This window comes from Periophthalmus magnuspinnatus, chromosome 5 (genome assembly GCF_009829125.3).
Source record: "Periophthalmus magnuspinnatus isolate fPerMag1 chromosome 5, fPerMag1.2.pri, whole genome shotgun sequence".
In the NCBI taxonomy this organism is placed as follows: Eukaryota; Metazoa; Chordata; class Actinopteri; order Gobiiformes; family Gobiidae; genus Periophthalmus; species Periophthalmus magnuspinnatus.
Window position 1 is genome coordinate 21,025,939 of NC_047130.1, and position 72,089 is coordinate 21,098,027.

At 38.3% G+C, this 72,089-nt stretch overlaps 4 protein-coding genes across 4 annotated transcripts; 1 reads left to right on the forward strand and 3 right to left on the reverse strand.

Annotated features, from left to right (window-relative positions):
* Nucleotides 1–719: 719 nt before the first annotated feature.
* uroc1 (urocanate hydratase 1) lies at nt 720–13,878 on the reverse strand. Its single transcript, XM_033967251.2, has 19 exons — nt 13,693–13,878; nt 12,046–12,176; nt 10,993–11,086; nt 10,859–10,918; nt 9,105–9,233; nt 8,828–8,889; nt 7,931–7,997; nt 7,709–7,852; nt 6,309–6,397; nt 5,877–5,939; nt 5,610–5,789; nt 4,419–4,516; nt 3,445–3,517; nt 3,108–3,297; nt 2,749–2,847; nt 2,153–2,252; nt 1,713–1,794; nt 1,401–1,500; nt 720–954 (listed from the first exon to the last, which is right to left on the reverse strand). Exons 1-19 carry the CDS (start codon nt 13,816–13,818, stop codon nt 802–804), a joined length of 2,040 nt encoding a protein of 679 aa, XP_033823142.1. The 5' UTR covers nt 13,819–13,878; the 3' UTR covers nt 720–801.
* Nucleotides 13,879–14,503: 625 nt separating this feature from the next.
* On the reverse strand, nt 14,504–17,269 carry chchd4b (coiled-coil-helix-coiled-coil-helix domain containing 4b). The gene is made up of 3 exons (XM_033965937.2): nt 17,061–17,269; nt 16,568–16,666; nt 14,504–16,031 (listed from the first exon to the last, which is right to left on the reverse strand). The coding sequence occupies exons 1-3, from the start codon at nt 17,080–17,082 to the stop codon at nt 15,718–15,720; spliced, it is 435 nt and encodes a 144-aa protein (XP_033821828.1). The 5' UTR covers nt 17,083–17,269; the 3' UTR covers nt 14,504–15,717.
* A 584-nt stretch (nt 17,270–17,853) lies between these two features.
* sec61a1 (SEC61 translocon subunit alpha 1) lies at nt 17,854–26,799 on the forward strand. Its single transcript, XM_033965936.2, has 12 exons — nt 17,854–18,001; nt 18,572–18,639; nt 18,731–18,796; nt 18,897–18,975; nt 19,071–19,202; nt 20,159–20,268; nt 20,853–21,006; nt 22,112–22,272; nt 24,154–24,351; nt 24,553–24,744; nt 24,833–24,909; nt 25,545–26,799. The coding sequence occupies exons 1-12, from the start codon at nt 17,995–17,997 to the stop codon at nt 25,729–25,731; spliced, it is 1,431 nt and encodes a 476-aa protein (XP_033821827.1). The 5' UTR covers nt 17,854–17,994; the 3' UTR covers nt 25,732–26,799.
* Nucleotides 26,800–47,484: 20,685 nt separating this feature from the next.
* Nucleotides 47,485–55,137, reverse strand: ip6k2b (inositol hexakisphosphate kinase 2b). The gene is made up of 5 exons (XM_033966003.2): nt 54,558–55,137; nt 49,828–50,059; nt 49,439–49,602; nt 48,989–49,164; nt 47,485–48,912 (listed from the first exon to the last, which is right to left on the reverse strand). The coding sequence occupies exons 1-5, from the start codon at nt 54,766–54,768 to the stop codon at nt 48,352–48,354; spliced, it is 1,344 nt and encodes a 447-aa protein (XP_033821894.1). The 5' UTR covers nt 54,769–55,137; the 3' UTR covers nt 47,485–48,351.
* Nucleotides 55,138–72,089: the final 16,952 nt, after the last annotated feature.

Sequence of the window (72,089 nt, forward strand, 5' to 3'; positions counted from 1 at the left end):
TGAGCCATGACGAACTGGACAATAACAAAAATAGATTTCTGCACTGCAATGTCCCAGTGTCTCCTTCACTTAAACTACTGAGTGATAGTATGCTAGAATTCCTGGATGCATGTCTCTAAATGGGTGAGGATGCTGTTTCAAAATGTTCTTTTATCAAGATTAGAAATTGAACAGATAATTATGGACACTTGAAGACACATCATGGGGGGGGGGGAGTGGTTCATTGATCTAAGGTGCTTTGAGTGCCTTGAGTAGCATTTCCATTTTAGTTGTATACACCAGGTTTTCAGACTAGAACAATACCAACAAATGACTTATTATTGAATGAACTATTCCTTTTGTTTGGAGAAGAGCTGTATCTTGATGTCCCTGTGAGCAATATTCACCTGATGCAGGAAGGTGATGGCTAAATGGAATAATAATAATAATAATAATAATAATAATAATAATAATAATAATAATAATAATAATAATAATAATAATAATAATAATAATAATAATAATAATAATAATAACTTGACAGGAATCCCTTAACAATATGAAAAAGAAGTAAAAAAAAAAAAAAAAAGTTTGTATGAATAAGATCATTTTATTTCCAACAGACAACAATTCACTTTTCATTTCCTTTTTTCCTGTCCTATGGCAACCAACCACAAGTGATTATTCCATTAGAGATTCTTTCAAAATGATAACAAGCAATAACATAAAAATCATTAACAGGGAAGAGTAACATTTGAACAGGGTGGCAATGTATGTGTCAGACTAAAATAATAATTATGTTCCTCCATTTTAAAAAGTCTGTTAAAATGAGTGTGGTCTCTTTAGGGCTTTGTCCAGCACTTCCTCATTGTTTACAGAGTGAGGTAGAGTGACCTGGAGCAGACTGTTCTCCTTCATGGTGCGTTCAATGGTCTCGTAAGCATTGGAGTTTCCAGACCAACAACGACGCGCCACCTTGCAAAAAGTGTCATGAAATATATTGTTATCCCAGGTAATGTTTAAAAGTTTTGAGACAAGACTTTAAATGTTGTTCTTTTCACTATATGGCAAGGAAGCGCTTGTTTTAAAATGTGCTTAAATTTTCTAAAGATGGAAATTCAAGATTAAGATTGTCTAGACATGTTCAGAGAAGGGATAGTGTGTATATAAAGGTAGAAGAATGCTGATGGTAAAGCTGCCAAGAAAGAGGAAGCCTACAGGAAGTAACTGTTCATAAAATCACTAGAATCCATCTTGAGATACTCCCGCTATAAGGTTCAAATGCACTTGAGCATTGAGATTTGTGCAGAAGTGCCCAACACAACCTAAACAAACATGGAGATGCAGGCAGACGTACTTCAGCCTGCTTTAGCAAAAATATGGAGCAGAGCATGCAGTAGAGGATAGCATTATAATCGTACCCCATTTGACACGTCCCAGCCGAGCATCATCCTGGCTCTCTGTGCTGCCTCCTCCGAACCGTCCAGCAACAAACCAAAACCCCCGTTCATGACTTCACCCCTGAAAGTAAGACAGATGTTTTCATGTTTGACTATGTTCCTCCATTAGACCAGGAGAGGAGTCAGGATCAGTTTTGACATTTACATGAGGTATAAACAAAATGAGAATCCACCACCAATGCTAAACCATCATTTTTAGTTTGTATTATGTTGCAATCATTATCCTCATCATCTAACCACAGTAAACAATCTAGTATTTAAAACAAGCCTTACCAGCCGACCCCACCCCCGTTGTGAAGTGCTACCCATGTTGCTCCCCTGAATGCATCACCAACAAAGTTTTGGACAGCCATGTCTGTAAAAAACAATTGTGCATTTGTATCCAGAAGTCACACATAACTAATCAGCCCTGAGCTTTCTAACTTTTAATATACATTTTTTTTGTCTATAGGAACTATTGGGCTCCATAGACCCAAATAAGCAAACAAGCACCTTTAGTATATAACAGGATGTAAGGTCCAAACATTTGTGAATCTCAATAAAGAAAATATATCATATCATTCTTGTCACATCCTAAATGCAATCTGTGAACTGAATCTTGATTTATAAACACAAATAGAAAATGAAATGGTAACTTCACGACTCAGATAATCAGATATTTTCCAAAGATCTTTCAGCCATGCAACTTAAAATAAATAAAAATATATACTAACCTGCACAGAAGGCAGACCCGTCGTACACATTTGAAGTCTCTCTGAAAGGACTATCTGTACCACTCACATCATGATGGTCTCGACTGAGGACCACAGGAGCCTAAACGGGGAAATGAATAGAAAATACATATATTTCCATTCACAGATGAAGAAAAGAACAACAAAATAAGTTTACAAATATGTTTCTACAATATTTAGTCACAGACTGAAGATGTATAATAGATGTATGTCACATCAGTGACATACTATAGCACTACTTTTTACTCTTTCACAAAATTCTATCTAAGACTTAATCCAAAAGGGGTTTTTGGGGGTCCAGGGACCAAACGGGGCCAAAGTTGAAACAAAAGATCCTGAACCTGTAATGGAGTGAGGTGTACACTAATGAGAAATACTAGTAAGAAAAAGGTAGCAAAATAATCGTGGTGGAGGGGGTCTGGCTCCTGGACTATTAATAATGGACAGGGTTAACTGTGTTGCATAGAGGTACAGTATAAAACATCACTTTGTTAAACAACCTCGCTTGATGTAAATAAATATTGAAAAAAAGAGGTCCTAGAACTGATTCTTGTGGGACCCCATATCTGTTGTATTACCGTTACTCTTCCATCAGCAATAGCCCGGTTGATCGCCAAAGCAATCTGGATCCTTCCCTTCTGGTCTGAGTACAAGATTCTGGCTTGGGAACCCACAACCTCCACAGAAAAAAAAGGAAAAATATCCATGGTGAAGTTATCAGTATTGTCAGAGGAATGCTGAGGGTTTTGGCATCATGAACAAAAATGTATATATGCATATAAAAAACTTATTTCAACCTTCTCAAACATCCAACTGCTTTAAAGACAATGTTACTTTTAGATGTCCTATATATTGTGTGATTATAATGCCTTGTATAGTCGCGATTAGCTGTATATATACATGTTTGTATATAAAGAGAATGGAAATAGTCCCTCACCATCTTGTGTTTCCCGGCCTCTCGGATCCAGCGGATGTTGTCATTGTACTGTTGTCTGATGCGATCATTCACGTTGGCTCCGATTTCCTCCAGAACAGAAGCAGCGATGTTGTCTGTCACAGCCAGGTCCTGAGGGTCTCCAGAGGTGCAGACCCACCGGAATGGGCCAAAACCTAAAGAAAAAATGTCCCTAAAACAAAAGAAGTGCTCTATCAGTAAATAACCAAAAAAAAAAGAAAAAAATGACTCGGAACAGTAAATAATGTTATAGAAACACCATATGCAGTTTAATGCATAGTTTAGTTCCTCTTTAAGTGTTTTAGGGGCTTTTACTCACCCCATAATGTGCTGGACGTAAGACGGGTAGCGAAATTCTGTTGCTCCTCCTCCGGTCTTCTCAACATCAGCTCCTGCAAAGTAAAACTAACATTATTTGTGTACAATTATGTTTTATATGTTGCTCTAAATGCCAAAGCTTATTACAGTATATTTAATTATAACAGCTTGTATTCATGTAGTGCCCTTCAAGATACTAAATGTATGGAAACCCAGGTAATCTAATGTAACTCAACAGCCTCTAACGAATTTACAGGTATATTCTGCAAATGTACAAGGCCCCACCAGCCACTAGGGGGCACCCAAATGTTGAATAATGTTCAATGTCTATTTTGAGTAACATTAGTGCAGTGGTGGATGAAGTACTCAATTTTGTGACTTAAGTAAAACTGTAGATAAGTACAGATACCTAAAAAATATACTTAAATTCAGTACTTTACTACTTGCACTTTCAGACACATTCCTTCCTGATTTGAATGATTGGATGATTTGGGTTGTCATGGAAACGGTCCTCTGTTGTTATAGCAATAATGCAATCCATATCAAAATATTATATCTTTTTAATGGGGAAAAGTCCTCACTCGAAACTTCTTTAAATCAGAAAGGAATCATTTGCCTGAAAACATGAACATTATTTACCACAGAATTAGGACAAATTACCAGTGTGTGTCATGAGTGTGCTTAGATGTTTGGACACAAATAAATTAAAACAATAAATAAAATGATGCAAATGTGACCTATATTTTAATGTTGCTGTTTGTCCAGGAAAATATAACAAAAATAAACATGAGCCATATCACCAGTAGAGTGAAAAAAGTCCAAACAATGGCCTGCCAATAATACATGTAGTACGGGTCATCTCATGTGTTTACTTTGGCTTTATTACTATTTGTATGGATGATCAAAGCGTTAAAACATCTTACAGTTAATTTTCCCAAACTCACTCACTCATTGCGGTGCTAACCGGTCACTCACCTGCTCTTTGTGCCTCGAGGAGAAAAGCGTTGCCATAGTCCCAGAAGAACATCCCTGCGTCAGACAAACTGTTTATGGCCTTGATCTGTCTGCACAGACTGTGAGGAAGAAACACGAATAACACTTATGTTTGATTACAACTATTTAACAATATAAAAACTATTATATACTGGCCAAAAATTGTACTCAAGTAAGAGTAACGTTACTTCAAAATCATATTACTCAAGTAGTAGTACAAAGTAGAGGTCCAAGAGATTATTCAAGTAAAAAAGGATTTAAAGTTCTACTGAAGTAAAGAGTAACTTAATGAGTCACTGTTCAGATGTAACATCTAATTTAAAGTGGTGGAATGTAACAAAAATAAAAGTAGTAAAGTATTGTATTTAAGTATACATTTTATGTATCTGTACTTTACTTAAGTAGATTTTAAAGTGGATAATTTTTACTTTTAGTTCTCTTCATTTGAGAGCAGTATCTGTACTTTATACTCCACTACATTTTTTATTTTGTATTATAGTTTGAGACCTGCTGGAAAGGGTTTATTTTTATTTTTTTATGTTCAGAATTTGAACAGACACAAATATACAAATGAAAACAGCCAGGAAAAAAATCTATAAGTTAAATTCAACACAAATTTTCATCAAAATCACTACATTTAAAGGTTTATAAGACTTATAAAAATATATATTTTTTTAAATTCATTAAGTAAAGTTTTAAATGGATACTTTAAAACTTTTACTTAGTATATTTTTTATGTGATACTTTTACTTATAGTATTATACAGTATTATATAGTATTTTTTTTTGCTCCAGTATCTGTACTTTTACTTAAGTAACAGGATTGAGTACTTCTTCTACCGCTGCTTATGTATAATTGCATTTGGAAAGACAAATATTAAATAATACAAAAAAAAAAATCTGGTGTTTTCAAAGTACAGAAAAAAATGAGCCAAACTAAATCATATCAGAAGAAGCTGCAAGAAACACAAATATTCAAATCATTTCATAATGTCAACATAAAAAGCTTTTGTCACTATAGGCTTACTTACAATGGGAAACTTAACAAAAACATGTACATTTTACTCCAGTAAGTGTAGTGTTACTTGAATAAAAATATCATTCAAGTAGGAGTAAAAGTATGCCGATAGAAAAGTCCTTTAAAAACACACTTTCTGATTATATTAAAGCGTACCTCTCCTGTACCAGAGCCTTGAACCTGCCCGGGTCTGTGGACATGAGCTGGTTGGCCTGTTTAAAGCCCAGCTGAACCGGGTAGTAGCCTCCATTAAAGGGGTTGTGCAGTGAAGTCTGGTCTGAACCCAGGTCCACTAACAGTTGACCCGTTCTCTCATATTCCAGCAGGAGGCGCTCCCTGACACACAGATAAAGAGCATACATTTGAACAAACTGCTTATTCACTTATGGGTTAATAAAGTGTAAGTTTGGCCCATTGGCTTACCATAGGTCTACGATATTGCCGTGGTAACCCAAACTGAGAGGAGATTTTGACTTCTTGCAGTCTCTATTAAAACAGAAAAGATTATTAGCTGCATTTTAGGGAGAGATTCAAGATTCAAGTAACAACAAGATTATAGAGTGTCAGTGTATATCGAGCAGGTATTAGTCATTTTGCCTCTGCTCACGGACAAAAAAAAATAAAAAAATAATCTGGTCTCTGGTCTGTGCAAAACATTTATTGTGCAAAGTCACTGTCAAACAAATAAACGAACAAACAAATAAAATCTCATCCACACGTTAAAATCAACATGCAGTACAAATATTTATTAGGGACTTCATATCTTCATACAGCTCCAAAGCACTTCTACAACCAGCCTACCTTATGTTCTATGATCTATCACTTAAAATGATTCTCCATACAGTCTAGACTTACTTGATGCGTTGAATACAATGCTCTAAGCTGCTGGTGACCTCCATCAGCCACCCCTGCTCATGGCGCTTCCTCAGAGGAGCCTCATCCACCTACACACAGAAAAGTATTTAAATATATTACAACATTTATAACTCAGTATAAATATATTGTTTAATGGGGGCAAGCTAACTATCTATTGTTAGTGTGTCTGGATATGATACTGAACTTCCAATGGACTTTGAATATTGTCAGTGATTTGTAGACTGTTGTTTTCAGATTTTTGAAGCAGCCTATATAAGTCTAAGTCTAAGTCTATTTTTCTTTGATTTTCTGCATGACATTTTTTCCATCCATCCATTTTCTTCCACTTATCCAGGGCCGGGTCATAGGGGCAGCAGTCTAAGCAGGGATTCCCAGATTTCCCTCACCCCAGACACTTCCTCCAGCCCCTCTGGTGGGACCCTAAGGCGTTCCCAGACCAGCCAAGAGACATAGTCCCTCCAGCGTCTCCTGACTCCTTCCCAGGGCATTTATTTTTATCATAGTTTATATTTTACTGGTATGATTCACTGATTTAGAATGCAACATTTGGTCCAAGCAAATTGTTTGTGAATTTTGTTCAAAGACAGTGGCAGTTAAACTTTCCCATTCTGATTCCAACGGGGTAATTTTATGAGAAATATTGATATGAAAATCTACAAAAATTAAACCTGATCATTAGTGCCAATATTCATTATCCCATTATATTTATCCAACCGCGGCTGAAAACTGGCAAATTAATAATTTTGTCTAATTTAGTCTAACAACGAGTCTATCTCAACTAAACCCTGTGGGACGACTATGGGGCATGGATTTGAGGAAAAATTAGGACCATTGCCATTAACCATAATTTAAAAAAAGTAATATTATATCTTTTGAATGAGAAAACGTCCTTAAAAAAACTATAGATTTTACTGGTTATTCATGTGCTTCATCTTCCTGTCATATGCAACATTTTGAAGACTTTATCTCATTCAAAAGAAGTATATTTTGATCAGAATATTTTTTTATTTTCATTTTAAACTCGGGGTCGACACAAATAATAAGTAGTAAAATTTTAACATGGCGCTTTTCCACCTTCAAAGAGCTTTACATCAAGGAACCACTCACCATTCACACACACACATTCATACACCAGTGTACACAGACACCGACAGGGCAAAGTGGGTTAAGTGTCTTGCCCAAGGACACAACAACAGCATTCTTCTGTGGGAGCTGGAATCACACCGCCAACGTGTGGATCAGTGGATTTGACCGTTCAACCAATGATGTTTACACCGAGAGCTTTCACATTGTTAATCACAATTTTTTATCATTCTGACACCCATGGATAGGATGTTGTGATGTATTGTGAACCCCATAGAGTTAGTTAATGTCCTGACCTCTGCGATGACCCCCACACAGCCTGCGATCACAGCAGCTTTGGCCTGAGCTCCACTCATCCCCCCCAGGCCTGAGGTGACAAACACACGCCCCTGAAGGTCATCACTGCCCAGGTACCGCCGCCCCGCGTTCAAAACTGTCAACTGCATAAACACATAAGACCAGTGTGGTTTATGTCTGTAGTTAGTTGCTAAATATTTTGTGGTGGTAACAGAACGTACCATAGTGCCATGAACGATCCCCTGAGGTCCAATGTAACAATAACTTCCTGCTGTCATCTGACCATACCTGCAAAACAATGTGTACTTCATAAACAAAAAACAAATACTGTAATCTGTAATAAGTGACACGTTTTTAGACTGAAAACACATTTAATACTGTGTTTGGAGTTAAGACTGGACATGTTCTGAGCGAGTTCTCAGGAGTAACAGATTTGGAATAATGATAAATTTTATTGCAACACCAAAATGAGGATAGAACAAGACAATAACCTGACCAACAAAATGTAATACTGTATATGTTATGGGAAATTAATATAAACCAAATATCGCGCAGGTAAATGGGAGTCCAATCCAACACAAGGAGGAACACAGTCAAACGTAAGTCTTAGTTCAATAGAAAGTGTCCTTCAACAAGTAATGCTTAATATGACAAATTAGGCTGATAAAGATTTGTTTATTATATCTAAAATACCTCAAACAGAGAAAATCTATAATAGAAAACAGGCATAAAGACAGAAACGGGCCCGACAAGAAAGCCTCTGAATGAGCAGAGGGAGTATATATAGACTACCCTAGGATGCAGGGGCGTCGACCTGGGGGGGTAAAGTCTGTAATGGGCTTTTTTCATGAGACAACATGTAGTGTGCGCCCACCAATGTAATTTGTACCCAGGGCCCAGAATTTGGTTTTACACCCCTGCTGGAACGATTAGGGAATGAGTGGCAGGTGCAGGAAAAACTGGGAGGAAGCAAAAGATGGACCGGAAAAGGCTGGGAAATGGAGCTGGACTGGGGATATGAAAACAACAGGCAGTCTCCCTCAAAGACATATTCTGCCATATGCTATCCTAGTGCAGAATCAGCTTGGCAATACAGCTTTAAAATATTCCAAACCTACATTGATACACCGAGAGCAAACATCTTCTCATACTGGTCTCTGGAGGAGTAGTTTGGTATGACCTGAAAGAACAGACAAACTAGTCAATCAATATCACATTATTTGTCCTTGAGGGGCAATTTAAGCACATTGAGCAGTAGAATGCAGATCAGATTCCAATGTGAATAAAAACTGCCTCTGCTCAGTGTGCCAGCCCGTCAGCCACTAGAACAGCCAACCATGACCACGGCATCCATGGAATTAGTTTATGATAAATAGTAATGTTAGTGAACCATACCATTCCATTGGTGATGATGGCACGCGGGGACGAGGGCAGGCTGGGGAATAGGCCCATGGGGTGTCCACTGTACATGACCAGAGTCTGCTCCTCCGTCATCTCACTCAGATAATGCATCACCAAACGAAACTACACAGAAAAAAAGGAAATACATGTTATGCGTGTAAACCCTCCTTCATCCAGGTCTGATCCATAGCAAAAGAGAAATAAAATCTGTCAGATAGATAAAAAGATTACTGGTGGGCACTGCCTTATATCTGTCTGAAGGGATGAGCTAGCGTGTGCACTGTGACTGCATAGTCATTCAAGTCCCTAATGAGTGGTTTCACACCTATTAGCATCCTGCCTTGCTCTATTTTTTTCTTTCTTCTCTTTGTTTTGCTTTGGGTCTGAGGATGGAGTTATAGATAGGTGTTTTGTCCAGTTGACAGATTTTATTTCTCTTTTGCTATAAATACATGTTAGTATAATGCACTAGTCACTTTTACAGATATTCTCAAGTCATTTTACAATATCATGCATTTTTTGGTCACATCCATCCTCACTGAGCCTACCACGGGCTTTAACACTTGGTAAATGGTAAATGGTCACATTTTTATTTAGCGCTTTTCCACCTTTAAGTGTTTTACATCAAGGAACCTCACTCATTCACTCACACATTTATACACCAGTGTACACAGGGGGTGGGGGGTTAAGTGTCTTGCTCAAGGACACAACGACAACATTCTTCTGTGGGAGCTTGAATCACAACGCCAACCTGTGGGTCAGTGGTCAAACACTCTACCAACTGAGCTTCTGTTGCCATAGAAATATGATGGGGGTGAGCAGCAGATGTCCTGCTTAATTACATGGCATTAACTGAAGAAATATCTATCAATGCTGAATCATTTCTATTAGTGATTAGACCCTTGAAGTTGCTGTGGTGCAAACAAATTTGCATTTTAACAATATTAATTACACTATTAAATACAGGGGGCAGCTAAAATATTAAAGGATCCATATTCTGCTATTTTCTGATTTATGTTCTAATGTTGTTTCCTCATCACAAACCGACCCAGAGTTGTGTTTTGTTTCATTCACACATGTTTAATACACAAACCCTGCATATTTAGGCTGAGCTCTTCTCTCTAACAGAAAACACTCTGTTCCACCTTGTGATGTCATGTGGTAACACAGGAAGTGCTCCACTGTGTTTTTAAACTCTATACACCTTCACTAGAACCAACTGAATTATTTAAATCCTGGAAGTCTCTCAATCTCTAGTGAAGTAAAGGTAAAAGTATCTGTTAAATTGAAAACTACCACTTCATGACATCACAAGGTGGAACAGAGGATTTTGAGCTTTGGAGATTACTCAAACATGTGCGAATGAAACAAAAACCAACTCCAGGTCTGTTTTTGAGGCGGTAACAACACTATAACATGGCTTAAACCGCACAAGAGTCAGTTTTGTGTAATACGGGACCTTTAAATATTTTAGTTGTACTATATATATTAGGGTCTTATTTAATGTTGTGATGCCAACTGAAGCCCAGCAATCTGTGCCAATGGGCTCTCTGACTACCACCAGTCACTCACACACTATACTTAGACAAACCTGCATGAAGTTTCTTGCCTAAAGACACATCAGAAATAAAACGATACTGAAATAAAATAATCAACCTTACAGACTGTGGGGAACACTCTGCCAGTGCTTCATACACCTAAAGTCATCAGTAATACAAAATACACATTTTTCTCTAGTGATCCCTTACCTGAGCCCAGTTACTGAAGACCTGTCCATTACCTCCATAAGTCACCAACTCCTGTGGAAACTAAAATAACAAAAATATAAGACAGTTAAATCAGTACTTTAGATATAAAACAAAGTAAAGTAAAACGATCCGACCTGGGCCACTGCGGGGTCCAGGTTGTTCATGATCATTAACATTATGGCCGCCGCCTCACGTGTGCGACAGGGGTACTTCTCAATGGGATACGCCCTGAGGAGATGTATGGAGAGGTGAGGAGTGGGTTAAAATGACCATTTGTAGTTAGATTGGCAGACCTGATCCTGTTGTATTTTCACTTTTCACCACTAGATGCTATCTATGTTACTGCAGTGATAGTGTGCCAGCTTTGGCCTGACAGAAGAAGACCAGAGAGCACAGGTGAGTCTGAACAAAGGCCAGAGGAGGGGAGGGAAGAAAGGTTTTGCATCTGTCATCATCTGGTAAGACCTTTTAATGTTCTAAATCACGTGTGTCAAACTCAAGGCCCGCCACGTTGTTTTATGTGGGCCACAAAAAGGTAAATTAAAAGGCATGACTGTCATTTTAAAATAAGTCTATGCTGCTTTAATGTTTGTATTAACCATAAGCTAATGAGATTTTCCCAACAAGTGGAACTGAGAAATATTTGCAAATAATGATCCCAAAATGTTCAGGAAGAAGAAAATTGTAGGTATGGAAGGCAGGTTCAAGAAAGATGTGAAGGTGAATACAAGTTTGTGATTCAAGGAGAAAAACCTGTCTGTTTCTTGTGTTACGAGGCAGGTTCGGTTATAAAAGACACCACACGCGAAGCTGAGTATTCAAAAGTTAGCCTTCAAGAAAAACAATAAATTGTCCAAGAAATAAAAGGCTGTAATCACACAGAATAGTTCACAAAAGCCACAATCACAATCAATAAACATGCGTCAGTGAAACTAGCTCTATTGTGGCAGAGTCTTATTCAGAGGGTGTGTTTTTGAAGCAGTGTTGAAGGTCTGTGAGCAGGAAGGTCCAGTAGAACACAAGAGTTTTCATCTTAGGTAAACCAATGTAAATGATTAAAAACTGTCCCTGTAAAGTTATCCCAAAACATTTTCTGAAGTGATAATGCTGACTTTTAACTGCAGAGATAATTATATTTCCATTATTATTTGAACAACTTTAAATGTGCATAGTTTTGCTTCACTTACTTCATGCTCATGGTGGGGCAGAACCTGTACATATAGATGTGTCCATACTCCCTCAGCTCATGGGCGAACTCAGGGGCCAGTGTTGCATGATGGGATGAGGGAAAGTACCTCAGAGCATTTTTCAGAGCCAGCTGAAGACAGACAAAGCAAATGGTTTAGAGCACAAGTACTCTACTGGTCCCATATTCTAGTCAAATTGTACATAAAGGTGTAATAAATGATGTTTTAAAGGAGGAAATACAAGGGTGAAATACTCCAAAATATAAAGTAAGTTTACAGGATAAAAAAGACATTAAAATCACTACAAACAAATCAAAACATAAACCATCATCATAAAATGAACATTGAAAGAGCAGAAAAAAACTTTCAGTCATGCACAGCTAAACAGAACTGTTTTGAGCCTGGATGTAAGACTGTTCAAGGTTTTAGCTGCAGAAAACTGAAACGCTGATTCCCCATGTTTAGTCCTGACTCTGGGCACCAGCAGGAGGCCGGTCCCTGAAGCCCTCAGAGTGTGAGATGGTTCTTATGGCACTAACATGTCGGAGATGTACTTTGGTGCCATGGGGAGACTTATTCACAAGCAGAGCTGCTTGTGCACAGTTCTCTGAGCAGCAGGAGCCAGTGCAAAGACCTGAGCACAGGACTTATGTACTGTCTGGTTCTAGTCATAACCGTTAAAGTAGTCCACCCCACTGGAGACAAATACATGGAGAAGTCTCTTGTAACTTCCAACTCAAAATATTCACCCACTTTACAAACTACTAAACATTTCATCTCTCAGTTTGCGCTGGTCTTGTCAGTCACCAATGACCCTGAGTGATCCATTCAGGCCTTTGGACAATAATCAATTTGTGCCTCAGTGAGTCGTGATGTAATCAAACAAAGGGCAGGTCCCAAAGTCAAGCTCCAGTTTTATAGGGACAAAAATTGGAGCTAAAAGGGCATCATAGCTTTAGGACTGCAGAGAATTTCATCATTGATTTGGAAGAAAGTTTTAGGTTTAGTTTTTGGTAAGTTGGAACCTCTCACCCATTCACACACTCATTCATACACCAGCGTACGCAGACACTGGGGGAGAGGTGGGTTAAGTGTCTTGCCCAAGGACACAACAACACCATTCGTCTGTGGGAGCTGGAATTGTACCGCCAACCTGCGAATCAATGGATCTGACCCCTCAACCAAAGATGTTTATGACAAGACGGGGATTCGAACCGCCCCTGACCACATTTAATCTAATGTCCCCTGGTAGCGGCTTTGCTCCTTGTGTAGTCCTGGTTTGGTACTGGTGTAATCCTGACTAAGGGTATGTTTACACTTGCACATAGGCTACATCAAAACTGGGACTAAATAAGGACTAGAACAGGACTAAACCAGGGCTAGAACAGGACTAAAACAGGACTAGAGAAGGACTAAACCGGGACTAGACCATGACTATAGATTTGGACTCGAACAGGACTAAACCAGGACTAGAAAAGGACTGAACGAGAACTAGATCAAGACTAAAGCAGAACTAGATCAGGCCTAAACCAAATCTAACTTCTAACTAAACTAATTGTGATCATGGTGGGATCACAGGTGTTATTCACTGTCCTATCAATGCAATATGCCAAACAAATGAACATAATAATACTGAAATATCCTCACGCGTTCCTCCTCTGCTGTCAGGTTGGGGGTCCGGACCGGTGCGTGTGGGACACTGGGGTTTCGTCCTCTGTTTTGGGGCAAAGGGTCCAGGGGCAAACCGCTGCAGATCTCACTGAGAGAGGACATCTTCAAATCCACAATCCTAAAAGTCCAGAAAAAAGAACTCAATGTAGATTCACTATAATATTTGACACAGAAACAGAAGCTAAATCCTCCTTACCTTCATCTGATTGGTAGATTTCATGTCTTTGCCCTTTGTTATCCGCCAATCAGAAAGCAGAGTCAAAAAGTAGTGTTTGGTAATTATTGATTGAAGCGGGTTTGAAGTTTGAAAAGGACAGTGATCTCTGGCCTCTTGGAGTTTGGAACATGTAACTAAAAAAAAAAAAAATCACCTTTGGACACAAGCAACCAAAAGAATGTACATCCAGTTCACAATGTTGAATGAAAAGTTCTTTGCACAAAATAAAAAACTTTAACTAATCATCAATCATCTGCGCTGTTTTTTTAGGCATTTGAGAAAATCTAAAAGAACAAAGATGCACTATGTAACTTTTCACATGGAGAGTCCGCCATGTCTTCATTCGATAGTATGACAATAGACATATTTATCTCCACTTTTTAAAGGATTTTTGATTAATAAAACAAATGTAATTGAATAAATGCAAGCTAGATATTGTGGAACATTCCAGACAAAGTAGTGGCGTCATGGCAACCTCTTACCAAAAAGGCTACATACATTTCAACTCCAATAACAAAATGTAGTAGTGACACAAACAGAACTTATTCCTTTTATAGTTTTATTGTTTTTGTGTAGCCAGTTTTACAAAGCTGAAAAAAGCCATGGTCAGATTAAACATTTTCTAGGGTTTGAAACATAAAATACACCCCTCACCTACAGTAAAGTTCTTAATATGGGGCAGAAAGAGTACAAAATAGCCTTATTCTGCAGCTTTAAAAATAAACTGCACAGAAAGATCACATTAAAGCAAGGCAAATCAAAAATAGTGGTAAAGCTATTTTAATTATAAAAGTCTCACACATTACAGTTTAAGTTGTGTTCAAGTAAATGTTTCACTGTAGGTTCAGAAATGATCCGGTTTTCATAGAAAAAAGTTGTGATTACAGTACAGTGTTTTATGCTTAATTATTAAACTAGCATTCAACTATGGTAGATCAGAAATGGAAAAAAAACAACAACAACAAAACAGACTTATCTCTTGTTTGATGCTAAACTGCCATCATTATAGTCAAATTATGAACTAGGCTTGGAACTGTCATTTTTAGCTAAATTTCATCGATAGATTTTCTGGTCGAGTCAACTAAAAAGAGTGAAAATCGATACATTTAGACTGACTATTTAAAAGAAGCCACCAGGGTAACATGTTGCTACAATTTTGGCATTTTGAAAAACAATTTATGATAAATAAGCAATGAATTAACCAATCACACTTCACTGTGATTGGTTAAATCAACCTGTCACCCTGAGGCAGACCAATGGGAACACAGGGTAAACGGAGATGGGATGTAACAGAGTTTGAGCATAGAGCTGCATTTAACAAGAGCACTGACTCACAATATAACAAGCAGTCAATCACACTAGGGCTGCAACTAATGATTATTATTATTATTTTAGTAGCCAAATAGTCAGCAATTTTCTTTTCAATTAATCAGTTAAGTGAACGATTACTACTCCACCAGAAAAGATACACAGTTCACCTTTAATACTACCATCGTATTTGTTGTATTGTGATTTTAATATCTTTCTCATTCTGTAAAGCACTTTGAATTACTTCGTGTACAAATTGTGCTATATAAATAAACTTGGCTTACAGTAAAATGTCTTTTCCATGCGTGTAAGTGTCAGATTTTGCTTATCAAGATACACTGTTTACATAACTGTTTCTATAGTCACAATTATTCCAGTTAACCGTTGCAGCCCTAGTCACACTTATAATTCATTTTATATACTATTGTAACCCAAATAGTATTCTCTTTGAATCCCTGCTCCAATAATCTTCAGTGTTAGCTCTTAACTTCAGATTCTGTTGTATCATTGTCCTTTTGTCCCTCAGATGCAGCATTTGCCCCGCTCTCAGTTGCTTGTTCTTGCTTGTCTTTCTCGTCTTTCTCGTCCTCTTGTGGGTAGAGCTCTGGGTAGCGCTGCATACACTCCTGCATGGATCTAAACTGGTCCAGACACTCGGAGCCTTTCACCTCTTCTTTACTGTAGTGAAAACACGAGAAGGCCTCTTTAAACTCAGAGCCACATGGACCGCTGGCCATGCCCCCCAGACACGGGCAGTTCCAGTTGATTTCTCCACTGGGAAGAATCAGGCCTGAGAAAAGAGGAGATGGGGATAAATATAAGTCTGTAACAATCACAATAATCATGACTCAACTAACATGAAAACTACTGAAGTTTGTGGTTGGATGGAGCAGAAAAATATATGTTTAACAGGTATGCCCAAACTTTTCACACCAATATTGAATAGCCAAAATGCTACACTCTAGTCATTATTTATGTACTACTATTATTCTTACTCAGTGGTGGTAAGTTACCTCTAGATCTTCAGCAACCCTGGAGTAGACTGACAGAAGCAAGGACGATTTGTTTAAAGTATCCTTAGGCAAAACACTTCATCCTCCTTGCCTTGAATGTGCCAAGTTTGGCAGATTAGCAGACTCACTCTGTCAGTCTGCTCCATTATCTATTAGTATTGAATTTTGCCGAAGGAAACAACAGCTTGCACTGGTCCAATCTGGGATCAGATCCAGTGGTACACAATGAAAAAAACAACCTACATTGCCAAAACAGTGACAGAGAGATTCAGGCACTGGCAGCAACAAAATGTAAAAAAAAAAAAAAGCTCACCTCTTTCTTCATACGGATCATTTGGATCTTCTTCCACGAGTTCAGCATTACTTGGAGCTTCGTGGTCTTCTTTGGTGACAAATATGATCGTGTCTTTCCCTGTTGCACAAAACCAAGTAAAACTTTTGTTACAGTTTTTATCTCCATTGACCGAAGCCACATTTTAATAAAGATTGGGAGACTGGACATGGTTAGCTTAGCACGAGGACAGTGTTTTGAATGGATACAAAAGCTAGCATCGTTCATAGCTGTGCCCACTGAGTACACATCAAACATTTAGCCTGTAGCTGGTCAAGGTTAATGGGAGAAACTGTTAGCATAGCTTGGATGGATGCTTTTACACAACATTACAATGAAAATATGCAATAAATCTAGCTACGTTTACATTACCAGAACGGACTACAAATATAGTTCAGTAGGCTAGTTAATCTATGTATTTTTTTCATTCAAAACACATGATTTTGAAGTTAGCCGGCTAGCACAGCGTGGGTACCTTCTTCTATAATCGTCGGCATTTTCTCAACTTTTATTGGGTTACACTCCTTCTATAAAGAATCCTCGCGTTCAGGTTTAACAACGCGATCCATATAAGGTCATCCTAAAGAGAAATAAACCCCGGGATCAGCTGTAAAATTTGATAACTCTCGTATTAGCAGGAGACGGTGCCGCTACATCCATGAGTGACATACTCTTCTTCGGTACTGTCTGCCTGCGGCGCACACAGCTCCATGGCGCACTACTGCCCCACACTGTTTACTGTGGGAATTGCAAGCTCTCATTTACAACGGTTAAGTTATACATTTACTTTGATAACTGCATTTTTTCACAAACTTGATACTTCAGTAATAAATTTTATGCATGCAATCCTATTTTACTAGATTACTGGAAACATACAATTATGTTTTGGTTAATAAAATGCTATAAAACACTAATGATTATAAAATACTTTAAGCATTTAGGGATCCAAATAGATTCACTTTTCACTATTTATTTTCATTATTTACCAATCACTATTTATTTTAACTTGAAAATAGTTTGACACTAAAACTAAGTACATTTTTCTTTCTTTCTTTCTTTTTTTTTTTTTTTTTTTTAATACAAAGGCTAATGCTTTGAATGCCACACAAACTCAAACTGGATATTGCAGTTTGGGCACGTATGAAGTTGAGTAGGACACCAAACACAACTGAGCAGCTGAACCGCCTACAGTAAAACTTATCTACGTGTGACAAATAAGAGGTCTGGTTTAGTACAACTCATGGTTTTAGCTAGTCCTTTAAAAATGCGCCCTCGTCTGCCCGTATGGTGACGTGTCTCTCGGCTATCTCCTCCTCTTTTCCCCGGCGTCTCTCCCACTAAAAGCCTGAATACTCTCCAACGGTGCCCTATTCAGCGATCGGAGGGACATAGGAGGACCTTAGGACACCATGGGTAGTAAGTACAACCTAATAAACTATTCCTATGGCTCAAAGGCTGAAAAATGTGCTCCTCGTGCAAGATTTCCTTCAACTAACTTACTTGGATAGCATGTTAGCTTCAATGCTACCCAGTCGTTCCTCATGCTTTGGAGCTCATTTTTAAACGATCAGTGAATTTAATTAGCTGGATAGACGCCTGCAGAAGTTGATTTAATGCAAGTGTTTATTGGCGTTTAATGTCGTATCCGTGGACATTTGGGGTTATTTTGATTCAATGCTTCCTCAACTTAGCATCCCATTCAGATGTAGTGACAGCGGAGTGATGACGACGCATAAGGATCCGTGCGTAAAGTTGACCTTGTTGCTCCCTGATCGTATTTTACCCACCGCAAACCCAACCATTGTGCTCATTAAGATGCTTTAGTAAATGTTTAAGTTTACTATTGTTGAAATGTGGGTTTATTCAAAGTATTCAATTAAATCAAATGAGCCAGGTTTCACTCCGCCCCCTGCCTTGTTTCTGCCACGTACTGTACAATTGAAGAAGTGAACTGATTTTCCTAATATACTGGTTTTGTATTTACAGTAAAATTCTTAGAGGTGATAAAGCCGTTCTGTGCAGTTTTGCCAGAAATCCAGAAACCAGAACGAAAGGTTTGTGTTTCTGATTATCACACAAATTGTCTTTTATTGGGTAGACTTGAATATTCTATAACTTACTGGTATTTTACATTTTAATTTACAGATCCAGTTTAGAGAAAAGGTATTATGGACCGCTATCACGCTATTCATCTTCCTGGTGTGTTGCCAGGTAAGTTCATAATTATATTTCTAGTCAAACGTGATTATAGAGTAATTACATGACACAATAGATATACAAAGTGACTAATTATCAGTGATTTCCTTCCTAGATTCCTCTTTTTGGTATTATGTCTTCGGACTCTGCAGATCCATTCTACTGGATGAGAGTAATTCTGGCTTCAAACAGAGGTAATTAACTAACTATTATCAATTGCAACATTCTATTATTACAAGTACTCTGTTTTTCATTAAAATATTCTGCTTTTATCTCTTGTGTTTTCTAGGTACTCTTATGGAGCTGGGTATCTCTCCTATCGTCACCTCTGGTCTTATCATGCAGTTACTTGCTGGAGCTAAAATCATTGAAGTTGGAGACACACCAAAAGACAGGGCACTTTTCAACGGCGCACAGAAATGTAAGTTAAATTTAACTCGATGTAAAGCCTAACATTTAATTTCATTAGGATTGAACAATTAACAGTTTGTTCGCAGAGATCATAAAAGCGTGCCCACAGGGTCTTGTAGGCATGTGTTAACCTGTGTTACTTCAGTTGCTCCCACTTTCTTTTCAAACAATGATTAAAAAAAACACAGCCCTAACAGAGTAATTACATATATTTAATTCACTAAAAATGTGTTTTCTGTAAAAATCAAACTTTGTTAAAAATCAAAACTCCACTCAACAAGACAGAATTGGACCTAAAAGTTTCAATAAAACACAATGACATTATTTTGATATTCCTTTAGTAAGTTTAGCTCATACTACAAAGTTATGTTAGGCTTCAGATCACATCAAAACATTCTATAGGCCAATAATATTTAATACAGATGGGGCAGCTAAAATTAATATTGATAAAATGTAGATTTTTGTTGTAATATAACAGTTCTAGGGTCTAGTCACTGAAATGATGAGGGGTAATTTTTGTGAATTTTCATTTTAAATATTTCATAGCAGTGTACAATATAATCAATAGGGAAATCTGACTCTTGATCCCCATCTGAGAGTAGAGAAAACCACCAATTCATACTTTGCATTGACATCATGCTGGGGGTGTTCTACATTTATGTTTATGGTGGAATGTTCAGCACTTACCTTGGTGATACGACTGTAATTTTATTTGTAAGGGACTTTTTTTTATACAGCTCACCTAATTCAGTTCCTTCTTGTCAGACTTTTTTAAAATAAGCTTAGATTAAAGTCCAACAGAGCTTCAGACAGAGCAGGGCCTACTGTTAGCATCACACCCTTAAGGCATGTTGATGACATCAGCTGAAAAGTATCAATAGTTAGGTGTAAAACGTGTGAAACATTGTGGAACATAATAAAATCTATTTGATCCATGGTCTTACCCCTGCTGTCTTGCTGCTACAGTGTTTGGGATGATTATCACCATTGGTCAGTCCATCGTGTACGTGATGACGGGGATGTACGGAGACCCCTCAGAGATGGGGGCTGGGGTCTGTCTGCTGATCATCATCCAGGTGAGAACAGGAGGCTGGTTTACAAAGCTGAGCACACAGTTTACATGACATTGGTAAATGGACGCAACAACAGTGAATTCCCACTTTGAAAATCTCAAAACATTGCTGATGTCAGAGTAGTCTCATTTTAATTTTACCTAAATGTACTTAATATAAATGCTATAAATTAAACTTCTAGATGTCCTCTCCTTATATGTATAGTTCCGTATCATGCGGTTACTATGGATTATTTGAAAACTCAGATTTAAATTAAATACTTTGCTTATTTCCTCGGAGAATGTGACTGCTTCCACAATATGACATTAAACTTATTTATCTTAAGAGAAGTTTTTCTGAGGTGTTTTAAGCAGTAAACACATGCAATTAAATACATGCAGATGGACACATTTAATGCCATACTGTGGAACATTAACATCTCCATGGAGACTACCAGTCCACCTTGAGAAAAATAACTAAAAACATAAGTGAGCTAAACTTAAATATAAAAGAAATAGTGGTGGTACAAAGTGTGCTCTGCTCCTGTTGTATTCAGGCACAATGGTTCAAAGTCTTGTTCATATCTTAAAGGTTTTTCCTCTTCTCAGTTGTTCGTAGCCGGTCTGATCGTTTTGCTGTTGGACGAGCTGCTGCAGAAAGGATACGGACTCGGTTCAGGGATCTCGCTCTTCATCGCTACAAACATCTGTGAGACCATTGTGTGGAAGGCCTTCAGCCCCACCACCGTCAACACCGGCCGAGGTAATCACGTACACAAATATGACTGCACGTCGCTCTATAAGTGACATATTTGGTATTAAATGTCCTGTGCAGGTTCATGTCTTACTTATGCAGATATACAAATAGTCAAAACAATATTATTAATTACTATTATCAGTATTAATGTGTGGAGACTATGCAACCTGCTTGTCTCCATGGATGTGCTTGCTTTGCCTGAAATGAATAAACTGTATGACTTTAAACCTGGCAACAATGTGGGCCAAATCATTCAGCCACTCTGCCCCCAAACTCTGGCTGTCTCAGATGGATAGGTTAAAATGTTCCAGACAACTCATAACATACCTCTTCAAATCTGCATATTCACTGTAACCAGACTATAACTATATAAATATTTCAATTCATCTTTATTCCAGACTCATGGTCCATTTTTAAAACGGACAAGGACGGTAACAATACAAACCGTAAATATTTATGTTTTAAAAAGACAATTATACCAGTGTCTCCACAATATTTCTTCAGTCAACTGCAGTTTTGTTATATTATTCTCATTGTAATTTTAAATTGTTGTAAATGTGTGTTACTGTTTTAACTTGCTTTTATTCTAAGGTATCCTCGGGTATCTGAAAAAGCAGGAGCGGTGCATCTTTATTAATTTTATTTGATGGCACCTTTTTAAGTTTCGATACTGATTTCAATACTATAGATTTCAAGTATTGACCAATACCCAATATCAACCGATATCAGTGTAAAAGTTATTTAAATTTTAGTTTAATGGAAATATATATAAGACAAAACTGATCCAAATGTGTTGTGTAGCTGTTAGTTATAGCTCAAGTAACGACAGAACAACTTGTGGTCTTATTACATCGATTTATACGTCCAACCAGGATATCGACTGAACCGAAATTTGGAAGCTGATACCACACTCATGTTTAACCCCACAACATTATATTCCAGTATGGCATAATCCAAAGTTCTTTATGGTGTTATTCATAAAAATCAAAGTCGATGCAAGGCTCTATATCCCCCACTGTAAATACCCACTTTTGTCTCATTCTCCAAAAAGATTCTGTTAAAAGTTTGAGGATTGTTGATCTAAATCTAAAACCTATTGTTGTGTTTTTAGGCACAGAGTTTGAGGGAGCCATCATCGCCCTGTTCCACCTGTTGGCCACTCGCACAGACAAAGTACGCGCTCTGAGAGAAGCCTTCTACAGACAGAACCTGCCCAACCTCATGAACCTCATCTCCACCATCTTTGTGTTCGCCGTCGTCATATACTTCCAGGTTAGTAACATTCTTAAATCCGTTGTTTCTCATTAAAGTCCAGAATTAGACAAAATAGATTTCTATGAACTTTTAACCATGTCAGAATATTGTTACCTCCTCAAAAACATACCTGGAGTTGTGTTTTGCTTCATTCACATATGTTTTGTGTATGTTCACTGCATTTGGCTGTCTACATCTTTTGAAGCTCAAAATGCTCTGGTCCACCTTGTGATGTCATGAAGTGGTATTTCTTAAGTTAACACCTACCTTTTTACCCTTTTGTTTAATAGGGATTGGCAGTTCTCAGGCTGAAAGTATCTAAATGCGTCTAGTGAAGGTGCATGGAGTTTAAAAACACAGTGGAGCACTTTCTGTATCACCACATGACATCACAAAGTGGAACAGAGTGTTTTAAGTTTGAGAGAAGGACTAACTATGTAGGGTTTGTGTGTTAAACATGTGTGAATGAAACAAAACACAACTCTAGTTATGTTTTTGATGAGGAAATATTATAACAGATCGAAAAATGGTGCAGAGGAGACTATGGTGGCCCCTCATAGTCTAAAATTCTTGCCCTCCATAGTCTAAAAACAACCTGGACTATCCATTGGCAAAACAAAACACACATTTTTGACAATTGTCTTATCATAAACATGTGAAAGTAACTGCACTGGGCAAAAGGGAACTGCATAAGGATTAAATCTAGGCAATAAATGACATCCAAACACCACAAAAGATAGAAATTAAATGTATAAAATTAATAGAAATGAAAATGATTTGTGTCACCATAGCAACAACAGAACCTATAGAGAAACGCTGTATTGTATTGTGTCTATAACTTAGATGAATGGACTGTTAAATCAACCACAAAATGGGTAAATATCACTTTAAGCCAGGCATGTTCAAACTATGGCCTGGAGTTCAAATGTTTGACTAGTTTTTCTTGGCCCTCAGGCTCTCTACTTATGCTATTTTTGGCCATTTCACTAGTGTTTTGGTTTTTTTTACAGCAAGTTTAAAATATCCCTTTTTTAAAAACCTAACAACATACATTTTGATTTGAGCCATGAAAGTTCTTACTTGAATAAAGCTCCAGTTACTAAGACAAACCCGTGTTAAAGGCATGTGCCAAAGGTTGTTTTGTTACTCAGTACCCAACATAAGAGTTTGTATATTGGCATCTGTACACCTCTATGTGGCAGTAGGTTTGTTTTGATCTGTCCTTGCATCATCCAGAGGCAAAAACAAAGAACTATACTGATACAAAAGATAAAATGATACACAGTAATATAAACATAATAAGGTATAATAGAAACAAGTTGGCGCATTTGTGTATTATGTCTATGCCTTATACTCAAAGTAGTAAAACTAAAGTGGGGTCAAATATATAAACTCTACCTTTTTAGTTGCGTTAGTGATCTTAAAGCTTTATTTGGAACATTCCTCTCCAATGTAATTCGTTCACTCAAACAGATCACCACATCATAATGAAGTCAACCAAGTATACACACCTAACTGACTCACATTTAGTCATGAGAAAAAAACGGGGCTGTAAGAATTGTCTTTATCAAATCTAAATTGTAATTTTGTAATTTTGAATGAATATAAATCAGGGCTGTAATTTTAAAAAATACCATCATTTCAACAAAAGTCTTATTCTGCCTAAAAGTTGCTAGTTTAGTTCTGTACAAACATATTCTAAATTGTGATTCTTGTATTACTTTACTAGTTCATAAGCCTTTTTCTGTCTTTTTTTTTTTCAATTCTACTGGACGTGTTTGAACAGAATTGTATTAATAAAACGTAAATCACAAATCTAATCTTAATGCTTGTCAGAAAAATTGCAGTTTGATATTTTCCCCAACCCTCTCCTGATGCATTTCTGTCTTTTTTCCTCAGGGCTTCAGAGTGGACCTGCCCATTAAGTCTGCACGTTACAGAGGACAGTACAACACTTACCCCATCAAACTCTTCTACACCTCCAACATCCCCATCATCCTGCAGTCTGCCCTGGTCTCCAACCTCTACGTCATCTCCCAAATGCTCTCCACGAGGTTCAGCGGGAACTTTTTGGTCAACCTGCTCGGCACCTGGTCTGTGAGTATCAGACAATGGGTTTTTCATTACATTTTGGACATGGATATAGCTAACCTGCTAGTCGCCGCGTTCCAAAATATCAGATCATTACACTATAAATATCACCACCAGAGTCCAGATTGTGCAATGATGTGGATTTATTTTCAAAACGCTTAAAATTTTTATCACTGATTTTAACCCGGTTCCTGTCTTTTCCCATAGGATGCTACCTCCGGAGGTCCAGCGCGGGCCTATCCTGTGGGGGGGCTCTGTTACTACCTCTCCCCTCCTGAGTCCTTCGGATCAGTTTTGGAGGATCCGGTCCACGCTGTGATCTACATCGTCTTCATGCTCGGCTCTTGTGCCTTCTTCTCCAAAACGTGGATCGAAGTCTCTGGATCATCCGCTAAAGACGTGAGAACTTGGGAATCAATTTTAGACATTTTAGAATTTATTTTTGTAGCTAATATTTTTTTTACCTATTTTAATAATTTGTTTTCAGGTTGCCAAGCAGCTGAAGGAGCAGCAGATGGTGATGAGAGGCCACAGAGAAACATCAATGGTTCATGAACTCAACAGGTGAGTTCATGACACCAAGTGATGAACGAGTGGAATGTTGTATTGTCCATTTCCAGTCTTTTTTTCAATTCAAGATTCCTTTTTTACTCTGCTTATGTAGTTCTATGTATTGGTTTTATTACTGTCATAAAACTCATTGGATAATCCCCAAGTTAATAGTCAATAAGTTAATAATATGCATCCTGTTTGAGGCTAATTAATTTGAAAAAACGATCATACCTTTTCTGTAGTTTCTTTAGATTTTTCTTCCAACCCTGAAACTTTCAATGGATTTTAAATTCTAAGAACAGGCACACATGAGATTGTAGTGTTCTGGTGGAAGGAAACACACTGAATTTCTTCTGGTTGATTATTTTCTGAAGACGAGGGCTAGTGTAGGCCATAATCTATGCCAAAATAAGAGAAAAACAACAGCAGTCTCAACTCACTAGAGCCAGTCTCCAAAACAGATCAGTGACTGCCAAAAACCTTCACATCAACTTGTCGGCATAGCAACCAAGTGTCACATATAAAAGCAGTTACAAGAACAACAAAAGGTGTCAACTCTGAGCTAAACTCTTCTTTTGTGCAGCTGACAGAACATTAGTTAATGCTCTCTTAATAACCCCTGTTTTGTTTTTCTTTCCTCTCCTCAGGTACATCCCCACTGCGGCTGCGTTCGGAGGCCTGTGTATTGGAGGTCTTTCTGTCATGGCCGACTTCCTGGGTGCTATCGGATCGGGGACTGGGATCCTCCTCGCTGTCACCATCATTTACCAATACTTTGAGATCTTTGTGAAAGAGCAGAGCGAAGTAGGAACCATGTCTGCTCTGTTTTTCTAAACCACAACCTCTACAGCAACCCACCTCCTATAGGATTATTTTTCTACTTTTGTCAACACCTGGACTGGAATTTGCTCAAAGTGAATATTTTCAGGTTGTGGGAATAATTCATGGACTTTGAGAGTCTTGGGGGTTGCACAAAAACTTTCACAAAATATTTCAATAGTTTTCTTTTTTGGAAAATTGTTTAAAAATATATTATCTTTCTGTATCAAAAGTTGTTTTGAGACTTGATACAGATGCTGTGCCCATCTTTTATGCCATGAAAAACAGTCCATGTGAAGCTTTCTATTTGTTTTATTGTTGGATCAAACTTTGAATTTTGATTTAAAACATAATTGCTTTTTATTTCCCTGTTTATAAAAAATAGGGTCTTGAGGAAAAGATTATAGGCCCCGTTTATTGAAAAGTACTCCTCCAATTCAACTGTTTTTAAGGTTTAAAATGGCTGTTCCCAAGACAAACAGTATTATATCGTTCTCATGTCGTTCTCGTTGCTTTTTGCTGGTGACATTCAGGTAACTTCTGTACATAGGCCATACATAATACCTTTGTCTTAAATGTAAAATAAAAGTCTTTTTGAATATGTAAAATGCATTTCAGAACATTCTCAATAAATCATTTTGTTTAAAAAATATCATTGTCTGTTTTGACCCACAATGAAAATATGAACACACTTTTCTAAATTGTAGTGTAGTTTTCTTGTGTCGCAAATCCAGAATGATATCTCTGTATTGATTTTTGTTTTTGTTTTTGTTTTTGTTTGTTTTTATTTTTGTTTTTGTTTTTTTGAGTGACATGTGAAACAAAAGAGCTCATTGGTCACCTATCATTTATAAATAAAATCAAATTTATCTCACCACAGATTAACAGAGTTTGGTGCTTTGCTCATAGATTCTGCAGAAATCCATATGTTTTTCATGTGATTTATTTTCCCTTTATTTTTCAATTGGCTGATCCATCTGATTAGCCTGATATTTTGGGGGATTATTGATTATCAGAATGATCTAAAACCTGCCTGTAAATGTCTTGGTTAAGTTATGTATCTCATATAAACAGTGAGTTGACAAAAAATAAACACAAAACTGCACATTTTTCATCAATAACCTTGTTTGGAAGATTACACTAAACGTTTAAGTTTTTTAAATTTTTAATCTGCTCTTTTAGGAGCCTTTGAAAATAGTTTTTACCTCTTGACAGTATTAAATATTGTAATTTTGTTTTATTATTAATGTTAAACAGCTGTCTATTTACGATGGCCTGATTCTTTTCATAGGATTTTTAAAATGTTGGTTCCCTCGTGGCCATACAAAAAAACCCTGGTGGCAATTGTGCACATTGTAATTACAAAATGCATCCACTAGAGGGCGCCACCAGTTAACAATCACATTCAGACAGAGGAGTCAGTGAATGTGGCTGGATGTAAATAAACATTTCTCTACATTCAACTCTCAGGGGTCTATAGGTGCATATATTTATATTCAAGATAAAAAATTTGAATATAAATTGTACATTCATCATCATTATACAGTTTGTTGACATTAAAGATGCAGTATGTAACTTTTCTTGTGCAGGGTCCACTTCCCTCTTGTCTTCATCGATGTTATTGCTTTTGCCTGAAATGTTCCACAATATAAATATAAACCTTTTTTATTCATGCAATTATTGAGTTACATGTTTTTTATTGCACAAAAACACATTGAAAAACATGTATTATTACTGAGAGTGGGTTGCCTCCACAAATCTGACTTGTAACATGGCATAGGAGATCCTCTTGCTTGCCTCCATGGAATTAGATACGTTTAATGTTATACTGTGGAACATCAAGTCAAAAGAAACACATCTCCATGGAGACAAGTTAAATAAAATGATGAGTGCACTCTCCAGATGTCTCATGTGACCAAGCCTATACTGCTTTGCACTTTTCAGACTGGTGGCAAAATAAATTAACAAACAGTCAGAGAGAAGACCTTCTGGTATTTTATTTTATTTTTTTTTATCTTTGGCAGGGGATCTTGTTCCATCCCTTGTAGTGCCCCATTGTGTTTTTCTTTTACCTTGCCTTTTGTATCAGGGTTTGACCTTCAGGGCCACCATAGCGCGCTTTCTCACAGCTGGATCTTGTGAGAGCGGTACAAAAATGCAGTGTTCCTCTGTGTTATATAAGACCATGGAGACCTGTGAGTGGAGGAACGTCTCATGGCTCCAGGTGTGTGAGACGAGCAGGGAACAGCACGTTTTGTAACTTCTGATGGTTTAGACTAAATAAAACTGTATAACACCCACACCACCAGGCAAAAGTTTGGACACACTTTTTCATTCATGTTTCTTCTTTATTTACATGATTATTTACATTGGGTTTGTGCTACAACAGAAATAAACCAAAAAGACAAATTCACATTGCAACGACAATGATTGAAAGATTTAAATAAAAAAATAAAAAAAGATTTGTCTTCCAAATATTACTTACTCCAGTCGTGGAATGCTATGAAGTAAAAGTAGTTAAGTAGTTAAATTTTGGGCATCTGTACTTAAGTAGATGTTAAAGTAGATATTTTTACTTTTGTTTCACTACATTTGAGAGCAAATATCTGTACTTTCTACTTCACTGCATTTTTGAACGGGACTGAAAAGTAAAAGTATTTTTTATTATGGTCTGAGATCTGCTGAAAAGGCTGAGAGTTTATTTTTAACATGTTCATTATTTTAAGCAAACAAAAATATAAAAACAGTCAGAAAAAATGATGATTTGTTTCTGTTGAACAAAATTCAGCACAAATCTTGAAACTTTATAAGACCTCAAAATCTGTGGGAAATACTTTTTATTCTTTAAGTACACTTTTAAATGGGTACTTTAATGCTTTTACTTAAGTAGATTTTTTCATGTGATACTTTTACTTGAGTATTTTTTGCTCCAGTATTTGTACTTATACTTAAGTACCACATAAGTAACACAATTGAGTACTTCTTCCACCACTGGATTACTCTAAAAATCCATTCATGAACTTACACATGTACTCCTGCTCTTTTAGATGAGTAGATTTCTGAATGTAAACACACCAATAACCAGATCTGACTGGGTCATTATTAGTTCATCTGTTTACTCCAGTTGTCAGATTTTTATGACTGTGTAAATATAGTTGCTGTAGTGTGCTGTCATACTTTTACATTTCAGGCGAGATGTGGGAGAGAATAGTCACAAGATCACCATGTGACAGAGACAGCCCCTCCCACAGCCCACTGTCTGTCCCCCAAGGACAAAACTACAGAGGAACGTTTATATGTGGAACAAATATAAAAAAAAAGTTACTATAGTTTACAATGATACTACATTCTGCAAAAAAGCACGTAAAAGCAATAAGATTCTAAACTGCACTAAACTGATTCAAGTCCTATCTAGAAGACAGGGAGTACTTTGTTGAAACTGGAAAATATGCCTTAGACAAAATGTCCCTGACCTGTGGAGTGCCCCAGGGGCCAATCCTGGGACCCCTGTTATTCAACCTTTACATGCTGCTGTAGCAAAATATTTTTTTATGAACATTCTCAAAACCTATTAGTGATAAAACGTTTATTTTGTTATATTTTCAATTTTGAATAACCTTGTAAAATGTTTTATTTTTTATTTTAGTATCAACACTTATTACTATGTACTATGGTTCCATGGTGCCTCTGTCCCACTGTCAGAACAGGGCAGGATGCATACTGGGAGACCAAGCGTTGCTGTGCACTAATTTATGCCTTTTTCCACTGTTTTAAAGGTGCACTAAACCTGCATAAAAAGACCCCTGTCTCCTGTGACCATTCTGTCCACACTACACTGCCGTTAGGCCAGTTAATACGCAGCAATAATGTGTCTTACCACAACTCTGCAGATGACACTCAGATCTATGTCTCACTGCAGCAGGTAAATATGGACCAGTGGATTCACTCTGCATCCAACAGATCAGTGTGTGGATGTGAAACAACTTTCTCCAACTAAACTCAGACAAGACTGAAATCATAGTCTTTGGCCCAAAGAAACATAGAGAAAGTGTCCAGTCTCTGGAGGTGACTGCTAAAAGTCTATGGGTAATAATGGATTCAGACTTGAACTTCAACAGCCACATCAAATCAGTAACATCTGCAGCTTTTTACCATCTCAAAACATTGCAAAAATCAAAGGTTTACTGTCAAAGCCTGACTTAGAGAGACTTATCCATGCATTTGTCTCCAGTAGGTTAAACTACTGTAACGTCCTGCTCCCTGGCCTCTCCAAACAAGCATTAAAACAGCTGCAGTACATCCAGAACACTGCTGTTTGGTCCTGACTAGAACCAGGAAGTACAAGCACATGTGTCCTGTGCTCAGGTCTCTGGCTCCTGTGGCTCAGGGAATAGACTTTAAAGCAGTTCTGCTTGTGAACAGGTCTCTCCATGGACCAGCACCAAAGAACATCTCTTACATGTTAGTGCCACATGAACCATCTCACACTCCGAGGGCTTCAGGGACCCAGCCCCTGCGGGTGCCGAGTCAGGACTAAATATGGAGAATCAGTGTTTCAGTTCTGTGCAGCTAAAACCTGGAACAGTCTTCCTGAAGATGAGAGACAGGCCTCTACTTTGACAATGTTTAGATCAAGGCTCAAAACAGTTACGTTTAGCTGTGCAAATGACTGAAAGGGTTTTATCCTGCACTGTTTTAATGTCTTTCTTATTCTGTAAAGCACTTTCAATTACTTTGTGTACAAATTGTGCTATACAAATAAACTTGCCTTGCCTTGCCATCTGCAGCTATATCAGCGTCAATATGATCAGATTTGTGTATTTCTGTGGGGAAGATGGCCCGATGTGGTAGGAGGCAGACTGACATAACAAGTGTCCAGATGGGCTTCGTTAATAGATGACTAAGGCTGAAATGCAAAAGTCAAGAAAACAACATAAACTACACTACATTACACTGAAGTCCCGATAATTAACTGAAACAGGCAGGTTTTCTTCTCACTACTCACAAGCCCACCCACTAGGTAAGTCCATTTTTTGCAAGTACATAAATGGTTCAAGCCCCTTAACAAATGTGTTTAAAATAAAGCTGGAAACACAAGGTCACTTAACTCAAATATAGAAATACATAAAAAACACAAATGACTCCAAACAGATTACCTCTCTATATGGTCTGACCCATGACCTCAACAAAAGACTACAAAAATGGCCGACATTGGGCACGGCTCCTCTTTTTCTGAATGGTGAGCCAGGTAAGTATGAGTATGTATGGATTTAACTGATTTAACTGTTTTAGCAAATGAAGTATATTTAAATTAACAAAGTGCTGTGTGGTAATTTAACTGAAGTGTAACTAAATAACGGTTTATAAATGTTTATCTGTTTAGCTGCATACAGTAAATCAGGAAAATAAAATGATTCAAATGACAAATGAAATGGGACAAAGTAAGCAAACCTACTACTAACCGAGTGACTCCCATCTACAAGTGGAGGGCAGGATTTCAGCACTGGGAAGACCTTTTTAACACTGACCCCCCATAGCAACCATTGTCATTTGTGACCAGCCAGCACAAATAAACAGTTAAACAGTCGCCTGCACTTTAAAAAGCGTCAAAATGAGTTTCGTTTTTTATAGGCAGCAAATAGAAACCCACAGTCACAGCTTTGAAAGATGTCAGGCCTTAAAAATCCAGGTTACATAAGTTTCCCAATTCACCTCAAATGATCTGGAGACCCCCTGAGACGGTCGCGCCCCCCTCTGTGCTTTTGAAAATCACTGGGATACACAACTTACAATGTAGCTAATTGAGATAAACCGGGGGAAAACTTCGACCCATTCTTCAAGGTCAGAGGTGATGTTATCAAGTGCAGTGTGACCCTTCATCAGACCAAGCTCTTAGGAGTAGCTAGCTGGAGGATTGGCCCTTTGTGTGGTTTAAAGGGGACATAGTATTAACATAAACAGTAATGTAATGTCCTTCACCATTAGATTACCTCTTTTTTCATCATTATCATATTTGCATGTTTGAATAATCCTGTATTTTTCCGTGTTTGAGGCGTGCACGCTCAGAAAAAGCCTGTTTTCGCTTACTATCTCCGCCATAGACTGTATAAAGAAGCTAGTTTAGCAGGGAGTGGGCCCTTAGCAACGCTGTCAATCAAACCTGTTGCTAACACGAGCAGGGCCGATGTTCATGTTAATGTTCATATCTTAATTTACGGACAGGATCATTCGAGCGGGTTAATCCGAACATTTTAAGAGCAAAATGACGAGTTTGACAGCAGCAGTTACAGAGAGAGAGGCCACAGTTTTTCAATATAAAGTGAATTGAAGGCAGAGTCGATGGAGCTACAAATGCGCCCACACTCACTTCCTATATGGAACATGGCCGTTAGCAGGTTAGCTATGTCCATTTATATATATACAGTCTATGATTTCCTCCCACTCTGTACTAAAGTCAGAACCTAGTCCATACATGTATCGGTTTCAAAAATGTCACACAGCCACAGTAAAACCACATCAGTGAAAATCTGCTGCTTGTCACTATGAAGAGGCAGGCTTCTCACTTCTGCAGTTTTGCACAGGAAGTCAGTTAACCTGTTGTTGTTTTTTTAAAATATATTTTTAGATCAGTAAAGTTTATCAAGAACAAAATGCAAAATGATGATCTATGCATGATGTAGTTGAATATAAAATAGCACAACATGTCTTCTTTTAGGTTAAATAGAGCTTGTTTTAGGTTGAACAGGGAAACTGGAGCACCTACCGGGGACAGCATGCACATTACACACGTTTAAACCAAGAGCCTTTGTGCTGTGAGGAGCAGAGAGGAGTCTTTATCAACCTGGCCCAATTCTACCCCTCAAAATATGACCTATTGAATATCCCTATAAAGTTCCCAGCATGCAGCAGACCCCATACTCCGCGATGAGCTGTGTGGGTCAGTAGTGGTCCTCACGGGGATTTAAAGTCCTGGTTTAGTCCTGGTTTAGTCCTAATCCTTCGGTGATCCACTGAGGTACATAATGTCCTGACCTCTAGCTTCGACTTACATAAACGCAGACCTCCTTATGGACCTGGCACTGGTTTGTGAGGGAAAAATACAACAAGGCCAATGTAATGATGGTTTATGTAGTTACATTTTCAAATACTGCATTTCTGTACATTATTGCTCATTTTTCAAGCATCATGTTGCAATTCTACCTCAAAACCTCTTTCAAGTTTTAACAGCTTAACTTTACCTGCCCCAATCTCCATTTAAAATAAACTACAGCATATTTTGAGGTCAAGTTGAAATATAAGAAACATAAACCGTAAAGCTGCACTGTAACGTTTTGTTTTGCCACTTTCTTGTCTCCACGGAGATTTCATTAGTTGGAATGTTATGAAATCCATTCTCACTGTGGTCAAGGTTATCGCTCCGTAGATCTGACCTGTACCTTGACTCGCTTGTGAATCATTCAGGCATATCAAGAACACTGAGAAAAGTAAGCAGGACATCGTGACCCATCAAAGCGGAGCAAAATTTCGAAGCTTGTAACCATGTGGTAGTTGTTTCCCTTCACCATTTACTCATCAAGTTGTATTTGGAGTGATTCGTGCATGTTTGAGCAACCTTTAATCGCTTATTTTCAAGACGCCATTTTGCCGATCAACTCTTCTTTTCACCGGTACACGCCCACTGCTCTTTACTTGCATCGTTTTCTAGTTGAATTTTCTTTATGTATGTAGGATTCTGCAGCATTGCATAGCTATTTTGGTAGAAATTGTTTTAAAATCCGCAGCTCCCTACTGTGATCTGCAGCTATCCATCAGTGACGTCGACTCTTTGCTGTGATGACGATTACGGCGACGTCAGCTCCCATTGGGCACCACAGTTTTCTAACGCTAAGGCAACGGACTTGTTTCTTTTATTAAGTCGTTTTAGATGAATATTGCAATTTAAAACATCCGAATTACATCCAAAAAACACAATGATCCACGTGTGTCATAGATTATAGCTATAAAGCAGACACAAGCATTTAAATAAACACATTATCTGAGGTCATCGGTTCATCCAAAGTTAAAATGCGTGTCCAACTTGCACAATTCTTTACACGTGTTGTTTGTCCTGCCTATAAAACATTAGCTAGAAAGGCTAACTGTTAACTTCATCATGAAAAACTGAATCTCTGCATGACTGATCCAAATAACATGGTTCATGGTTATATTTCCTTTACTGCAGAATATCTCTCCAAACATTTGCACGTCTTTAAAATCAGGTCCCTTGTGGGATTTCCACTCATTGTTTTTAATGTTTCACATGTATCAAACCCCGGCACGTTGCACATTACATAACTGACATCTGCTTTTGATTTTGACACCAAACTGAAACTTGCACAACAAAGTCAAGTCCATCACTGTAAAAACCTTACAGATTAGGAATGTAAACAGACTTATTTTCGACTATGCGCATAAGAAAAACAATATTTATTCAATGAGGTAATCGCATTGTTACAACAGCAAAGTAAGAACAGCATAAATGGAACAAAGGGTCAAACTAACAATTATAGTTTGGAAATCAATCCACTAATCCAAAGTTTGCCATTTCTAATCCCGCTCTCAACATAAACATCATTGGTAGAACAGGCAGATCCACTGACCCACAGGTTGGCACAAACACTGAAGGCGAGGTTGGTCCAGAGTGTTGCCTAAAGTGTATTTTTCTGAGCGTGTATTGGATCACAAACCACTGAGTTAATAGGCAAACGCTCTACCACTGAGCCACTCTGACTAAATCATACAGTGGCTATGAACACCTAAAAACTATAATCTATAATCTGATTTCTGTCATGTTATTGAATTAGCATGCAAACAGAGATGTTACTGTTTGGGAGTGATCTGATTTCGTTATGGGAATATATATGACAAAAGTGTACCTAATTTCTGTGGTAGAACGTAACAAAGTAAAAGTAATAAAAATGTACGTACAAAATTTAAATATACGTACTTTACTTAAGTCAGTTTTGCAGTGGATACGTTTTACTTCACTACATTTGAGAGAATGTACCTGTACTTTATACTCCATTGCATGTTTGGACAGGACTGAAAAATAAAAGTAGTTTTATTATAGTTTGAGATCTGTTGAAAAGGCTGAACAAACACAAATATACCAATAAAAACAGCCAGGAAAAACGATTGATTTAATTGTTTCTGATAAAGAAAATTCAGCACAAATCTTTATCAAAATCACTACATTTAAAAGATCTAAAAATCTGTGTAAAATACTGGTACTTTTTACTCTTTAAGTACATTTTTAAGCAGATACTTTAATACTTTTACTTCAGTAGATTTTTTTCATGCAATACTTTTATCTGAGTATTTTTTTGCCCCAATACCTGTACATTTTCTTACTGAACTAGTTACATCGTCCATTGCCAAATTAAAATTTTAAATGTGAAGTTTGCATGTTCTAGTCATTTTTCCATCCTAAAAACTTGTAAAATGAGCTATTCCTCAACTCAGGCATGATTTACAGAGCAATTAAAGCTACAATACGTAACCTTTTTGGTGGAGTGGATGGGATGTTTCACAGTATGACAATAGTCAGGCCATGTTACAGGTCAGATCTATGGAGAAGCTACATGTTTTCAGAGCATTTTTGAGCAATAAAAACTGAATAAACTATTTTTTTATTAAGAAGTTTTCGTTCATGCTATACTGATACGATTAAAGCTGTTGTTATTAAGTGTTGTACTGTTAGTAATCAGTAAACTGCAAATAATTACAAAAAAAAAGAAAAAAAAAAAATCTCAGCTGTGACCCACCACTACTTTGACCTACAGTCTATATTCTATAAATCCTATCTCATTTCTGTGACCTGCTTGGCACATTGGACCGCTCTTACATCAGCTGTAGGGGGGTTTTCTCTTTCCACTCTCAGTACAGTCACCCCCAGTTCATCCTACAGACACATGCCCCACCATCTGATCCAAAAATACCCCAGACAGGACGGGACTCGCACGCGCTGACATAAGGGAGCATCTATGCGGTCTGTGATGATCCGGATTAGCTCTGATGGTGACTGTGCTAAACCCTCTAGCCTTGGTTCAAAGTCTGCAGTCTGCCAATCACTGTAAGATTCTTCACCGAGACTGAATACTTCATATATGAATGTTATGACAGAGGTACATTCATGCAAAACCAATGGCCGTATATAGTGGGATCATATGGGTGCATGTGTCACAAATTACTGGCAGGGCTTTTGGATGGGATCAGTATAAGCCACGCAGGGCTTAAAGGGACAATAGAAAGATTTTTAAATATGAAAATTGTGATTTATTCTCTGATGTGGAGTTATCACACATGGCACATATATACATAAACAATGTGAAAAAGAGACTTTGATTTCATTGTTTTAGTTGCATCAATAACTTAATATGACACATTTTCACCCCCAGAGGGTGCGTGCCCTACTCTGCTCTTTAGTGCCTTATCCCATGTGTGTGATACGCTCCTTGAACCTGTTGGTTTTTAAATTTTCAAGTAGAAACAGCCAACAGACAAACAAGATGCTGTGGGATGCAGTTGGGGCCGTACGCTTCCCCTACTGTCTGGCGAAACCATGTAAGATGCCGACAAAACAGGTCACTACACCGTCACGTGACCCTTCTGAAAATGTCCCTAAAATACATATATACATATATGTATAGGTTATTATTCTGTAGTTTTGTTGTAAATAGTGTGGTTCTTGTGTTTTAGTGTTGTGAAACAAAAAACAAAAAACCAAAAAATTAAGAAATACGCAAAAATATGCCCCCAACAAAATCAATAAAATTTATTCTAGTACAGCAAAAGAAAAGCATGTTCCCTGGGGTCCCCCACTATTTGAGAAGCACTGAGCTAAAGTTTTTGCTACTCCCTCCCAAATATGTTCAAAAGAATATGTTCTGATGATTCACTAACCAAGCGAAAAAGAACAAACTAATTAATCTTTCAAATAAAATTCTTGAAGCACACTTGTTTTTGTGATTCTTGTCAAATGCCAATTGAGTGAATAAATAAAATAATAAAAGTTACTTAAAATAAAGTTCACAGTTTTTGTCCTTTGTGTTCAGTGCACTTTGTTCAGTGGAATATTTCTTGTGAAATATATAGAAAAGTTACAATCTAATAACATCAACTTCCATTACCTGGTTTTCCTGATTAAGAGGTCACTGTTGTATCATTTGTGTACTCTTCACATAGAGCTTTTATGTGTGGACTTTGCATGTTTCTGCCTGTGTCTCGGTGGGTTTCAATAAGCAACACACTAAAGTTTGAGGTGAGAGAATTTTCCTTGTGTTCAAAATGATAAGTGACCAATGAGCAACTTTGTTTCACACATCACTGAAATTAACAAATCTGATTGCACGGTAGCCTACTGTCTGGCCTGAGGCACGACGAGGGAGTGGTGCCCAGACCGATATCCTGTTTAAAAATACAGGGGCAGATAGTATGGATTTGTCAGGTGACTAGTTAATAGTAATTCCATAGTTGCACAACACCTTTGAGGTCATCACTCACTACTCTGACATGTGTCCTCTGTTTAGTTAGAAGGTGGTTAATTTACCAAGGACACACATGTTACATTACCCATAATGCACCAAAATTATTTAGAAGAAAAAAGGGGCATGATATATATTGCCTTTGAATATATTTAAGTTTGACTGAATAGGCTAAAAACAAGGGGAGGTAAATGTGGAAAAAATCTTAACTTTTACTGAAACTTTTTTGTGTTTACTTAGCCTACATAATTACAGGTTTTTCATCAGTTAATACTTTCCCATAGGCTACATGAATAATCCCAATAATCCTAAATAAATAAATAAATAAAAAGTTCTTGGTTTAAATGTATCCCTTTATTTTGTTGACATAAGCCTATTAGGGTATTTTGGATATTTTTAGAAATTGGTTTAAAAAAAAAAAAAAATTGCCTGGGATCCAGAATACACACATCCCAACACTTCACGAAGATATGACTGTGGCCTTGTCTCAATTCGCCAAAATGCCCTTAAATGCACCGTTTGAAGTGTGCATCGAAGGGCATTACGTAACTTCCGGTGCGACAAGGCCTGTCCCATTTCATGCACCCGACGAATGCACCGGACAAATGTGCCCTGCGTTTCCAGCGTTTCCATGGAGATCGGCCATAGCTGAAGAGTGTATCCGAGCACACTTCGCGCACTGCTATATCCCATCATGCACCACGGCTACGCAAAAAAGAGAAGAAAATGGGGTCTGCTACGCAATACACGTTCAAATGTTCGTACTGGTTTATCTCACCTCAGTTCGCCAAATGCATACACCGGCACACTCAGGTGACCTTTAAATCATGTTTTGTGAATAATGGCATTGTGGCAAAATACACTGAATCACTGAAACACAAATCGTATAGATACTTTTCTTGCCATTTCATCTATTTTGCTGTATGCTCTGTGCTGCCTTGTGGTTGATGTTGTAGCTGTGAAATGTACATAGTCTAGTGTTTCTTCCCTGTGTTTTTAGTTTCATTTGAGTGACAGCTGGATGTTTATGATAGGCTCTATATGACACAGTTACATAAGGATCCTCTGGCCTCCTTCTATAAATTCACTCAGATTTATGACAAAGACAGATGCTGCAGGCCAACCCAGGATTACACACGTGGCCTCGCTGTCTGTACACAGTTACATGTGGAAAAAACATGACCCAACAGAAAATATGCTCTTTCAATAGAACTAGGTTTAATAAAGGTAAAGAATAGTTAAAGATGCACTGCAAACCTTTCTGGTAATTGCTTTTCTCCACAGAGATGTCATTGTATTTCCTGGAATGTTCCCAAGTGTGGTATTTATTTCATTAACCGTGGTAACAAATATCTGAGTTCCTGAACAGAGAGGCTCCAGCCCCTATAGAACCCCACAGTATGGCATTAAACCTAAGTCTAAACGCAGTTGAAGCCAAGAAACCAAGTTACAGGTCAGATCTATGTGTGGAGAGGTGACCTGACTCACAGTAAGAACCACAGACTGTATATATAAATGGACATAGCTAACCTGCTAGCCACTGCATTTCAAATAGGAAATGAGCATGGATGTGCACTTCCGGCTCTGGTTCCTATTCACTTTTCACTTTACACTTTTTTCTTTGGAAAACTGTTACCGCTCTCTCTATAACTGCTGCTGTCAGGCTCATCATTTTGGTCTTAAAATGTTCGTATTAATCCGCTCTACATGATCCTGAGGTTTTTATTTCGCTATTGTGTCCATAAATCAAGATATGAACATTAATAACAGACAAATCAGGCGCCTTCTTTCCCCAAGGTCGCTCCTGCTAGTGTTAGCAACAGGTTTGATTGACAGCGTTGCTAAGCGCCTGCTCCCTGTTAAACCAGTGGTGCAGGTTAAAAGGGGCGTTACCTTCAACAGCCTCGCTCCGGATTGGCTCTTTGGTTGCTGTGATATTCTCACTCGGAATTCCAAATAGGGAACTCCAAATTGGCCCCTATAACCGCTAGCCTCTACGAGCTTCATTTGACTGGAGTTGAACGCGATAGGTGACATCACACTCACTTAGTCCACTTCTTAACAGCAGTTGAAGCCAGGTTACAGGTCAGGTCTGTGTGTGGAGAGGTGACCCCACTCACACTAAGAATGCATGTTTTCAAAGTTTTTTTTTTTGTTTGTTTTTTTTTGCAGTAAGAACCACTGTAATTAAATAAATGCAGGATTGGAGATGGACACAAGAACGGGGCAAACCATCCACTACAAAGTTACATAGTGTACGTTTAAATAATAATATCAAATTCAAATATCAAAGGCGATACTAGTTATCCACACAGTGACTATCTGATCAGAGTTTATTGGGCCGCAAAGTTCAAAGTTCACTCGTTAGCTCCGCTCTTAAATGTAACTCAGAGCCTGTGATAAACCTCTCATACAGTGTGATAGGATATTAAATGAGTGAGCACCTTTATCATGTCGTAAACTAGAATTCACTGACCTGTTCTTATCAGTAAAACAGGTTCAGGCCACAGAAGGACATTACATAAGACTCTCGAATCGCACTCAAACCTGTGACAAGATAACCTGTTCTGACATGCACACTTCACTTGCTGTAAATATTACTACTTCTACTTACCTGTCATGATAGCAGACTTTGAGGTACGGTATATATCGGTGAAAACAATTCCATATATGCAGTATCGGTGATCTACAGCCAAAATCCAACTATAGTACAGAAAAATAACAAAAGGACCCCATTAGTACAAAGGAAATCTATTAATGATAAATATTGACCCCTAAAATGAATAGTTTGAAATAGTAATTATGGTGACAGACTTAACTCTACCACTACTGCTGCTTTGCTTGACCATTTCCGGTGTAAAGTGATGTTTATGAGGTTTTTACGTTAAACACTTTATAAATGTGAGGAAAACTTCATTAGAGGACTCTTATTTGTTTACAAAGGTACATCATTATGTGTCAATGTTAACACCTATGCTAATTTCAGAGCCTAATAAATATTTAACTAATCTACGCCTTGAAATTGGCATTAACATAATTCTATACCTCCATAACTGTTACCTATAGCAACCATAATATTAACAAGGGCCAAAACATGTCCAAGTTAAACAATAGTTATGGCTTGATAAATATAAATAAAAGTGTTTAAACTGTCAGAAAAATGTGTTCATTGAGTGTAAATTGTCCTTGATTTTTGATGTAATTTTCAGTGTTCGTGACATAGAGGTATTTTGTTTTAAAACTCTCCATTACTCCCTCTGTTTTTGTACTTTTCTCAATTTTTCACAAACTCCCTCTTAACTGATACAAAATGATAATAAATATTTACCACAGCTACTATCACAAGAAACCAACAAGAAAACCTATGACTTTAAGCTTAACGTTCAGTATACTTTATATTGTTTTATTACCAGTATGTTGTGTCTATAATAAAGTAAGTGATATATGAAGTACGCAGCCTTAGTGAAGTATAGCGCTTAATATATGGCGTGATTGACAGACTGAGTATATGAGCAGATGGCAGCGATGCTTCTGTTTCAACTACAGAACATGTATTTGTTGACTGGATTCTATATTATTTTTAACAGTAATATTCCTTCCTTTGTGTCTCTTTGCTTCTGCCTCTTCCAAACTGTATTTTGTTTGTTTTTGATTGTTCATTCCTGCCAGAACAGATGGCGTCACGGTAATGCATGTAACTGATGAACCTTGACCGCCACAACTTGACTTGTCTGTTCCCACTTAAAAAGGAGATACAATGAACCAGCCTACATCTTACATCATAACAACACAGGCAACAAGTGCAGAGAAGAGATTGCATCATGTTTTTGAAGGACAAAATATGTATATACACGAGTAAGACAATGTTTACTATGTTATGTGTTGAGTTTTTACTGTCATAATTTAATCTTGTATCAGGAAACAACTACAGAATGAATGAACGAATGAATAAATAAATGGTAAATGGTCATATTTTTACATGCTCTCTCAATGATGTTTATGTCGAAAGCGGGATTCGAACCACCAACCTTCGGATCAGTGAACATTTATTTAGAATAGTATTTGATCAAATTTTAAAAACTAATTTCTGAGACTTGTTTTGCAGTTTACATCAGTGAAATGTACCACTCTGACCTGCATTCATCAATCATCATGTCATTTTACTACGAGTACTATATATAACATATCAGTGAACAGCAGTAAAGCACTTAAAGTAGATTTTCCATAAGATTTGAACATACAGAAACACATCCTCAGTGTACTGCACCGTATTTTCATCCATGTTTAAAACTATGAATATTATTTACAACCTTCAGCTTCTAAAACGGGGCCCATTAAGATTACTGCTTTGACCTACTAAGTGTGCACATGGCAAGACAAGTTTATTTGTACAGCACAGTTTGTACACAAAATAATTCAAAGAGCTTTACAGAAAAAAAATATTACATGAAAATCACAATACAAACAAATCAAAACATAAATAATCATCATAAAATCAACATTAAAAGAGAAGAGTGCAGAATAAAAACCTTTCAGTCGTATGCACAGATAAACAGAACCATTTTGAGCCTGGATTTAAACATTTTCAAAGTAGAGGCTTGTCTCACATCTTGTTCCTGGTTTTAGCTGCATAAAACTGAAACACTGATTCTCCATGTTCAGTCCTGACTCTGGGCACCAGCAGGAGGCCGGTCCCTTGCACCGCTCCTTCAGATCTGTCATATTTTCCCTCATACTTGTGGTGTTTTAAAGTATGTTACATCCTGACATTTACTCTTTATAGTCTTCCAACGCTAACTTGAGTAGTCTCTAGATTGAAGTACTAAGAATGTACTAAGAATGTATTGGGCATCATCATATTTAAATTTGTGTCACATGCCAGAAAAAGTGCAGGTTACTATGAATAATGTAATCCACTACGGTACATTTTAGGACAATATATACTGTAAATATACATACAGCAATGGCCAATCATATTTCAGGTGAAGTATTCATTTTATTTGTGTAGTTTTTATCGTGTTGTCAGTGACATCCACCCGCACCTCCCTGTTCACTGTCTGACCTTTAAATATTTATTCATTTTAATATTTGTGGTTATTAAGTAGTGACGCTAACAGTGACATGTGCTGGGCGCTATTGTGCACAAAGCCTATTCTGTGCATTTGTATGATTTAAAATACAATATAATATTTCCATAGACTATAGAAGTATTGGCTACATATTGTGTCATGTCATTGTGTTATAAATAAATAGGAGTTTGCAAGTGGGAGGAACAAATGATTATTATTTGATATGAACCTTAAAGAACATATTGTATTCATATTGGCAATGAACCACATCAGAGAAACTAAGCAACAATGAAGAAGGAGAAGGACAGAATGCCAGTAAAGGGCACAATTAAATGAAGGTTGGGGTGGTTGGTAATAATAATCTTGTGAAGTGAGCGTGTAATTAAAAACATTCTTAAGCACTCAGCCCATTCTCGACTCACGTGTGAACCAGTATAAAACATGGGAAACTTTTGTTATTGCAACTTTTTTTGGGGCATTTTGGCAATTTTCAAGCATAGTTCTCTGTATTTGAACAAAAAAAAAACAAAAACAATACAATACATACAATACATTACCCTTATTACAGCTGGAGGGGATCAAATGGGTCAGAAATGGGGACAGCTGGGACATTTCCTGTATAAAACTGTGACAAATCACTGGGTTTAGACAAATCAAGTGTGACATGGGATAAATAGCTCAGAACTGGGACTGTCCTGGGTAAATAAGGACATCTGGTCACACTAAATTCAATTAAATGAATGCCAACACATGGGTGGGACAAATGGGACATTATGAGAAAAAGGAAATACCCACACAGTTATTAACCACAAATCAACTTCCTGGTTTTATGACATGTTTGACATCCCACCAGGTTGGTTTAATCTGATCTAAATGTATAATCTTTTATCATTACATTGCTGATTCAGCCAGGTCAAGTTATAGGTCATATCTGTGGAGAAGTGACCCTTTTCACATTGAGAATCATGCTTTTCTTTCTTTTTTTCTTTCTTTTTTTTTAAATTATATTTATTTGCAAACCATTTATTAAATTATAATGACATTTTTCTTTTTAAATAAATGCTACATAGTCAAGTTTAATACAATACTGTGATACATCCCAGGTATTCAAATAACCACAATAAAACACCAATCAAATTCCAGTTTTATGTCTATGAAGTATAAACGCTTTCGTAGGGCTAAGTTAAAGCAGACATAAAACTATTATGGGTTGGTAGTTGGCACAAATCTGATCATTAAACTGTGTGACCCTCTAAAATATGCATCAAGCATCACCACGTTGCCCTAATAATAACTCCAACAGGTTTGTCTAAATATGGGGAAGTGGCAGGTATCAGGAAATAAAAAAACCCTACAGATAAAAAAAAAAAAAAAAGTCATCAGGTGGAATTTGATCCATTTTTATGACCAACCTTCACTTCTGTCTCCAGTTATGATCAACATACCTGTATATTACCGTCACGGCGGATGTCATCTGATATTTTATGAGACAGAAGATCAGACTATTTATGGTATTATAGCACAGTTCCAAGTGATCGGCACCCACACGGCTTTTGATGAATGGCAAGAGTTTATTTAATGTGATATTATTATTATTATTTAATATCAGATTTACAAGTTTACACTTATGTTATGAAATATGTTGGAATATTCTAGCAAAAGGAACAACATTTCCATCAGAACAAGCTGGACGAGGCCCTCTTTCACGCCAAATAAGAGTCAGGTTTGTGGAGATGTAAGCCCACTAACAGTAAGGATGTTTTTTTTGGTTTTTTTACTGCAATAAACATAATGAAAATGAAAAACATGATTTTATTTTCGTTTTTTTAAGTTAAAAAGTTACATACTGTGGATTTAAGAAAAATGGGTGCTGAAATAGAATCTTGCTCAAAACCTATTTTTCAACAGAAATTCAAATATTCAAATAGATGCATGTTTAAAAACCTCAAGTAGCATGTCTGTGGTATGATGGAGTACCACAGGGCTCAACGTTAGGACCAATTGCATTCTTGTTCCTAACTCTTATTTAAATCAAATTATTGTTTTTAAATGTTGAAATAGCTTAATTGCAAGGCTTTATTTGAATCTTCACTGAAGGTTTGCTATTTACAGACATAAAACAAGAACATTTGAGAGCGACAGAGGCTCAGGTTGCGCAGTGGTCATGGGCTTTTCAGTCAGCCCATTCAGTGTGATCTACTACCACCATCCATTTACCCTGAGTCTTTATTACCATATCATTATTTTATTTTTTGCCTTTTTGTAAATCTAACCTACTTGTTTTTGACAAATATTGTATTTTGAATGACACAATAGAGATGTATGAGCCCATTAAGTCCACCTGTTCAAATATACATATATGCCACTGACTTAGACCTATAAGACACGCTCTGATGAAGTACGTCAAGGTCAAAATAACTAAAAGCATGTGTATCCTATGAAGAGCATGTGTGTATAAGGAACTAAGAATCCAGTATTTCCCCAGTGTCAATCATGTCACACTGCATCATGGTTTTAATTACACTGCTATGTCAAACAGGTGTGTCTTGATATCTTAACACTTTTGACTCTGCAGGTTTTTCCACATACCTCCTGATCATACCTTTCTGTTGAGGATGCTCAAACCATGTACTTATTACAAGGCGTCCCAACAAGAACTATATTTATGTATGTATTTGATTGGAACAATGCATGCTAATGAACAGACGTGATTCAACAGGAATGTAAACACACCAATGGCTAATTTCCATCCTTTGTCTCAAGGGCTGGGGTCACAAAATGAAAAAATTGCACACTACAGTCATTGCACAGTTCCCATAATTGCACATTCCACTCACTGGACAGTTCCCATTATTGCACCATCCAAAATATTGCACATTCCGTTCATTGCATAGTTCCCATTATTTGAGATTATTATTATTTTTTTAAATCTGTTTTTTAACTTACTTTGATATACTTATTTAGCATTGCATGACTTTGATTCTGTGTCCTTGTAATTTATTGTATTTTATTGCACAAGCAGGTTGTAATAAAAATATAATACTATTACTACTGCTACTACTAATAAATGATAATAATAATACGTAACACTTGTATAGTGCTTTTCATGACACTCAAAGACGCTTGACACAGTTCAACACAGACAAAACAAATGAAAGAAACAGATCCAAAAAAAAACCGCAGTTACTTGAAGGCACTTTTGAACAGGTGAGTTTTCAGGGCTGTTTTGAAGATGGTGAGTGTGGATGAGTCTCTGATGATGATGAGAAGGCCCTAGGTCTTATGTTTAGCCCAGATGGGGGGTGGAGGAGCTTAGAGAGGAAGGTTGGAGTCAGGTTATGGAGAGACTTGTACACAAATGCGAGGAGCTAGAATTGGATGTGTTGGGGGAGGATGTGGGAGGATGTGCAGGTGAGGAGGCAGCAGAGTTTTGAATGTACTGGGGTCTATTGAGGAGTTTGGAAGTTGTACCATAACAGGCTATTGCAGTAGTGAAGGAGGGAGGTGACAAAGGTGTAGATTGGGAGAGAGGGATGAGGCGAGCGATGTTCTGAATTATGTATTACTTACTTATGTAATTATTGTTTACCATATGAAATGTGTATTATTATTATTATTATTATTATTATTATTATTATTATTATTATTATTATTATTATTATTATTATTATTATTATTATTATTATTATTATTATTTTATTAATCATACAGATTTATAGGAAAAAAAGGAAAACAACTCCATACATTCTGTTAACCTGTACCTGGGTGAGATCCTTTTGAATGAGTAAAAATAATGGATGGGACTGTTTTTGATTAGGGTGACCGTCGGAAATCGTACAAAAAGACTGACATGTTGAATGTGGTGGCATATGCAGGGTAAAGCTCTGGAAATGTCAGTTCATAAATAATAACTGCAATAATGTCATATGGGTTTCCGTTTTTATCATTAAAGCACAGAGAGAGATTGGAATAGCAGTGCGAACATATTACAACCTTGAAAGCCAGTACGCCAAGAGCAGGCCGGTTCTAGCCTGCTAAATTTAGGTGGACAGGCTGAAACATAAGTTATGTAGAGGCATATGTGTAGTTGGATTTGTAGGTTGTAATCGGATGGGCAAGAATTTCATCCAATCTTACTATATCGACTATATCGCTCAATACATGACGGATGGAACTATACTTTTTGGGTGTCAGTGTTTATCATGGGCACTTTTTCCTTGCACTAGATGGAAAAGTTTGGTTATTTTTCTGTACTATGATGACATTTGAGCTGTAGAGGCTTGAATTATGAACTTTTATGACTCGTTATGGATACAAAATAACTACTTAAGTAATGCATTCTTCTATTTGTTCATTGCAGTTCATGCTTTTTAACAAAACTGTACATTTAGAATACTTTTTAGGCGATAATTCTTCTTTATAATTGAACCGCCAACCTTCAGATCTGTGGACCAACTGAGCCCATCTGTAGCTAAAGACGAACAAGGTTGATTTAAAAATGCACAGAACAATACACGTACTGGTTCATATAGGAATGATTATCACACACAAATGTTTAATTATTTTACCAACATAATCAAAGCCTAAAACTCTTAGGTTAACCACAAAGTACCTATAGGGTTATTATTATTAAATCAAATTGTACTGACATCATACTTTTACTAAACTTGAATAACATATTTGGCAGTGCATTTCTATCATTTGTCTCTGTATAAGTAGCTTCTATAGGAGTGTGGTAATTTCAGGTCTGTACCATGTCGTGTGTTGTGGGCAGAAGGTAGTAGCTTATACTACAAAATACTTCCTGCTTAACTTCAAACCCGCTCTCTGGAAAGTTCTGCTGTGTACAAAACGATTATCGTGATTAAAGCGTGCCAGTCACCACCATCTCTGCTTCAAAGCCTCATAAGTCTGAATAATGAAAAACTAATACAATGACGCATGTTTGCAAGTGCAGAGTTTACATGGAACACCCAGTTACAATAATAGGAGAAGCAAGAGCAAGGACAGACCACTCCAGCATTAGGACATTTCCTCTGGTTATGTCATCGACTTATTTGAACATATTTTTACATTATTGTACAAACTGTGTGATGTTTACCTCATAGTAATGTTGTTATATGTAAGCATCTTTGGAGGTTATAGACTATAGTTCTGCAGCATAAATGAAAAGAACAGTATTTTTACCACAAATGAATGTTTTTATTTATCAAGACACTGTTAACACACAGTACATGAGAGCTAGTGGCTCTGGCAATAACAAAATCAATCAAGTCAGTAAAACAACATTAAGTGGTATTGGATCATATGGAATGTAGCTGTTTCCATTTCAGTTTTAAACAAAGTGTCAAATAAATAAGTCTTTTATAAAGTCTTTAAAACAATAGGTTCTCTTTGAGGAATGAAAAGGAGAAAGACAGAAGCAAAGACATTGACCAAATAGAGAAATAGAGCAGCGAGCGACTCCCTCAAAATGTCCATAGGCAAAATCAATGAGAGCGCGGCTGCAGAAAGGCGATCCCTTCTTCTACACCTTAATAAACTTGCACCACATGTCCACTGGACACACTAATAAATGCTCGGGGTCTTATGACAATAATAACATCAGTCCTTATCAGAGAGTAACCTTTAAATGCTACGTGGCTGCAATAGCCAGGATCAGCTTTACAGTCTGTTCCCCGATAATAATGTGCTGTGCTGTTGGGGAGTTCAAATCACTAAACACTGTGTCACAGGTTAAGCACCAGGTCTACACTACTTCACTCCTCTGGCACAGTCTGTCTCTCTCAGAGAGAACTTCAATCACCATCAGACGGGACAAGGGTGACAGGGGGCGCTAAACTTATCCCTTTCCCTAAATCTGCCCCACGGACTCTGAAGTCTCTGAGAGAAAAGTGCAGCTTTGGCCCAAAGGGCCGGTCCTCTAGGGGGCAGCACAGGGCCCTGCACACAGAGAGCTCCTGTTCAGGTGAACACACCGCGAAGCACCAGGATCGACTCAGAGCCGTCCCAAAATCAAACAAAGGCCAGCGGTCAGTCCAGGTTTAGTCCGCGCTGTGGTCCTCCAGCTGAGAGATGATGGAGATCAGGTTCTGCAGTCCAAATATAAAGCCACTGTCCTGTCCCTCATGCACCACACTGTCCTCTCCATAGTGACGGCATGTGGTGTGAGCGAAGTCAATCATCCGCACGTCCACCTCTGGACTGCTGCTGTCAGAGCCCACGGAGCCTCTGCTGCCCCCAGCTCCAGAGCTGCTGCTGGGGCCGGAGCACCAGGCGCCCTCCTCATCTTCATCGCTCTGCTCCTCTTCGTCAGACGGCTCGTCCTCCCCTTCCTCACCGCCGCGGGGGCGTGGCCTGCTGCGGGGCGGGTCTCCATCGTATATGATGAGCAGAGAGCTGGAGTAGAACCTGTAGGACTCGCAGGCCTCCAGAGCTGCCTTCATATCCCTCAGTCTGCGCAGCACCGGTGACAGTAGCTCTCTGCGCAGACGCCGACCGTCATGAAAAAACTGGAACAACGCCTCTTTGAACCCGGCCAGGGTCAGCTTACGCCCGTGGTATTTGTTCATGAACATGAGCTGTCCCGAATCCGACTGGTACACCTGAGGAGAGAGAGGGGGGCTTTAGTACCGCTCACACAGATTAACCCCAGTAAAAACCTGCAGCTCAGACACATACCTGCATCCCGCACAGGCGCACCCCAATGGAGGCGGACGTGCTCTGCTGACACTTGCGGATCTGGTTGGCCTTCTTCTCCTCCGTGGCGTCATCTCCGTGCTGTCGAGTGCCCATCTTCAGGTCCAACACACAGGGCACTTTGTATCTCCACGTCAAGTTCTCCAGGAGGATGAATTCTGTGGAGTGGGTCAAGGCCAACACCAGTTCTGGATATTCACATCTTTATTCATTCATTTACTCACTTTTTAAAACTGGCAAGGACTGTAAACTACAGGCTTACAGTTTTTTTTAATACAGAATAAGACGAGATATTTTATCTTTTAGGGAGGAAACTGTGGTGTGTGATCAGACAGTTTGTGGTTAGTTAGTTAGTTAGAAAGATAGATACAGACAGACATGACTTTACTCTCTCAGAGGTAAATTTCTTTGATTTTGTTTAGTGAAGGATACTGTATTGGTTGCGTTGTTTGGCGTTCTCTCTCATGCGTTGCAGATGTTGTTGGTGACACTTGAGGCTCCACGGGTTGTGTTTGATCTGAGGAGACATGCTGCTCTTCTCCAGACTGAAGTAAAGCACCTCCGCCTGCTGCTGCTGTGCGTCCTCACGATTGTAACTGTAAACACAAGAAAAATGACTAATTAATTTAACTAATTACGAACAAAATATGAAGATTTGTGGTGTTTTAATAAATCACAAATGTATAAAAGCAATTCTGTATGGTTTTCTTACTGGTCACATAAATGTTTTGAGACATAACCACTGGATGTGTTAATATAGGAGATCTAAATGTAGTAGTAGTTGTAGTAGTAGTATTAGTAGTTTCGGCAAATACGCTCACCTGACTAGTTTGTCCTCTTTGCGGCTGTGTCTCGCTCTCTCCTTGCTGTAGTTGTCGTTGTCCACCAGTAGGGGCGCCTGCTTCTTGTTACTCCATTTGAGCATCTTGGTTTTGGGTTCGCAGTCTGACGATGGGTCCTTGTTCTCCAGGTCTCCGGGCTCTGTGTGCAGCGGATAGGCCACGAGACACAGGTTTCCCTCTTCATCCTCCTCGAAACTCACAGAAACCACTCCTGCAAAACAAGACGGGAGGATTATAGGTTATGCTAGGTTAGATTTAAACCACTGAATAAATATAAATGTTACACAATACATACTAAAACAAACAAATAGACTGTGTTTTGTCTGATTAGTCCTGGTTAAGTCCTAATTTTGTACAGAACCCCAATATTTGTGTACATTGCCTAGGCACTAGTGAGAAAATAGCAGTGATTTCTATGACTCCTTATAAGATACTAACTAAGTACTTCAGTGTTTCACGGGATTATCCTGTTTTAGGATAACTGTGCCTATACACTTCAAAATGTGCCATCATGACAGGCCTATTCCAACATTGCACAACCCGATTAAACACTTCATAATTAGAGAATGACACAAGTCGCATTATGGGAAATAAAAAGGCAAAAACATTTATTCAAAACATGACAAAGCATATTGCAAAATGAACTGCTCTCTCTCAAATGTTGCACAAACGGTCATCATACAAAGCCTTCAACTTAACAGGTTTCAATGGGATTTACTTAATGATGAAACATCTTAATTGCCTTCTCCACAGAGACCAAGCCAAGCATCAAAGTAACACAGCGATCATATCCTGCGTAGCAACCATTTCATCTGCAAAGTCAATTATCTGAGTAAACAAGAAGACACAGTGTCCACTTTTAAGAACAGAGTGCATGCCTTAGTAACCACGAAGATTAGTTTTATGTTTGGTGTTTAACAAAGCAGGTGGTAGGGCTCAAATCTTTGGAGAAATATCTAATTATGTTTTTTTTCTGGCAAGCATTAGAAATACATTTCATTATTTAAACTCATTCAGGAGGATAAACATTTGAGAAAAACTGAAACATGAACTGGTAAACAAATATAAGAAGATAGATTAAATTGATCAAATTGTACATAATCATTTAGAAGAGAATTATAATACGCGCAGCTACACTTTTATCAAACCAGAGATGTTCATTTGTGGATAAACATTTGCTATTTACAGCTTGGAGAGATATTCTAATATGTTATTTTAGGAGATCAGTAACCCTCTGCCCGCAGCCACGCCAGGGCATCCTTACTTGGTGCCATCTTGGACGTCCAAATTTACGAGTTATTTTACGAGTTGGAACCACCCCCCTTATCTCTCGCCCCTTAATCCCACTATGGTTAAAGCCCTGACATAGTAGTCCGTGTATGATTGAAAGTGTAGATAGGGGGGGAGGGCTGAATGAACGACACAGCTGCAGCGGAAAGAGGAAGATAGCAGAGGAGGAAGAAGAAGAGGAGGATGAGGTAAAGCCCATTAGAGCGACACAGACTGACAGTGAATGGTGAAAGTCGACTATATGATGTCATATACAGCCAAGGTACAGCTGCAAAATACTGGGTTTGTTGTTTTTATTCCACAGTAGGAGTCTGATATGCAGGTAAACGTTACATCAATTATATATATTTTCCTACAGCCATTTAAAACCACCTAACTTGAGCACTCTATGGGTCTTTAACCATCTCCATTTTCACCACAAGTCTATTCTAAACCTAACCATACACCACTAATACCACACACTACCATCACTGTTTAGCCTTTACTACATATATATTATACTTTATAATGTCGGCCATCTTGCTGCAGCCGTTTAAATTTCAAACTAGTAAATTTGTCCAACACGTGTTCAGAGCCACGGCTTAAAGTCACGTGCTGCTGATGTCACCCCTGCAGCTATAATGCGTCCCCTTTTGCTGACATCATCACCGTGTGCCCCGCCCCTCACTGAGCGTGCTCCGAACTGCACGGTCATCGATCCACAGGCGCTGTTAGTGTGGGAATATCTGAGTCACTGCATTCAAACAAAGGAGCAGCTTATATAAACCAGGGTCAGCAGGGTAGAAATGAAGACTTTTATAATAGACTGTGAGGTTTTATCATTATGTTATGTTAAGATAATGACATTTATAACACTATTAGGTTGTTAATAATTATTAGACTAACCTAATTTGGGTTGTAGGATTGACTAACGTTTGGAATCAACATGCTGGTTACAACATTTTAGGGAACGATTGTGTAAAGTTTTAAACTATAGATACGCACATTAATGAAAGGGTTTGTTTTTGATGAGCAAACAACATTATAACAGAGAATAGAACATCGAGTAATATGAGCCCTAAGTATTAATCATCTCATGTATTTAAACTAGTTACCATATAGGAATTTACTTGGAAAGCCCCTTTAACTGCACTGAAAAGACATAGTCTATAAGCCCAAATAGAAAGTTACATTTTAATGATTTCGCAAAGTATTATACGTAATAACTGCTATGTTAATATTTACTTTAAACAGCTGTTAAATAAATATTACGCTGTTAAAAAACACCCAGTCCGTCATCGGGTATTTGCATGTAGAAGTCAACCAGGTTATTTTAGTTAGAATTGCTTAATACATTTAGTTTCATAGTACTAACTTTACTACTTAGCCTACGGGGATACTGCGCTGTTTAAAATAACCTGGCCATATATTTCCTTCACTAATTCATACTGAATTGAAAAACTGGTTTGTTATATCCGTGTTGCTTGGTTACAACATGTTTTGTAATGATGTTATGTGGCTGCGGGCACAATTCCTTGGCACCACTCAAATTGTGAAACCTTGCCTCTAATTTTAGCTATTAGGGGCTCCATTACACGTCTATTAAAATTGAATTAAAATCACTATTGGGTTAGATCAGAATCTGAGCTGTGCAGATTTGGAAATTATTAATAGCTGATAATTTTTAGTTTACATTCCAAAACATGAGCGTCTCCATCTCGGCCTGATACTTGCGCCAGGGATCGACTTGTGAACTTTCTCAGGCTCGCTGGTTTCCCATGGCCCCTCAGAACCACGTCATTTGGTCAGCGTGCACGTCTTCGTACATATCCCTTTACAGCACGGGGCCAATCAGATGTGCCACTGATTTGAAGTGGATCACAGCAGTTAAGTTACAACCTGCTGCTACTTGTGACGGAATCACACCTCGATATTACTCACGATTAATTAAACCGATCAGTAATAGAAAATATAGGAAGCGCCATAATATTACACTGTATTAGTAACCCGTCATCTAAGGAAATTAAGATGGCACAATATACGTTTTACAAAGATGGTCCAAAACCTTCTATTCTCCATGGAGATGCTGTTATGACTGGAATGTTCTGCATAATGGCATTAATCTTGGCAGTCTCCACGGACATATTGGCAGTTTTGGCCAATAAAACCGCCTGTAATGGGATAAATAAAGACAGACAAGTTAAATTCGTTAAACAGGATAATGCCATACTGTGAAACATTCCAGGGAGTGACGGACTCTTCAACAGAAAACTTACTGTGCACCTTCAAACAATAGACTTGGATTTGCCCTCTCGAAAACAGATACATAAAGGGTATTTTTAGCTTTTAGTGTAGTTTATAAGGACATATTTTGACTTTATTGTCTTATTAGGATTAAAGTAGACCCATTGTAACCTTAAGAACATTTGACCTCTGCATCTGACCCATCCTTCAGTGTCTCTTAACCAGCTGTCATGGGGGTTTGGTGTCATTTTTGAGTAGTTTAAAACATCTTGCCTATCCAAAAAGGTAAATTCTTCAATCAGTAACATCCAGATGCATTCCTCTTTGGCCCTGAATGAGTCTACTCTCGCTCACAGACCTTAATAAGACATCCGGGCTGCTATGTTCCTCTATACATCGCCTAGGCTGCGTGCCACTGACACCTAAAGGCATCTAGAGTAACAAGACCCATCATTTGACAGCGTGTGTGTATGTGCAGCTATGTGTTACGTGGAAAACTGCCTTGTGAATGACTCTAGCGATGCATGCTCCCATTTATTTTTGATAGGGCAGAAACCCAAGACCCACTGCTGTAACTTAAGAGCCTTTAAAGTCAGGCCAATGCAGTGCTGTCTTCTCCTGACTGGCGCTGTTCTCCAACACTGGGGCCCCATCCAGAAAAAATAACGAGCCAGACATCCAGGGTCTCATCTCCATCCATCAATAACGTAACAGTGCAGCTGATCGGAGAGAGCAGGGACCTCTCAGACTATAAATGTATCAGAATGGACCTAGTGCAGACGGGACTGATGCAGAGGCCTTTAACTATGGCATCAACACTGCCTCTGTATCCAACCATCACACTGCACCAACAGAACAGCCACAAGCACACTGTGATATTAGGAAGTCAATTAAAGGGAATACCACACAACGATTATTATTAAAGATGTGTGTGATTTTATACAAAACAAACAGTGACACAAGTGGCTCATAAGGAATATCATGAGTGACACACAGAGGAAAGACACAGAGAAGAGACACAGAGGAGAGACAGAGGAGAGACACAGAGAAGAGACACAGTGGAGACATAGAGGAGAGACACAGAGAAGAGACACAGAGGAGACACAGAGGAAAGACAGAGAGAAGAGACACAGAGGAGACAGGTCTGTGCTGACAGCTGATGCCAGCCTTACCCAGGGTCTTACCCCTGCTCTTACCTTTGTACTGCGGGGTGAACTTCCTCATCTCCGGGGGCAGGCTCTTGTAGAACTGGTGCTCCCGGGGGATCAGGGGTTTGCAGATCGTCTGCTCCCCGAACCTGAGCACGCAGGAGTGGCCCCCCACCTGGTGCACAAAGGGCTCAAGCATCACTCCTTTCCCGTAAGAAGCTCCTTCCGCCTGCATGAGCACTTCCAGAGCGGGACTCATCCTCTCCCCGCATCGGACAGCTGAGCTGAGGGGTCCCACGTCGATCGGGAGGCTGCAGTTTCGGCCGCTGTGGCTCCCTATCCTCGGACTATTCCTCGGTGCGCGCAGGGGGCGCTATTGTTCACTACTCAGCCGTGAAAAACAAAGGCCTCACTGAAGGACAGCGCGGACGTAGAGGTTCCTCCTTTATCGCTTAGATCCTGAGATAGAGTCACACTCCTCACGCGACAGGGCGATGTGAGGGGCCGGCCGTGTTTTTATGTTAGAGTAAATGTTATCAAAAGGCTTTTGGTGCAGCTCTGAGCCGCTAAAGGCGCTTTAAAGCAGCAGACACTGCGCTGCGCCCTGTGCGCTCTCACCCAATATTCTGACGTCTGCCCAGAGCTGCGGAGAGAAAAACAGCATCCCTGAGCCCGCCCCCTGAGGCTCTGAGCCAATCACAGAACACCTCCTGTTTCCAGGAGGAGCCAGGCTCGTGCGAGGCGCAGACAAACAAAGAGGAAGCGGAGGAGGAGGAGGAGGGGGAGGGGAGCAGAACAACACTGCTCCAAAACAAAACACTAATGTACAGTTGAGGAGGTTCATGTGCAGAGAGTTCATGTGCAGAGAGCTCTGTGAGTGCTCTCAGAGGTGGAAATGACCTGTGCTAAATACCATGGCACTCCATATGAGCCAGCAGAGCAGCCCTGACAGGTACAGTGTGGACTGTCTTTATCACTGAGGCTCATTTCAGTACATATTTATTATGTTGGGGTGCATCTGGCCCTGGTCTTATCAGAGCAGTGACAGGGGATGTGTACAGGTTGGACTCCTAGTAACTACATAATGTTTATGGTCCAGCATCAAATCTACAAAGTGCTGCACAGCTCCCTGATGCATAAGAAAACCAACCACAACAAGTGGTTAAAACAACTCAGAACAGCTACAGTTTGGCACCAAAATTTCTGCACATGAGCCTAAGATAATTATTTATTGTTACAGTATATAAAAAACAAATAATTAATACAAATTTATGGTTTTCATTCCCACAGTGCATCTGAATGCTCGTATTGGTCCAGCGTCAAGGCTCGCGCAGCCGAGAGCTAACACCTTAATGGAGGACTTAACCACTTCATTTTACATTACACTTCATTCTCTCCAGCCCTACACACCAGTTTTACAAAACATTAGGCCTGTGGATCAGAACTAGAGGCATCTGACAGTTTACGGTTCTACATTTATGTGCTCTCTCATTATATTTAGCACTATTACCTGCTCTTGAAATGTATCATCCTAACACATTTCCAGATGAAATAAAGCTTTTTGAGTCTTCAGTATGTTACACATTATGTTTTTGAGTGGACTAGTTTGATATTTATTAGAAAGATTCCAGCAAATCACTGAATGTGCCACATCACGGTCTCAATTTGCTCCACTCCACCTGATATTTGGACATGGCACACCTCTTGTTTAGAGCTCCAAGCCCCACACTCAGCAGTAGCACTGACAGATTATCTCACTAACACTACTGCTGTGTTAAGACCGGGGGCAAGATACAGCCCGTTATGTGCATTGTTAGGCTCTTACTCTAATATTATTGTTTTGGAGAGACATGACAAGCCTCCTTCTCTCATCAGAACAAACCTTTTATTGAGGGAAAGGGAAAGGAAATACATGTGTTTATGAAGTGAACCCGTGTCAAAATCTGCTTAAGTGCTTATAGCCTGTATACTTCACATTCCACAAGCATTTCCTGCTGTCGTCTCGTGCCAAAACCCATACATTACAACATTACAACATGGCACCATTGCACACACTGATCTGCTGACAGGGAACTAATTCTGCAGTGCACTGTATTTTACCTCTGACAAATGGATATTGCAATAGTATATTTCTTAACTCTATCTGCTTTTGTTAAAGTTGTAGAAACATGTTTTTGTGAATGGCAGTAGATTTAATGTGTTAAAATTGAAGGCCAGTGGAGTATTGGCTTTGTCCAGGTCAGTAGATGTTTGAGTCTAATCTGAGACTGGCCTAATCTCTGATGTTCCAGTTCTTCTTCTCAGGGATTAAAAAGGAGACAGAGGAAGCAGATTACATTTGCCCTAGTGTCCTTTAACTATAATTAGCATTAGCAGGTTAACGTGCTACGTTTGTTTATTCACGGCTCAACTTCACACACACTTGTTTGTTTTCCACTTTGTCAAATGTATCTTTCTTTCCACATTAAAGAAACACAGTGTAACTTTCTGGAGGAGGCATGTTACCTGCATGATTCTCTGGAAATAGAAAGTTAAAACCATACGTCGGGACATTCTTCACGGAGATAGATATGTTTTATGCCGCACTGTGGAATTTTATAGGAACAATGTTTCCATGGAGACAAGCAACATTTTCTCTAGGCCTGTAAGTAAAAGTCAAGTTTGTAGAAACGAAATCCCATTCACAGTAAGGACACATAACCTATTTTTCAGTACAATAAAACATAACAAAGATATTATTTTAGTCTACTTTGCCGCTAAAAAGTTACACATTGGGGCTTTAAACCATAGATCTATTCAAATATCTGGATAGGGTATTGCTAGCTTAGAGCTGTGTCAAGTTGGATTAGTGGCCACTCCTTGGTACTACAACGAAAAAATACCTCCTGCTCAGAAAGGAGCGCAATGTAATCACAAACTGCTTGTGTTTGGCTGACAGAGACCAACAGAGACCCACAGAGACCGATAGGGACCGACAGAGACCGACAGAGACCCACTGGGACCCACTGGGACCCACTGGGACTGATAGGAACCGACAGAGACCAACAGAGACCCACTGGGACCCACTGGGACTGATAGGAACCGACAGAGACCGACAGAGACCCACTGGGATCCACTGGGACTGATAGGGACTGACAGAGACCGACAGAGACCCACTGGGACCCACTGGGACCGATAGGGACCAACAGAGACCCACAGGGACCGTCAGAGACCAACTGGGACCGCCAGAGACCGACAGAGACCCACAGGGACCAATAGGGACTGACAGGGACCAACAGAGACCGACACAGACCCACAGGGACCGATAGGAACCGACAGAGACCGACAGAGACCCACAAGGACCGACGGAGACCGTCCGGGACTGTCAGAGACCGACAGAGACCGACAGGGACCAACAGAGACCGACTGGGACCATCAGAGACCGACAGAGACCCACAGGGACCGTCAGGGACTGTCAGGGACCGTCAGGGACTGACAGGGACCGACAGAGACCGACTGGGACCATCAGAGACCGACAGAGACCCACAGGGACCGTCAGGGACTGACAGGGACCGACAGAGACCGACAGGGACCGACAGGGCACCTACAGCTTTCACAGAGGTTGTATTTTGTGGTGATTTTGCCCTATTTTGAGATCATAAACTTTTTCGCAGCTCAAAATCTGTCTGTTGTCTTAAACATAGTGCGCAGCTTCGGCCACTCACTATGTCCTCTCTAGTATCTAGTTACAATAGTTTTAGCAGTATCTGAGCATTGATTTTGACAGCTGTATCTAACAAGAAAGAAAGAGTCTTATTTTACTCAAGTCTATGAAGGATTGTATATGGGATATTGGCAAAAAAAATCCCGATAATCCTGATAATGATAATCAGGTGATGTAGATCCTAAATGTGCCGTTAAATGTCATAGTTTAGCTTAAAGTTTTTTATTCTTTATCAGCCTTTCTAGCATTAGCAATACAAATGTGATGCTATTTTTAAATCTATTGCTCACTTCTAGGCCTTTAGTGGTTCTTCATTCAGAGGAAATTCCCAGAACCCACCCTTAGTGCTTGGGAAATGCTGGATATCCCTTGAGTTGTAATGAGCTTTGTATCAAAACAGAAAGAGAAACTAAAATCATTGTGCAATACAGTACACCTATAATCAAAAGTAGGGGTTACCTTTGCCAAACTAAAAGTACTTCTCAGATTAGTTTTCTGAAACCATGTGTTGAGTAGTGTGAGTAGTATTTTTTTTTATTGAAGTTATAGAGGTGGGTAAAAGTTTGGTTACTCAAAGTGGTATAAGTGATTTATGTTTCTTGGACTTTGCTCCTTCACCCGTTATGAGCCATCCGCCATTAAAATCTGGAAGAAAAAGATCTGTACTAAACCAGAACTAAACCAGGAAATTAGTTTTAAAACATGTTTTTGCGTTTTCATTACCTTTTGTACAAATTGTGCTGGACAAATAAACATACTTAGTCTTACTTGAGTAATTTGTTGGACTTTCTTTCCAACTTCTATTTGAGTAATATTATTTTAAAGTAGTGTTACAATTTCTTGAGTATATATATATATTTTTTTTTTCATTTTCTCCCGGCACCGGATTAGCAGAAGAAAATGGATGGATGGATAATTTTTGGCTCTTTTACCCACCTTTGCCTTTATAATGTTAATAACGCATTTCTAGCGCAGTCATCGTTTCCTGGACTACTCCCAGATTACTGCGCTCTCTGGCTCATGTCACGCCTCTCTGGTTCGGTACAATAGGCCCAGGCCGAGGCACAGTTTACCGATGCAACCTCCAACAAGCCCCTCATTCACATTGTCCTCGGGGATAGCCCCCTTACATAAACAGGGCAGTCGGGCTACAGTGACGCAACAGAAGTGACCAGAATCCCACCCCACAAGGATTACATGGGCTCGAACTGACAATACAGTACAAAAACAAGGTGTGTGAGAAATGAGAAATGATCTTTACTGTTGATTTAACCTTTACTCTTAACTGGAATAAGAGTTTAGATAGTACACGTTACGACCTAAAGCCTTGTGCCCACTGTGCTTTTGTTTTACTTGTAAGATTTTTCGATGTCACACTACACGACATGAAAGTTCGCCGGAGCAAGTATCAGGTTCTAGGAAGAAGAGGAAAGCAGATCAGGAAGAGATGGTCTTTTTCTTCTTCTTCTTGAGCTCTTCTGCTATTACTGAGGAGCTCTTGTAATTATAGTTGGCCACCAAGATTGACCAAGGATATGCTCTGTTAAAGGTTTGTTTTTTGATGGAAATGTGCAGAAAACAAGGAGATGTGAGTGGTGTCACCCCTAATTTGGATGAATATCGTTTTCTAGATGTTGCAGGTGTCTGATGTCAAAAGATGGGATGAAAGAAGACTCAACTTCAGTGTGCTTGACTTTTACATGTGAACTCCTTGAACGTGTTTACCTTGATGATATTTCAGATCCTGTTCGAGCTTTTGACCGGGGTCCACTCTGATGTTCCTCATGTTGGATCAATGGTCATGTAGCAGCAGAGTGCAGAGAAGTAAAGAACTGTGAGCACTGTGGAAGTATGGACCGTGTCAGTGGAGGAGAACAAAGACCCACGTTGTCTTCATTTTTTCTTTACTTTTTTGGATTTTGGATGTTCTAAGGTCATCGCTAAAAACTTGACGGGGCTGGACAAGTTGTTTGTTTGCACTGGCTTTTAGCATGAGCAGGACTCTTGTATTGTGTTGTTCTATCGTGTTATTGCATGTTTTGTTTTATAAGATTGCACTTTATATTGCCTCTGAACAGCACTGTAGTTGTTTTTAAATGTGCTTTATAAATGCATTTGTCTTGACTTCAGGGGAAGGGCGATCATTGTGCAGGATCTGTCAACTGAAACTTTGAAGGACAAGTCAATAACTTTAAAAAAAATTGTAAACTTTCACATGCTGAGGCAGCAAAACAAGTTAAGAACAATGACATGAGAGATCTGTGGACAGTGTCAAGAGTAAACACTGTTTTACCTTTGATAAGAAGTGTTTGTTGGTGTTTATGGTGATGATGGTAAACTGTGCGTCAACTTTGTTCTATATACCAAATGAAAGAAGATCATCACTTGGGCCAGAATGAAAAGTGACTGTTATGGGATTAAATGGGACTGATTTTTATTTTTGTCGTCCTAAATCACCGTTTTAAAAACACTTTTCAACATTCAGTAGGTGGAGGTAAATGCACCTTTTATGAGTAACATCTGACATTAAAACCTAAAAGAAGAAGAAGACTGAGGGTAGAACCTAAAGTAGAACAAAACCAGATCGCAACAAAACCCAGTCTAGACCAGGACAAAGCCAGGTCTATGCCAAACCAGGTCTAGCCCAAGACTAAACCAGGTCTAGGCCAAGACTTAACCTGGTCTAACCCAAGACTAAATCAGGACTAAACCAGATCTTGTCCAAGAATAAACCAGCGCTAAACCAGCACTAAACCATGTCATAAACAGGTCCAACCCAAAACTAAACCAGTTCTTAAAGCATCACACAAATCCTGCAGTTATGGAATGACCCACTTGTCCAATTGCTTTTAACATGCCACATATGACGTTCCATTACATGTTATAAATTGTTTTAGCGTAAATATAGATATGACATTAAAGAAGTACACAAGGTCAGATTCAACATGACATTTGGCAATATCTGCTCCCTGCTATTTACTACCGTAAGTCCCAAACCAGCCAGTGTCCAGGGGCGGGGAAGGGGGGGCATATTTATACCCCCTCACGTGGGGATAAATATGGCACAGGGACCTGTAGGAAATGGGATGTGAAGTTGACAAAATATTGGCTCAGTGAATCCCCCACAGCCTTTCATAGTCTATTTACCACCTTAAAAATATGTGGACAAAATACAGTGACATGGACTTAACAACAAGAGCATTAAACATGGACAGGGCAAAGTAAGTCCATGAAAACAAACAGAGAGAAATGTATTAAACTGCATAACATTTTGCAGCTCTTTTGTCTGCTATATAGTTTTAATCTATGAAACCTGTCAATCATTTTTATATACATGGACGTTTCAAAGTCCATTTATAATTGATCGTCAGACCGAGCCCTGTTGTATTCTCATGTAACTTCACTTTATCCACTGCCGCCTAAAAGTGTTCCAGTTTTGGCCTGACAGGAGACCCGAGAGCACAGGTGAGTTTGAACCAAGGCCAGGTGAAAGAAAGAGGGGGAGGGGTCACTGGAAATATCATTACAACATACGGGACCCACCTTCAGGTTTTATTATTACGAAAACAATACATTCACAATATATCTATGCAAATTTATATGACTTAAAACATACTATTTTACAGATTTCAAGTTTCTTCCAAAATTTTGAGTTTTTTTCCATTTAAAACATTTGTATTGTTTTAAATCCTTAATCCTAGTTTCTCATCAGTCTTAAACCAATTAATATTTAGTTCGCTCGTGCCTATATGTCCAGTGTGACCTTGTTTACATCCCCATATGCCACATGTCCCTCCTTCCCCTTTGTAATGGAAACATGGCCACATGACCAGATAAGGACTTTACCTCAGGGTAGAATGTTTCTATTATGATAAATGACGCTGGACAAATGAACGCATTCATTTGAGTTTATTTAACAGTCTGTGTTCCTGCAGGTCATAAAACATGAACCGAGTAAAACTGAAGTGAATGGGAATAGTTTACTCAGCTCTGTTTACCCAAGGTTGAATTACCACAGTGAATATGAAAGGTGCATGTCATGTGGTTACAATGCCGTTATAATTACAATGCTGGCATCTGTTACTCTTGCCCATCCAGCCACTAGGCCTGTCATGATAACACAGTTTGAAGAATGATATATTGCTATAGAGATATACAGGGATAACTGATAATATCGAAACACATTAAAACAGACAGTATCATTAACAGGTCTGAGCTGCAACAAATAAACAGCTAAAAGAAGCAATAATTAGCCATAGAAGTTAATATTTCAATCTTTCAACAACAAACCCAGCCTTCATGTATTGAAAGATAAGTCAATAAAGTAATTACTGTGACAGGCTGAGCAGTATTAGCATATCTTTTGTAAGTCTTATCTAGGAATGGTAAAGATATGAATAATACCAAGAACACGCTCAGCAGACATAGTTAAAATGTTACAGTCAGTTTTGCTTGTGTCTCTGCGTATTGGCCCAATGATTAGAGTATGTATTATTAAAATGTTATGTATTTTTGCTGTAATGGCTGCTAGCAACATGACGTGCGTGAACTTTTGACAAAATTTGATGCACGTCAATGAGTTGGGAATGGACGCCTGAAATGGAAAGGCGTCCAACAAGTGCAGTGCCAACTTTTACAATGATTCTGAACGTAGCATAAGGTGAACAGATATAAACCTGACTTGGTATTTGCTTGTCTGGTCACTGTTTTATTTTCAAACAATAGTGATGAAATCTATATCTTTATAAAACCAGTGTTGTTGTGATATTGGGTTATACTGGGCCATAGATCTGACCTGTAATGTCCATGGAAACGAACAGGTGCGGACCCTCCACCAGAAAAGTTACATATAGAGCACGTTTAAGCACTAATATTATGCCATACACTTGATTTAATATGCTTTTTAAAGGTACAGTATGTAACTTTGTGGAGGTGGCACTTTAAATGCTTCATTCCGTGGAAATAGAAAGTTAAAACCATACTCCAGAACATTCTCTATCTCCATTCTCTGGAGATAGATAAGTTTTATGTCATACTGTGGAAGATTATAAAGGAAGGAACAACATTTCCATAGAAACAAACAGATGGAGACCTTCCTTTGGCCAAATAAGAGTCAGGTTTGTGGAGATGCAAGCCCACTCAGAGTAAGAACGCACAACCAAATTGAAAAAAACCTGCTTTTAATCTTTTTGCCTATAAGTTATGTACTGTGGATTTAACTATATCTAAAAGAAAGGTTATGGTTATGTTCTGGTGTACATAACGAATCACTGACAATAATCATAATAATCATAATCATAATAACAACTATTACAATGGCAAATAAAATCTCCAGTGGGACTGTCAAATCTACAGTATCTCCCTAAACCAAAAGAGCTCAGATGTGTCATTTGTCTCATGCAGTTTGAACCTGTTTAAATCATGCCTTTAATGTGCCTCTGTGCCACATTCCTCTGTGCATTCCTCAGACTGTGAAAAACACCTGCACTGTCCAATGTAAACGTGCTCTGTGGGATGACCTTAGTTGGTTGGTGTCGACTAAAGTCATGTCCTGTACATCCATTAATAATAATTTAAAAAAACAAAAAACAAAAACAAAACATGGACTAGTAATAGTAGCTTACCATCACAGAGTGCGGAGTGAATGAATAATGTAAAGCCTCTTTGAGTGTCCAAAAAGAGCTACATACATCAAACGCATTACTTTTGTTATTATTATAAACAGAGTATGAGGCGTGGTACAGGAAAAAGCTAAAAACAACAACGATACAGAGAAAAGACATAACCTGGAGTTGTCCAAGGTAGGAAAAAGCTTCAGAGGTAGTCATCTGGAAATCAAGATGTTTTGGCTCCCATCCAAAAGCCATTTTTCAGTTTGATGGTTCTGAGACACTGGAATTTATACTACACGAGTTCAATGAGTCCTGCCCCTTATTTAGCTCAGTGTTAAACGAGTCAAGACACTCCCAAATCTCATTTCTGTAGTACTTTCTCCACATACTTTTTACTCTTAGTTACTTACATCACTATTTGTACTACTTGAATAATAATATTTAAAAGTAACATTACACTTACTTGGGTACACATTTTGCATACTCTAAATATCTTTCACAAATCTCAAGAGCATGTGACTTTTTGACTGAGGAAACCCCCCCTGGCTGCCAGTAGCGATCCAGTAATACAAGTCTATTTTTGGAATACGGATCATTCTTTTTGATGTGTCCCATTTCTGATGTTTCAAACACGCAAACTATGTTGACTTATTAACGTCTATTGGGTGGCAGTGGCTCAGCTGGTAGAGTGTTTGTCCACTGATCCGAGGGTTGGCGCTTCAAATCCCGCTCTCGTGTCTTTGGGCAAGACACTTAACCCACCTCGTGTGCATTGCTGTATGAATGTGTGTGTGAATGGGTGAGTGGTTTCTTGATGTAAAGTGCTTCTAGTGCCTTGAAGGTGTAAAGTGCTATATAAAAATGTGACTATTGACCATTTACTTCCTGGATGCTAACCTTCTTCACATGTTCAAAACAATGGATAAAACTTTTGAACACCAAATATCCCATGCGTTCACACTTTGGTATTTCACAGGTCCTACCCAAACAGTGTACATAAACAATACCTCACATGTGCTCAACTGTATTGCATTAGAGTGTTTAAAATAGACCCAGGCTGGAGATAAGCGTGCACTATCTACAGACAACAACAGTGACCAGTGCCTTCATGTAACCCAGTTTAAAGACAGCTGACTATAGCACATGCTGACCTCTAGGTGGTGCAGGTCAAGGTTAGCCCTCTATGCTATCTGTAAACGCACATGACACAAGGCAACGTGAGGCATCGGCTTTTGTTTTCAAATTGATTTAGTGAACTTGGATAACCAAATCACATAAGCCAAAGGTCAAAGGTTACTACTACTTTTTTATTATCCACCTTGTGTTGTCATGTAGTGGTAGTTTTCAAGTTAACGGTTAACCTTTTACCTTTAGTTCAGGAGAGATTGACAATTCCAAAATTATCCAAATTATTCTAGTGAATGTGTATAGAGTTTAAAAACACATTGGAGAATTATTATTATTATTATTATTATTATTATTATTATTATTATTAATTATTTATTATTATTATTATTATTATTATTATTATTATTATTATTATTATTATTATTATTATTATTATTTTATTTATTTTTTTATTTTTTTTCTCATCTATATTCTCTATACCCTCTCTCACTTACAAATTACTAGTACTAGCACTCTGCCATCTCCACCTTAACCCCCTCCAAAATCACAGAAATGTCACGCACACAGATGCACACACAACACAGACTTGTCACATACAACTGTAAATACCTGTTAAGTCTATAAACCATGTTATGTCTCGTTATGTCATGTTATGTCTTGTATGTCTTACCACCACTTGTCACTATTGTAGATGTATGGTCACTATGTTTGTATGTCTTGCAGTAAATAAAATAAAAAAAAACAACACACAGTGGAGCACTTCCTGTATTATCATATGACATCACAAGGTGGAACAGAGTTATGGCTTAATGGGAGTATGGCTTTAAACGTTTCTATCTCGATGGAGACAGCCATGCGTCACCACCAGGTCAAATTACAGGTGAGATTTGTGGAGAGGCAAGCCCACTCACTGTATGAATGCAATAAAAAACACCCATAATTGAATAAATGCTAGACAGATGAGTTAAACGCTACTTTGGAACCTTCAGGGCAACCCAACAACATGTTAAGGTGGTGTACACACAACCAGAAAAGTTACATAGTGTGCCTTTAAGTCCAAATTCAGTGGCCTCCCTTTGAAAGTCTTTTTTTTTTAATAGCCTTAACGAAGTATTTTTTCATTATGTATGTTTTAAATGCACCGAGATCATGATGCATCCTTACTGTGACCGGGCTCGCACCTCCACAGCTCTTATTTGGCCTGCATGTCTACGTCCCTGGAGTTCTTTTGTGGCAGATTAAAGGAGAAATGCTACTTTTGTAAGCCAAGAGTACATTATAGACCTCCTCACTGAGCCTTAATGTGACTGTGACAGGCATCAAGTAGGGATGTCAAATGTTAGTATTACGATTATTGTGAAAAAACAAAACAAAAAAAACCTAAAACATTATTGATTCTTAACTCCAGGACCAAACTATGAAATCCCAAATTGCAGTATGTGGCCTGGTTTATGAAATCAAACTTTCTGAAGGATAAAGTCAATTTGAGGTGACATAAACAGTCAGATAAAAGAAAAAACAAAACAAAACAACAAAACAAAAAAACACTTTACATAAATTATACAGTCTGGAGTATAGATTGAATAGAAATGACTCATTCACCTAATGCCTAAAACGATGCCTCTATAAAATGCCTGGCTGTCAACTTTCCCCGTAACGTATCTGTCTCCATGAAGAATGTTCCCAAGTATGGTTTTAACTTTCTCTTTCCATGGAGTTGTGCAGGTGACGTGTCTCCTCCACAAAGTTACACACTATTGCTTTAATGAATGAATATAAATTGACCATTTGTTCATTAGGAGTCCAGTCTTCATGCTTTATTAAGAGTAATTCAGGTGTAGTTGTAAATGTGGTACCAACTTGTAATGTAATCCACAGCAGCCAGTTCATTTTCAGCTATTTACTCATTACTCTGGTTTGTAAAAATACTACAAAAACGTGTATTTAGGTCAGACATAGATGGTCACATGTACCAGCGTTGTATGTTATCTCACTTGTTTATCTCGTTCAGTGTCACGGCCCATTTTCTGCTGTCATCACTGAATCGATGCAGGACCCGTCTCCATGGAAACACACTCAGAACACAAATGTACAAATGTAGTACAAGTACGCACCAGCCACTGCTGTATGGAGACAAGGCTCAACATGAAGAGGTTCGATCAAAGAAGGAGGTTATTGAAAAGAAAGACTTTTTTTTTTTAAATACACTTATGTCCGCAGATCTAGGGCAGTCTGAAAGGTTGTCCTGTCATGCCCCAAAACACTTCTGAGAACAGAAAAGCATCTTTTGAGAGACAAACAAGGTCACAAATGGACAAAAAGGAAAAAAGAAGTGCTTATAAAATGTAATTTTGAGTTCAGTGCCAGACAAATTAGTTGTCAGTTTTATCTTAAAACTAAAATATAATTGTATGAATTGAACATAAATATGAACGTATGTGAGCACAACGTTTCTTACATGGACTAAACATGATCAGGTCTTGATATATTTGATAAAACACGTGGCCTACGTTTTTTTTATTATAATGCATTTGTCTCCACAGTGAAAAAAGTAAAACATTGGCTTAACCTATAATTTATATCTTAATCATTTATCATCATCTAAATATTCCTGATTGATCATAATGATATATATTAAATTGGTCAAACTAAATTAGTTTAATTCATAACAGTTAATACATTGTAAATTGGTTCAATGTTTAAAATTTAATTGGGTCAATAAAAAAAAAAAAGAATTGGAATTATGGGCCAGTTAAAAAATACTAAATTAAATGAACATACTTGTAATAGATTTTTACAACTAAAAATTCTGAATTATGTACATTTAATGGATTAATGAGGTTCATTGGTTCAATTTACAATTCATGTCATAATCCATTTACATCTAAAAAGTCTTAGTTGTTCATAATGATATCTATTAAACTGGTCTAACTCATTCTGATCCTCACTCGGTGGTGGTCTGCTGTTGTAGCTGCCCTGGGACAGACTGATGGAGACAAAGCTGTTAATCTGCGGCATCACTTCCTCCAACCATCACCAACACACACACACACTGCATTGTAAGCAGGATGGTGAAGTGTCTTGCCTAAGAACATAAAAACAGTTTACCGGTACACTAAAGCCACTGCGGCCCCACTGAGACACCAGGTCTCACATCAGAGTATTTTGAGCTTTGGAGATGTAAACAGACTAATAATAAAGGATTACTCAAACAAGTGTGAATGAAACAAAAAACAAGTCCTGGTCTGTTTTTGAGCAGGTAACATTATACTTAAAGATCACACAAGCCAATTTGGCGTAATATTAAACCTTAAAGAAAGCAATATATACACAAAATACTCCGTGGTCAATAGACAGGCCCAGTCTTTAACTTGAATATTTGCGGAACAGTTGGAGGAATCGTGATGTCCATAATTTCTCTATGTAAATGGCACAAGTCTGAGCTGAGATCTGGTGCAGTCTGTGAATCTAGGTCAGGCTTAAATGTCACTGGTCCATCCAAACGCAGTATCTGAGATGCTCCATGGTTTTGGTCCAATGCAGCACATGAGTCTGGTTAAAGTGACCACCTGTCCCACTTTTGGTGATCCTGCACAGTCATTTAAGCCTCTCCCCCATGACCCATGTATTTAGATGTTCCACTTTTTCAATGACGCCACAACAACTGAATCAGCAAAGTCGTATTTATCTCAGGTAGAAGAAGTTATACATTTTTGTTCTGAAGCGACTGGCTGCTCAGGTAAGTTATTTCAGTTCAGTTTGCCCATGAACCCAAAAGTCTGCAGTTTGATGCCGGTTCTGACCAATGCATGCTGTTGCTGCGTCCTTGGGCAAGACACTTCACCACCTTACTTACATATGAATGCGATGTTGTTGGTTGTATGGAATGAAAGAAAAATTACTGTAGTGCTCTGACAGTGTTGAAGTTATAAAGTGACATTACTTATTATTATTAAAAGTCCAAATATCATAAATCTATGTGTCATGTTTCCTTTGTGTTATTTATAATATTATACAGCATCTGTACAGTTACGTTTTATCTTGCATTTTACGTTTTTGTGTTGTGTTTATTGAAATAGTGTCTTGTGTTAACTCATCTGAACTCATCTTATCTAATCAGAAGTATACACAGTGTTATATTGACACATTATAATGCTTTATTTGGATATTTAAAACAACCCTATGCAACTTTTCACCTCAAACTATGATAATAATACCAAAGTGCATGAGGTCAACAATAAAACAAAACAAAAAAACAGCGACATGGACGTAATATTAACACATCCATTCAGTTTTACAAGTCTGGGTTTGGTGCTTGTTGATGATCCTATTTTGTACTATAACAATCTGATTTATGTTTGCCGATTCAAATATATCTCATTTAGTACAAGTTAAATATAACATCTCAGTCATTTTGTATGTCAGTTTGTTATTGAGCCTTTGTTGATATCAGGAGCCTGAGGGCCAAAATAAAATGATTTAAGGGCTGTATTTGGCCCATGGACCATAGTTTGGACACCTCTTTGCTGTTGCTCACTCACTTCTGCTTTAACAAAACACAGATCTTGTTGCAGACAGCTCACATGCACCACACCACAGACAAATCAAAACAAGATATAAAGCACGTGTTTAGGGCAAAATATCCAAAAGAGAGAATTTTATGACAGAGGACAGAGGAGCAAAACACAGGACAAGAGGCAAAACAAGTATGAAAGAGAGGAGTGAGTAGTATTTATGCTTTATTTTTATTTTTGTATTTGGGTTATTTAACAGAGAGGTGATTTTTCATGGTTAAAGGTCAATGATCACACTAAAAACACAACAATAAGAGCTATGTAAAATGAATCTATGATGAAATGTATCTATAAAGGACTACTTCAAAAACTGCCAGAATACCTCATGATACTGGGCCATTTAATACCAGATCACGTGACTGCATAACACGAAGGACTAGCCGCAACAAAACTGAGACGGGAAAGAGGCGTTTAGCTGTTTAGCTACACAAAAATGGAGTACACAAAGGAAAACTGGATACGCTGGTGACACAAACACAATTTAATAATCTGGTAATAAACCTTTATCAACACACCTGTTTTTAATGTGCTATATGAACTTGTACTTGTTTGTTTTGGTTGTTTTTCTGTTTGTATTGTATTTTCAACCATGTGAAAAAGAGAACCCAAGTGTTTTCATTGGGTTTTCTGTATAAATAAAGAAAAAGAAAGAATTCAGCAAATACTTGACACGTACCATTTTACAGTACATAAAAAGGCGATATTATGCATTTTTAAGTATATTTCCCACCTCTAAATAAAATAATATGCTTTTGCTTTGGGCGTTTGGGCTCTACACAATACTGGCCGTACCTGTGTCAGAGTACTGCCTGCCTATCGGTAAGTCGTTGCTGCTGCACTTTTAACACCAAAAACATACTTAAATACTTAGAGCTCAAACACAACTGTACACACATGAACCTGGTTTCTGTTGTGGCTTTGTCTTTACATTTCTCTATATGTTTGTCAGTTGATTACAGTGTTGGTAGCATTGGTTATAGAGCTTGGGAAACTACTAAAAGTGATTAATATTATCGGAAAAATCCACTATAGTGAAAAACAACAGGAAGAAATGATATAGTGTAGTGTAAGTTTAGTTTGGTCCTGCTCTAGTCCTGGTTTAGTCGCCAGCACCCAGACTGTAGAGACAAGTGGACCGAGTAGGAACTACGGACTACGACTCAAGGACAGGATTTGGGATTTAAAGATTTGGATTGGGAATTTGGCTTGGATTTAGAGTTCAGATTCGACTTGGATTTTGATTTACAACTTCTGAATTAAGATTTAGAAACTAGACGTACAACTTTTAGGATTTACAGCTTAGATTTCGAATTTAGATTTGCAATTTAACAATTTATAGCTGTTACATTTACTTAAGATTTAGAAGTACATTTTTTAGGATTTACATTTTATCTCGACTTTTGAAATTTAGATTTAAAACTTAGACTTAACAATTTAGCACTTTAGATTCACGTTTAATTTAAAAAGAGCTTTACAGTTTACAATTTTTACAACTCTTATTTACAAATTTTACTGTTTACATTTACAACTTACATTTTACAGATTCTCTTTACAAGTTGCCCTTATATTTATCTTTATTTTACGCGTACATACTTTAGGGATTAGAGTTTAGATTGAGGGTTGGGATTAAGACGACATCAAGGACTTTTGGGACTTGAACTTGGACGACGTTAGACAGACCGGCGGGAGGGCATCTGGGTTGGTGATGAGGGTGGATAATTGATCATAGAATGGACAGGTTTACTCAAGAGGAGCTCATTTTAAACACGGGGGTCAAAGTTCAACGGTTGATTTGTTGAAGTGGGACTCAGGTGCTCAGACTGGCTGTGTCAGTCCACTGTGTACTATTACTACAACTGAACTACCAACCTGAAAATGTACTCAAATACTGATACTTTGCAGCCAACAGTTTTTCACTTTCACTAAACGAGACCATGAGCGCCCGTATTGATCACCGCTTGCTAATAAGTGCATTGTGTCACCATGCTAACTGCTAAACATCTCACCACTGACATACACGCAGCACCCCCCAGTGTGATGTCACTACAAAGTATCAATTGGGAAGCTATTGTCCGTATGGGATCCAGTGTTTTTAGACTGGGTCAGATGTGGATGTACAGCCCTCCTCCTCCTCCTCCTCCTCCTCCTCCTCTGTGTTTTTGATCGTGCAGGTGTTCCGTGTCCTCTAACCTAATCTTTCTCTTCAGGTGAAACAAAAAACAAGTTGAACTGATGAGGCTGCAGATTTCGCCTTAGGTCTCAGCTGGGTACATCTGTTTAACCAAAAACAATAGATCAGATACGTATTGTTGTTGAATAAACTGTAGTAGCCTGAAAGTTGAAGAGAAGAGACATTTGTATGTAGTGTAGACTAGCCACGCTTCTATTGTAGGGAGTATTATACAGTACAGCTGATGACATAGGCCAGGATAAAATAGGGTAGAATAGAGTACCACGAGCCCCGCGGCCCACCTGACCACGCACAAACTACTGTCTGTATAAGGTCCAATATCATTAGAATGTGTCAGATATGGATTTATAAATACACTCTGATTTTGTATTT

Coding starts and splice junctions, on each gene's coding strand:
- chchd4b (XM_033965937.2), bottom strand. CDS start 17,082: ATGCCGACGATTATAGAAGAAG. Junction 16,667..17,060: donor GCCGACGATTATAGAAGAAG/GTACCCACGCTG, acceptor TTTGTGCAACAG/GGAAAGACACGATCATATTT. Junction 16,032..16,567: donor TGATCCGTATGAAGAAAGAG/GTGAGCTTTTTT, acceptor CTCTTTTCTCAG/GCCTGATTCTTCCCAGTGGA.
- sec61a1 (XM_033965936.2), top strand. Junction 18,797..18,896: donor TCTTCCTGGTGTGTTGCCAG/GTAAGTTCATAA, acceptor TTTCCTTCCTAG/ATTCCTCTTTTTGGTATTAT. Junction 18,976..19,070: donor AATTCTGGCTTCAAACAGAG/GTAATTAACTAA, acceptor TGTGTTTTCTAG/GTACTCTTATGGAGCTGGGT.
- ip6k2b (XM_033966003.2), bottom strand. CDS start 54,768: ATGAGTCCCGCTCTGGAAGTGCTCATGCAGGCGGAAGGAGCTTCTTAC. Junction 49,603..49,827: donor AAAGAGGACAAACTAGTCAG/GTGAGCGTATTT, acceptor TTGTGTTTACAG/TTACAATCGTGAGGACGCAC. Junction 48,913..48,988: donor TGCGCCTGTGCGGGATGCAG/GTATGTGTCTGA, acceptor CTCTCTCCTCAG/GTGTACCAGTCGGATTCGGG.
- uroc1 (XM_033967251.2), bottom strand. CDS start 13,818: ATGTCCTCTCTCAGTGAGATCTGCAGCGGTTTGCCCCTGGACCCTTTG. Junction 4,517..5,609: donor AAGGCTCTGGTACAGGAGAG/GTACGCTTTAAT, acceptor TCTTCCTCACAG/TCTGTGCAGACAGATCAAGG. Junction 955..1,400: donor GCTGGGACGTGTCAAATGGG/GTACGATTATAA, acceptor ACTTTTTGCAAG/GTGGCGCGTCGTTGTTGGTC.